The sequence below is a fragment of the Sus scrofa genome, chromosome 13 (genome assembly GCF_000003025.6).
Source record: "Sus scrofa isolate TJ Tabasco breed Duroc chromosome 13, Sscrofa11.1, whole genome shotgun sequence".
NCBI classification, from domain to species: Eukaryota; Metazoa; Chordata; class Mammalia; order Artiodactyla; family Suidae; genus Sus; species Sus scrofa.
The window spans coordinates 65116725-65188103 of record NC_010455.5 but is presented as its reverse complement, the minus strand read 5'-3'; the positions used below and the strand labels follow the sequence as shown (position 1 = coordinate 65188103).

The 71379-nt window shown below is 47.4% G+C and overlaps 2 protein-coding genes across 3 annotated transcripts; one reads left to right on the top strand and one right to left on the bottom strand.

Moving 5' to 3' along the window:
- OXTR (oxytocin receptor) lies at nucleotides 32561-54049 on the top strand. Of its 2 annotated transcripts, none has more exons than XM_005669742.3 (3): nucleotides 32561-33594; nucleotides 34473-35558; nucleotides 49340-54049. In XM_005669742.3, the coding sequence occupies exons 2-3, from the start codon at nucleotides 34631-34633 to the stop codon at nucleotides 49534-49536; spliced, it is 1125 nt and encodes a 374-aa protein (XP_005669799.2). In that variant the 5' UTR covers nucleotides 32561-33594; nucleotides 34473-34630; the 3' UTR covers nucleotides 49537-54049.
- On the bottom strand, nucleotides 57218-70236 carry CAV3 (caveolin 3). Its single transcript, NM_001037149.1, is given in 2 exon segments — nucleotides 57218-57559; nucleotides 70123-70236. Coding segments are annotated over 2 exon segments (456 nt in total).

The window sequence follows — 71379 nt, the reverse complement described above, 5'->3', positions numbered from 1 at the left end:
CCAAAAGGGAAGTATCAGAGGGAATGTGATTAAGACTTAGATACTTTTGGAGTTCCCTGGTCACTCAGTGGGTTAAGGATCTGGCATTGTCTCTGCTATGGCTTGGGTCACTTCTGTGGTGTGGGTTCTATCCCTGGCCCAGGAACTTTCAAAGAGAGAAAGGGAGGGAAGGAGAGAGAGAGAGAGAGATTTAGATGCTTTTTAAGTTCCTAGTACTCCTTTTGCAAACTAAAGCCCAGCCTGGGTGTGAGATGAGAGAAAGCCTGTGGAAACCTCCTGCCCATACTTCCTGATTTTATTACCTGTTTTTGCATCATAAATCACCCTATACTTAGAGACTTAGGATAATAGCTGATAGATTTGGGGATCTTTCAGAGCAGAAAGCCCCCTGTCTGGCTTCTCAGGTATGACCCAGAAGTTTACACTTGTAGAGAAACTGCATCATCCAGCAGGTGCCTAAGGAATGGGGTGATGGAGTGGCTTCAGCTGATGGAGCAGAGGCCATTTCACAGAATCCCCCACACCCAATCAGGATGTGTAGAAAGCAGACAAGACTTCCAGGGCTCCAAGAGGACCATGGCAGGGCAAGTGGGCAGGTGACCCAAGGAACATGGGCTTTGGAAAAGGACGTGGTCATATCTCAGGACAGTGGAGTCCAGTTTCCAAGACTCAGGAGATGAACATCTCTTATAGCAACAGAGAAGGGCCCAGGACTTTATCCCCTCCCTCTAGGGCTGGAACTTGGGAACTTGATACAGCCCTCAGGGAGAAGGTGGAAGGAAGATCCCAAATTAACTGAGCATTTATCTGGAAGGACAGAGTTTGAGATCAGAAATGATTTGGATTCTCTTGAGTTGGAAAGTTTCGGCTTTCCGTAGAAATAGTAGATTGAAACATTTCAGTTTTTGAGAAATGAATTTCATGTTTACACTGCATGAGTTGCTTGGACTTGTTGTGACTAAAAAATTCATAGGTGCAGAAGTGATGATGAGGTAGTTCACACTTGTGTATTGGCAGTGGTCAACTACTGCTGCTAATTCCAAACAGCACTTTAACAATACATCTAAAAACAAAAAGACAGGTAGGAACCAAAAAAGAAAATGGAGGCAAAGGAAACATTCACACTCTTAACTGGAACTTACCATGTGTATAAGATCCTGCATGATCTATCACTGCCCAGCTCTCTGCTTCTTTCTTCTGCTGCCCTCCCCACCCCCTTCTGTGCTTTCTGCTTCACTTGCACTGGGCTTCACACGAGGACCCTACTCCCTGATGTGGTTATCTGTTGTAGCGTTACAGATCACCCCACACTTAGGGGGGTGACAGCAGCACCCATTTGCTGTCTCACAGTTCCTGTGTTGAGTGGGTCCAGCTGGGGTGGTTCACCTGCCCCACGTGGTGTTGGCTCCAGTCACCTGGAGGCGCCACCAGCAGAAAAAAAGTTGATGTCCCATTTCAAAGGCAATCAGGCAGGAAGGACTCTCTCTTACTCCAAGGAGGTCAGTCTTTTAGTTTTATGCAGGCCTTCAACTGACTGGATGAGGCCCACATCAGGGAGGGCAATCTGTTTTACTAGCCTACTGAGTCAGATGTTAATCTTATCCCAAAACACTCTCACAGCAACACCTAGAAGCATGCTTGAGCAACAGTCTGGGAACTCTGTGACCCAGTCAAGTTGACATATAAAATTCACCATTATGGAGGGCCTCACTTCACCACATGATCGCTACTGAGGCCCAGGCTTGTCACAGCAAGGTAGTGGGGTCCCAAGGAGAGAGTTCCAAGCTTGCCAGAGCAGAACCTGCAGATCTCTTATTAAAGTCCTGCCTTGGAAGTCATGGCATCATCTCTGCTGTGCTTGTGGATCAAAACAAGTCTCAGGGTCAGTGTAGATTCTAGGGAAGAGAACTTCCCCCGCCCCAACAGGGGAAGCTGGTGGCAAAGCTTCTGTGGCTGCCTTTATTGCCCCACAAATCTGGGCCTTGTGCATGCTGAGCTCTGGGAAGATTTTCTTTCCCCTCCTCATCTGGTTAACTCCACCTTGTTCTTTGGGTCTCAGCTTAGGTCTCCTTCCTCCGTGGAAGCCTTTCTCGGGCCGCACTCCCATCCCTGCATACTTGGCTAGGGCCCCTCCTTCTGTGCTCTCTCACACTCCCTGCTTTTCTGAACGTTGCTTATCATGGCTGTAATGAATTATTTGGGTAACAATGAGCTGACTGGCTGGCTTCAGTCTTGTCATAAAGATGGTGGTGTTTGCTGGGGTGAGGCATGGCAAGAGCACTGGATTTAAAGGCAGGAAACTTAGATTTAGGTTCCAGCTCTCAGGCCTTCACTTCTGTAATTGAAATCAGATGAGCAGTAAAGACCCTTTCCTTATAGAGTTGCTGTGTAGGTTAAAAGAGAGATGAGAAGTAAAAGCCCATTGCAGATGTTGGAGAGATGTGTATGACAGGCTCTCCTTCCCTCTCTCTTACTGCTCCTCCTCCTCCTCAGCCTTCTAATTCCAGCACCTGGGGGTCACTTAGTCCCCGGATATGATCCTTGCAGTGGAGAGTTGGCAGGCAGCAGGAAGGGGGCCCTGCAGTGTGAGCAGTGTGACTGAAGCAGGGCTGGGCATATGGGTCCAGTTTGGGCTGCTCTGTGCTCATACAAGGGGGCAGAGCACAGGTGGGGTCCCACCACCACTACCATTCCACTCGGGAGCTCTGGGAGTGTCCCCTCTGGGATAGAGAGACAGCAAGATGAATGTGGGAGGCTGTGAGGAAAAAGAGGTTTGCTTCTAATTTGCTTACTCATATTTGACCTGTGGAATTCAAAATAAAGTGTGTCCATTAGCTGTGGAAGGCAGTCAGGTAAACGAGAGTGACATTACTGGAGGTTCTGGGATATGTGTGAACATAACGTCATACGACTTAAAACCAGCTCCTCCCTGCAAGTTAAATATGGCAGTTTATATGAGCTGCTCATTCTGGGTAGCAAGGAAGCCAGCAAAGTTGACTTCATTTACATCAAAAGGACTCCCACTGACTCAAGATTACCATCAGGATGGACAATATCAGCTGTAGATGAAGAGTTACCAAATACAGTGAAATATAGAAATACATAATGAAACTTAAACAGTAATTATAATTGAGCGCCATGACAGGAAACCAGGGGACCAACTCGCTGTTTTGAAAACTAGTGAATAAAGGGGAAGAATCAGGCTTTTTGTTCTGTTCTTTCCATAGGCCTGCTAGCTCTGGCTAAGCAAAGAGCAGGTGAGGGAAGTTTCTCTTGATAGAAGCCATTTGGCAGACCCTAATTGATGGATTTGCACCCTGAGTGGTACTAGCTGCTAATGTGGCGAAAAGAAGGACAGTTGGACATTAATGTGCTCCCTGCTAGGAGTCCACGCACTCCTCCTATGACTTTATCCTGAAAAAAAAAATAAAGAGAGAAAAAAATACTGAATCCCATCAAGCCTCCAAAACAGGAGTCAACAAACCTTTTCTGTAAATGGCCAGGGCCAGAGAGCAGTATTTGGGGTTTTGTGAATGATGTATATCATAATTGTATGACTTAGCAAAGAAGTGCACAAGCAGATAGTAGGTGAACAGATGGGTGTGGCTGTGTCCCAGTAAAACTTTATTTACAAAAACTGGTCACCAGTTGGATTTGGCCCTCAGGTTATAGTTTGCTGACCGTAGTACCACTAAGCCCAACTGCCAGTTTATAGGAAATTCGGTAGACAGAAAGACAGTGCAATCAGCAAAATCTAGGCTGTAGGGAAATTTTTAAGAAAAGCTGTTAATTCAATAAATTGAAATGGAAATGGGGGAGGGGACCTCATGGATTAAAAGAGACTAAAAGAGGACCTCTTGTGGCACAGATGGTTAAGGAGCCTGCGTGGGAGGCCCAGCTCAGGTTGCTGCTGTGGCATGGGTTCAATCCTTGGCCTGGTGAACTTCCACATGCTGGGGAGGGGGTGCGGCAAAAAAAAAAAAAAAAAAAAAAAAAAAAAAAAAAATCAACAAATCCCAGTGGATAGATCTCTTTTGAATCATGCTTCACATACTGTTAAAATAATTGAAGACATTGATGAGACAACTGAAAATTGGAACCTTTTCTGTATATTTGGTGATATTAAGCAATTATGTTTGCTTTTCAGGTAGAAAATGGTATTATCGTTATACTTTTTCAAATGTAAGATAAGAATTCTTATTATTTTTTAAAAAAAGTAGTTCCCTTGGAGACTTTTTTTCTGTTGCTGCTGAATTTGCTCAAAAAATGTAGGAACCCACCTTCCAAGCCCTGGTAAGTGCCTCACAAGGAAAGCAGCTCATTAGATCTTGTTTTCTATTCAGCCACCTCCCCTGCACTTGGGTTTGAGCACTGACCTGTGCTCAGTGGCTTTTTGTCTTTTCAGAGACCAAACCCCGCCCAGTCACATGTGCATGATTTCTTCACGCATCCTCACAGCAGCTCCGTGACTTGGTTCTCATCTTCCCCTCATTGCCCCAAGTCTTACAGTTAATAAATAGCATGGCGAGAACTTGAATCCAGGATTCCAATAACAATTCATTGTCTCTTTTCCGGTATTTTCCACCATTCAGGGTGTTCCAAGGGAGGTGCTATTTTCCAAAATGTTTGGACAATGGCAGCTGCCTCAGAGTAAGTGTGTGGCCTCTCAAAGTATGAGGAAAAGGAGGCCTCTATGGAGAAGACCACTGTTTGAAAAAAAAAAATGGAAAGGCTTGACTGTCATGGTGATGCTCTTACCATAGCCTTTATGTTCCTATGGCTCACCTTCCCTCCCGCTCACGACCCCCATCCTCCTTGTCCTCTGTCTCTTCTTCTCATTTCTCTTTTTTCTTTTCTTTTCTTTTCTTTTCTTTTTTCTTCTTTCTTCTTCTTTCTTTCTTTCTTTCTTTCTTTCTTTCTTTCTTCCATCCTCCCTCCCTCCCTCCCTCCCTCCCTCTCTCTTCTTTCTTTCTTTCTTCATTTTAGGGTCGCACCTGTGGCATGTGTAAGTTCCCAGCCTAGGGTTTGAATCGGAGCTGCATCTGCAGCTTACGCCACAGCTCATGGCAATGCTGGATCTCCGACCCTCTGAGCAAGGCCAGGGATTGAACCTACATCCTCATGGTTACTAGTTGGGTTCATTACCACTGAACCACAATGGGAGCTCCTTTCTTCTCTTTTTTTCATTCTCATCAAGGTTCCTTTTCTCCCAGAAACCTTTCCAGATCCCTCTGCTTATAGGATTTCTCTCTCCATTAATCCCATTATCAATCAAGCAGTAAGTAATTAATTACTAATTGACCTATGACTACTGTTTTGTTAGTATTTCTTTAAGTTTTTTAAAATTATAGTTGATTTGCAATGTTCTGTCAATTCTGCTGTAAGCGAAGTGACCCAGTCATACACACACACACACACACACACACACACACACATATATGGACACACACATTCTTTTTCTCATATTATCTTTCCTCTTATTCTGTCCAAGTGATTGGATATAGTTCTCTGTGCTATATCCAATGAGCAAAGGTTATCCATTGCTTATCCATTCTAAATGGGATAGTTTGCATCTACCAGCCCCAAACTCCCAGTCCATCCTACCTCTTCCTCCTTTCCTGTTGGCAACCACAAGTCTGTTCTCTATGTCTGTGAATCTGTTTCTGTTTTGTAGATAGGTTCATCTGTGCCATATATTAGATTCCACATATAAATATCATATGGTATTTGTCTTTCTAACTTACCTCACTTAGTATAAGAATCTTCAGTTGCATTCATGTTGCTGCAGATGGCATTATTCCATTCTTTTTATGGCTGAGTAGTATTCCATTGTGTTTATGTACCACATCTATTTTTTTTTTTTTTTTGCTCTTTTTAGGGACTCACCAGTGGCATATGGGCTTTCCCAGGCTAGGAGTAGAATCAGAGCTGTAGCTGCCAGCCTACGCTACAGCCACAGCAACTCCAGATCCCATCTTGGATGGGCTTAAGGATCTGGTGTTGCTGCAAGCTGTAGCATAGGTCACAGATGCAGCTTGGGTCCGGTGTTGCTATGGCTGTGGTGCAGACCTCAGATGCAGCTCCCATTCCACCCCTGGCCTGGGAACTTCCATATGCCACAGATGCAGCCGCCCCACCCCCCAAAAAAGAAAAGAAAGAAAAACGCTAAAGCAGCTTCTCAGAATTCAATTACCGACTACTTCCCACACTTTCCTGAATGTAGCATCTGTCCACTGAGTGGCCATGGGCTTGCTGTGTCACAGGGAAGGGCCTGTGCCCACTGGGCATCTGAAGATATGCTCACTGCCACATTGGGCTGGTGTGGGAGACCCCCAGTACCATATCGCCTGGAATCACTGTAGCTAATGTCTCTGAGTCACCAGATCCTGGTGATTCAGAGTCATCTGCGTCCATTCAGTTTCCTCAAGCAGCTCTGCTGTCTGCCCCCTCTCCCCTGTACAGCAGTCACCCGTCTTCCCTTGAGGCAGAAGGAGTGGTATCCAGTAGATCTGGGCATTGTGCCTTTTTTTGCCTCCTGGGTCCGGCCTTTGGTTGTGATCACTCATCTCTGTCTCCCTGCCTCTAGCCTTAGAGTCCATGCACACTCATTAGAACTGGGGGATGGCTGGCCTTAAAACACAGACTCAGAAATGGAGCTCAGAAAAGAGAGGTTAGGGCTTGTCTCCACACCTTTCAGTCAGGCCTGTGCTCAGCAGTAACCCATCTATTCTCTTCCCGTTTCTTCCCAGAAGCCCTGGCAGGAAGGCGTTGGAGACTCAGGAAGAAGTGGCCAAGAGAGTGGGTGGCTTTCCCAGGGTCCCACTGCTAGGGGGTGACCCACCCCATGTTGCAGTGCAGAGCTGCTGCTTCCTGGTGGGTGTATTCACATGGGCCCCCTGGGGAAGAAGTTTTTATGCTGAGCCAGGGCCTTGTCTTGGGGCTTAGAGGACATGTGGAGAGACAGGCTGACAGGGCCAGGGGGAGGCTGCCCTTTGCGGGAGGGCACAGGCTTCAGGCAGCTCCCCACACTGGCACAGTGGGGATCTGGCTCCTCAGGGCGCCCTACCTAGAGTGGATTTCCTTGGAAGACTCTGGCGCCGGCTTCTCCTTTGGGGCAGCTGAATGCAAAGGGTCTGATGCCCATGCTAGGAAACCCCTTCTGTTCCCCTAGACCTGCCCTCAGTGCTGTTTTCTGTAGGACAAGCAGTTTTTGCACCTGTGGGTCTTGCCCACTTAAAATTATACAGTGAGATTAAGTTGGTAGCAGCATTCTGTGAGCATGTTGATCTGACTATTTCTGAGGCAGGTGGCATTGGTCACTATGGAAGGTGGAGGTGGAGGAGGGAGGTTGTTCCTAAGTCACCACTTCTGTGGGGGTGAGGTTTGGTAGGGGAGGTGAGGAGAGGCAGTGTTTGGAGAAAGGAGGTAAAAAGTGGCTGTTCAGCTTCAATCTGAATGAAGAGCTGCTTAAAGCTGACTCTTTCTTTTCTTTTCTTTTCTTCTTCTTTTTTTAAATGGCCACACCCGAGACATATAGAAGTTCCCAGGCTGGGGGTCGAATCGGAGCTGTAGCTGCCAGCCTACACCACAGCCACAGCAATGCAAGATCCAGGCTGCGTCTGCGACCTAGACAACAGCTCTCAGCAACGCTAGATCCTTAACCCACTGAGCAAGGCCAGGGATTGAACTGCATCCTTATGGATCTTAGTTGGGTTCATTACCGCTGAGCCTCGACAGGAACTCCCAAAACTGACAATTTCTTAACTTGTTCCTGGAGCTGTGCTGAGCACTTAGAATTGACATCTTCCTCCCTCCCTCCCTTCCTTTCATTTAACATGAACCTACAGCTGTCTGAACGGGTTTACCAGGTTCAGACAGCTCTGAGATGTGTACAGCAAAAAGCTGGTTATAGCCTCCCACCACCCCCAACACCATTCTGGCTCTCAGAGATAAGCAGGCACTGTTAATTTTATTTTTTTGTATAATCAAATGAATAAATATAATTTACAGATTTTTTTTTCCCAGAAAAGCCATACCATACCGTTCATGTCATTCTTTAGTCTGCTTTCCCCCCTTACTGCAGAGCCTGGACTGTTTACCCTAAGGAGTAACCAGACTCAGATGAGGATGTGCAGAGAGGAATTGTCTGAAGGTCCTGGGAAAGGGGAGGGAAAGTGTCCAGTAGGCAAGATTGGGAGCACTAAGACTGGTTTCTGCCTACTCAGGGAAGTTCTAGGCCATCCTGAATTCAGCAGCAGTCCTGCCTAGTAGGTACCAGTGGAGGGGTCACCTTGAGGTCCTTTTCTTGGGTTGTCAGCCTGATTCCTTTCTTCTCAGAAGTTGGTGCAGCCAGATAGCCAGGTGCTCCAAGCCTCTCAGGGTGAGCCATGAAGCTCGATACCAGGTGCTTTGAAACAGAGATGTTGAATCAACACCTGATTCAACACCTTTGAATCAGGTGTTGCTTAGTAACTGCATCCACAAAGGACCAGAGGGGTTATTCGCTGGTAAGTGGCATGTGAGTCAACATCATGGGAATGTCCAAGGAAGCCAATTTTCTCTCCAGCCACATTAATAGAACTATGGCATTTATGGAGAAGGAGTGGTCTGTCTCACCCCCTCTGGGCTGGGCAGACATCATCTGGAATAATGGACACACCTCTGTGCTTTATGAGGGGCAGGGCAGAATGGCCTGGTGAGAGAAGAGTTTATAAACTCTGTTCTGAGGGTGGATCGAGGCTGCTGAGGATGGATCCTCAAAATGAAGATCCAGGATCCTGAGTGAGGGAACTTTGCTTCTAGGGTCTATAAAGGCCTTGTAGTTAAGTCCATGGGCATTGGGGCCAGTTACATTGTGGTGCCACTGACAGCATGACCCCTGCCTCTCTGAGCCACAATTTCCTCAACTTTAACAGCAAAGTCTTGAAAATGTGATGTCTATGGCCAATACTTGTTTGAGCATTGCAGATCTAACTTTAGAGCTATTCTTTATTATCTCTTGGTGACTTCTACAGAGCACCATGAACATGGCCAAGCTGTGCTCTGGGTCAGGGCAGGGAAGTGCCCAGCTTGGGTCTTAGCAAATTGCAGGATTGGCTTTCTTGCTGATTACCTGTGGTCTTCAAGTCAGGGAGGAGCAACTAGAGAGAAAATAGAGGTTCTGTATCTCGTCCTAGAGGTTGGAGCAGAACATTGCTTTCATGAAAATATTTAGACCTAGATTTTCCTGAGCAGTAAGATTAAGTCTCAAACGGACTTTGTGAAGTTGTGCCCAACTTTTCTAGGCAATAACATGTGAGCGTTTATTAAATGATAGCAGCAATAATATGAAAAACTTACCTAGCACTGTGTCACTCTCTGCTCTGAATGCATATTATGTGTATTGACTCAATTCACTCTCAAAGGGAGTATTATTATTATTACTTTTATTCCCATTTTACTGAAAGAAAGGGAGATGGAGGTTAAAAACTTGAATGAGATTATCTGGCTAGATTGTCTTCTCTTCCTGCAGATTGAATCTAATGGAAAAAGTGAAACAAAGAAAATCCCTATGAAACAGTATCTAAATTAAATCAGTCTAGAAGCACTTCCCCAGCAGCTCCATCCAACCTCCTCTCTCTAAACCCAGCCAAACAGGAATGATCTCTGGAGGTGTGGTTAACTCTCTCAGAAATATCGCATTGCTTTCTGTAATGAGCAAAATGATTAAATCCTTTTCTATAAGTGGCTTCTTCAGTTCCAGGACTAAGTCAATGAGGCAAGTTCTTACTCTTTCACTCTGCTTTTAATGGTGTTAATGTAATTGGATCTGTTACTGTAAATTCCCTCCAATCCTTTTAGGAAGACAACAGAATGTAAGTAGTGAACAATTGGAGTATTATTTTATGAGCAAGCCTCTGCTCCTGGTGCTTTGATCATGACATGGAATCTATGAGGTTCTTTAAACATCCCCACATTAGAGGTAATAGTAATGGCTTTCATAGACCAAAACCCGCTAGGGCTAAACTTTATATACATTATCTCATTTAATTGTTAGAATAACACCACTTTACAGTTGAGGAAATGAGGGTTTGGAGGAGAGGACTGACTTGCTCAAGTTTGTTCCCGGACCAGTTGCTTTTGACCTCTCACTCCACTGTTAACCTAGTCCAAGGCATCTTCCTCTTGCTCTGACGGCTACGGTAGCTCTGAGCTGGTCACCTGCTTTTACTCTTGATCTTTGTGTAGATTATGCCATTGGTCCCAATTCTTTACCTTTCCCTGTATTCTTGCCCTTTGCATGGATTTCTAGTCCTCACTAAAGGGGTGGAACATGCTCTCTTGTCCCTTGACTTTGAGTTTGGGTCATGTGACTTACTTTGACCAGTGCAATAAGGCATATCCTTAAAAGATCCTTTCCACTGACTTATTGAACTTCTGCTGTCACCAAAAAAAAAAAGGACATGTCTCTGCAAGCCTGCTCATCCCAGGAGAAGAATCCAGCCAGGCTCAGCTTTGATCAGTGTACACCCAGCTGATTCACAGATGCATAGGCTAAATAAATGACTATTGTTGTAGTAGTTCTCAAAAAAAGGACTACAGGCCCCCTTCAGGGGGGTCTGTAAGGTCAAGATTATTTTTATAATGGTATGAAGACATTGAATGTTTTTTCACAATATTGACATACACACTGCTATTTAAAAAGCAGTGGTAGGGGGTCCCCGTCATGCTTTGGCAGAAGTGAATCTGACTAGCATCCATGAGGATGCAGGTTCAATCCCTGACTTCACTTAGTGGGTTAAGGATCCAGCATTGTCATGAGCTGTGATGTATATTGTAGATGCAGCTTGGATATGGCATTGCTGTGGCTGTGGTGCAGGCTGGCAGCTGCAGCTCTGATTCAACCCCTAGCCTGGGAACCTCCATATGCTGCAGGTGTAGCCCTTAAAAAAAAAAAAGCAGTGGTAGACTGGAAAAAAAATAATGTCCAACTATAAAATGTTTACAGAAGATACACTTATTTAAATTTTTTTTTCGTGCCACACACATGGCATATGGAAGTTCCTGGGCCAGGGATAGAATCCAAGCTGCAGCTGTGTGGCCTATGCCACAGCTGCAGCATCACCACATCCTTAACCCACTGTGTCCACAGCAAGAATTCCAGGAGATACACTTTAGATTCAAAAATAAATTGAAAGTAAAAGGGTATAGAAATATATCAAGCAGATAGCAACCATCACAAAGCTGGAGACAAATAGATTTTAAGACAAAAAAGTTACTAGAGGTAAACTAGGCTATCCTATAATGATAAAACTGTAACTCCATCAAGAATATATCTACATATAGATATAGATAAATAGACACATCCCTAATAACAGAGCCCCAAAATACATGAAGCAAAAACTGACAGAATTAAGGGAGAAATGGTCAATTCAAGAATAATAGTTGATAACTTCAGTGTCCTAGTTTCAATAATAGAAAACTAGGCAAAAGAGCTACAAGGAAATAGAAGGCTTGGACACTTGAAACTAGACCTTAATGTTTATCTTTCAGACAGTCTACCCAACAAAGCAGAGTGCATATTCCTCTCAGGTGCACATGTCAGCTGATTTTTACAAGAGTTTCAAGACCATTCAGTAGTGGAAGAATAGGTTTTCAACAAATAGTGCTGGGAAAACCAGATATCCACTTGCAAAAGAATGAATTTGAACTCCTGTCTTACACCATGTACAAGAATTAAGTCAAAATGCATCAAAGACCTAAATGTAAGAGATAACACTATAAAAGTCTTAGAAGAAAACATAGGTGTACATCTTTGTGACCTAGGATTTGACAGTAATTTTTTAGATATGATAGTGAAAGTACAAGTGAGAAAATAAAAACTAGATATATTGGACTTCATCAAAACTGAGCATTTTGTGCTTCAAAGAACACCATCAAGAAAGTGAAGATAACCCACAGAATGGGAGACAATCTTTATGAATCATCTATCTGCTAAGGGAGTTGTATCTAGAATATACAATAACTCTTACAATCCAATAATAAAAAGACAACCCAATTTAAAAAATGGGCAGAGAATGAATAGATGTATCTGCAGAGATGATATGCAAATGACCAGTAAGCACATGAAAAAATCCTCAGTAGCATTAGCAACTGGAAACCACAATGAGATACCACTTCACACTCAGTAAGATGGTTATAATTGAAAAAGAAAGGACAGCAAGTGTTCACAAGAATGGGGAGAAATTGGAACCATCATGCTCTTAGTAAGGATGTAAAAGTCCTCAAAATGTTCAACATAAATTCATATGCCCCGGCAATTTCACTCCTGGGTATGTATCCAAGAAAACTGAAAATACATGTCCATACATAAACCCGTGCCAGCATATCATAGTGATATTGTGGTTTAAGTTCCAGACTACTGCCAAAAAAAAAAAAAAATTGCAATAAAGCAAGTCACAATTTCTTTTGGTTTCCTAGTGCATATGTGATTTCTGTTTACAGTATATTATAGTCTATTAAGTGTTCAATAGCCTTATGACTAAAAAAATAATGTATAGTTGACTTTTGAACAGTGCAGGAGTTAGGGGCACCATAAACCCCTTAAAAATCTATGTATAAGAAACTCATGTTCGGAGTTCCCAACCTGGTGCAGTGGTTAACGAATCCAACTAGGAACCTTGAGGTTGCAGGTTTGATCCCTGGCCTTGCTCAGTGGGTTAAGATCCAGCGTTACCGTGAGCTGTGGTGTAGGTTGCATATGCGGCTTGGGTCCCGCATTGCTATGGCTGTGGCGTAGGCTGGCGGCTACAGCTCTGATTAGACCCCTAGCCTGGGAACCTCCATATGCCGCTGGAAGTGGCCCTAGAAAAGGCAAAAAGAAAAAAAAAAGAAAAGAAACTCATATTGTTTAAAGGTCCACTGTACATAATTTAATTGAAATTCCTTTATTGCTTTAAAAAAAAAAAAAGCTAACCATCATTTAAGCCTTTAGTGAGTCTTTTATTTTTTATTTTATTTTTTATTTATTTATTTTTTTTGCCGGTGGAGGATCTTGCCTTGATTTTTCTTTCTATCTTTCTTTTTTTCACCCCCCCCCACACACACTCCCCCACAGCATATGGAGTTCCCAGGCCAGGGATCAGATCTGAGCCACAGTTGTGGCAACATGGGATCCTTTAATCCAGTGCACCAGGTAGGAATTGAACCTGCCTCCTGATGCTGTAGAAACGGTGTGATCCCTGCCTTGATGTTGGTGGTTGCTGACTGAGCAGGGTGGTGGTTGCTGAAGGTTGGACTGGCTGTGGAAATTTCTTAAAATAAGATAGCAATGAAGTTTGCCACATTTAAGGACTCATCCTTTCTCTACAAATTTCTCTGTAGCATGCATTGCTGTTTCATAGCTTTTTACACATAGTAGAACGTCTTTCAAAATTAGGAGTCAGTCCTTTCAAACTCTACTGTGCCTTTATCAATGGCTGGTTGGTGGGGAACTCAGAACACATACCATTTATCAGTTAAGCTCTCAGTCTTATATGGGCATGGCTGGTGGTGCCCCAAACAATGAAAATAGTAACATCAGAGATCACTGACCAGGGAAGTTTCTGCTCTGGTGCAGTGGGATCACATTCAAAGGTGTCGCTACAACATCAGGGACACAGGTTCGATTACCTGCCCAGTACAGTGGGTTAAGGATCTAGCGTTGCTGCAAGCTGTGGCATACATAACAGCTCTGGCTTGGATTCGATCTCTGGTCTGTGAACTCCATATACCTCGGAGTGTCTGAAAAAGAAAAAAAAAAGATCACTGATCAGAGATCACCATAAAAATATAATATTAGAGTTTTGAGATATTGTGAAACTTACCACAATGTGACCCAGAGACACAAAGTGAGCAAATGAGGTTAGAAAATGCTGCCTATAAACTTACTCAGTGCCGGGTTGCCACAAACCCCTGATTTGTAAGAAATGCTGTATTGGGGAAGCACAGTAATGTGCTGTATAGTGAAATGAGGTGTGTCTGTACCTATGTTCATAGCAGTAGCATTCCTAAGCTCCAAAGTGGCAATGATGCAAATATCCATCAGCTGATGAATGGATAAGTAAAACGTGTTAGAGCTGCAAAGTGGATTAATATTTCACAGTTAAAAAGAATTATAATACCGATACATCCCACAACATGGATGAACCTTGAAAATGTTGCGTTAGATTAAAAAATGGTCAGACAGAAAAGAGTGCATAGTATGGTTCCATTTATGTGAAATGTTCCGTGTAGGCAAACCCATCAATACAGAAAGTAGATTAGTGATTGTCTAGATTTTTGGAGAGAAATGGGGAGTGTGCTCATATGTATGAGGCTTCATCATAAAGTGATGAAAATGTTCTACAGTGAATTGTGTTGATAGTTGAGGTATTAGTTTCACACACTTTGTGGCCTAAACATTGTAAGTGTATTATCTTACGGTTGCAGAGGTCAGAAGTTGTAATAAATCTCTCTGGGCTAAAATCAATGTTGGGCTATGCTTCTTCCTGAGGCTCTAGGGGAGAGAGACATGCTTCCCTGTCTTTTCTGGTTTCTAGGCCACCTGTGTTTTTTGGTTTGTGGCTCTTCCTCCATCTTCACAGACAGCAGTGTAGCACCTTCCTGTCTCTCTGATGCTGCCAGCCTCTACCCTCTCCCTTTTAGAAGGAACCTTGTGATTACCTTGGGCCCACCCAGGAATATCACCCCCTGCTCAAGGTCAGCTGAGTAGCCCCCAGCTCAAGGTCAGCTGAGTAGCAATTCTGATTTCCCCTTGGCTGGATAACAGGCCAGATTCACAGGTCCTCAGATAACAGGTCAGTGGCATCCATGGGGCACCAGTAGTCTGCCTAACACATGGATAAAACTGCTAATGCTTGAGCATGGAGAAAAGCATCCATGACACTCTGTGGTAGTGGTCATTGTGTATTCTTCATCACCACAAACTTGTGGTAGAAAAATGCCCAATTCACTTTAAAATGTTCTGGATGGAAATTCCCATCGTGGCATAATGTAAATGAATCCGACTAGTATCCATGAGGATATGGCTTCCATCCCTGGCCTTGCCCAGTAAGTTAAGGATCTGGCATTGCTGTGAGCTGTGGTGTAGATTGCAGACATGGCTCGGATCTGATGTTGCTATGGCTGTGGCACAGGCCAGCAGCTGCAGCACCGATTGAACCCCTAGCCTGTGAACCTCCATATGCCACAGGTGTGGCCTGAAAAAATACTAATTTTATTAAATCTCAGCCTTTGAGCACACCTCTTTTTCATAGTCTGGGGGATGAAATAGGAAAGTAGGCATAAAACATTTCTGCACAATGATATATGCTGATTGTCACAGGTGAAGGCATTTGTACAGTTGTTTGACTTGTGAGCTGAACTAGCTGCTTTTCTCATGGACTCAATTTTTACTGGAAAGAAGTAGTCACAGACAAATGAAGGGTATTCATATTTATGTATTTGCCAGACGCTTTCTTAAAAATGAATGAAATGGGTTTGTCATTTTAAAGGAAACAACTGACAGTATCTGCTGTCATGATTAAATTAGAGCTTTCAAGGGGAAATTAAAATTTTGAAAAACTTGTATACACCTCTCTGATCTTGACCTTATGTATTGGCTTCCAAGTAATTAAAGACTTTTGTGATTAGATCATTGATACATTAATGGATGTGATTTTTACAGTATCATTTAATGAAATTTATCAAAATTTGGAAGATCTGCTTAACTTAGTGAACTAATGTTTTTCAGATGACCAGTGCAGTATGTTACAAAATCATGCGTGGATAAAACACTCGCTTATCCATTTTGAGTTTATTTTTGTGTATGGTGTTAGGGAATGTTCTAATTTCATTCTTTTCCATGTGGCTGTCCAGTTTTCCCAGCACCACTTATTGAACAATCTGTCCTTGCTTCATTGTATATTCTTGCCTCCTTTGTCATAGATTAGTTGGCTGTAGGTGCATGGGTTTAATTCTGGGCTTTCTATCCTGTTCCACTAATCTATATTTCTGTCTTTGTGCCAGTTCCATATAGTTTTGATGATTGTTGCTTTGTAGTGTAGTTTGAAGTACGGGAGCCTGATTCCTCCAGCTCCATTTTTCTTTTTCAGGATGTCTTTGGCTCTTCTGGGTCTTTTGTGCTTCCAAACAAACTTTAAGATATTTTGTTTGGGTTCTGTGAATGATGTCCTTGGTAATTTGATAGGGATTTCATTGAATCTGTCGATTGCCTTAGGTAGTATAGTCATTTTGATAATATTAACTCTTTCAATCCATGAGCATGGTATATCTTTCCATCTATTTGTGTCATCTTTGATTTCTTTCATCAGTGTCTTATAGTTTTCAGAGTACAGGTCTTTTGTCTCATTAGGTAGGTTTACTCCTGGGTATTTTCTTCTTTTGGATGCGATGGTAAATGGGATTGCTTCCCTAATTTCTCTTTCTGGTCTTTCATTGCTAGTGTATAGAAATGCCATCAATTTCTGTGTATTAATTTTGTATCCTGCGACTTTGCCAAATTTGTGGATGAGCTCTAACAGTTTTCTGGTAGAGTCTTTAGGATTCTCTAGGTATAGTGTCATGTCATCTGGAAATAGTGATAGTTTTACTTCTTCCTTTCCAATTTGGATTCCTTTTATCTCTTTTACTTCTCTGATTGCCATGGCTAGGACTTCCAAAACTATGTTGAAGAGTAGTGGCAAGAATGGACAAGATCAGACACTATAAAACTCTTAGAGGAAAACATAGGCCAAACACTCTCTAACATAAACATCAGCAACATCTTCTCAGATCCACCTCTTAGAGTATTGACAATAAAAACAAAAATAAACAAATGGGACCTAATCAAACTGAAAAGTTTCCTCACAGCAAAGGAAACCCTAAACAAAATGAAAAGACAACCCATAGAATGGGAGAAAATCTTTGCACGTGAATCAACTGACAAGGGATTCATCTCCAAAATTTATAAACACCTTCTGCATCTCCATACCAAAAAAACAAACAACCCCATCAAAAAACGGGCAGAAGATCTAAACAGATACTTCTCCAAAGAAGACATATGGATGGCCAAAAAACACATGAAAAGTTCTTCAGCATCACTCATTATTAGAGAAATGCAAATCAAAACCACTATGAGGTAGCACCTTACACCAGCCAGAATGGCCATCATCCAAAAGTCTACAAACAGTAAGTGCTGGAGAGGGTGTGGAGAAAAAGGAACCCTAGTACACTGTTGGTGGGGTTGTAAGTTGGAGCAACCACTGTGGAAAACAGTATGGAGATTCCTCAGAAAACTAAACCTAGAACTACCATTTGATCTAGAAATCCCACTCCTGGGCATCTATCCAGGGAAAACCATGACTGGCAAAGATACATGTACTCCAATGTTTGCTGCAGCACTCTTCACAATAGCCAAGACATGGAAACAACCTAAATGTCCATTGAGAGAGGAGTGGATCAAGAAGATGTGGTACATATACACAATGGAATATTACTCAGCCATTAAAAGAAACGAAATACCAGCATTTTTAGCAACACGGATGGACCTAGAAGTTATCATGCTAAGTGAAGTCAGCCATACAATGAGACACCAACATCAAATGCTTTCACTGACATGTGGAATCTGAAAAAAGGACAGAATGAACTTCTTTGCAGAACAGATGCTAACTCACATTGAAAAACTTATGGTCTCTGGAGGAGACAGTTTGGGGGTGGGGGGATGTGCTTGGGTTGTGGGATGGAAATCCTGTGAAATTGGACTGTGATGATCATTATACAACTATAGATGTGATAAAATCATTTGAGTAATGAAAAAACACTCATTTATAATAGGCAAGATTGACTAATGGGTTTTGGTATATTAGGGTATTAGGAGGTCATTTATATGGTTTCAGTTCCACATTGCTACTAACTTTTTTGAAACTACCACATGAGTTTTTAGTGTAGGATCAAAGAGTAGTATCCAGAATTACTGAAAGACCCTATTAAAATACTCTTCCTTGGAGTTCCTGCTATGGGTGCATTGGGTTAATAATCTGACTGCATGTCTTGGGTTTCTGCGGAGGTGTGGGTTCAATTCTCAGTTGGGCACAGTGGGTGAAAGGATCCAGCATTGCTGCAGCTGCCGCTCTGATTCAGTCACTTGCTGGGAACTTCAGTGTGCTTAGGATGCATGCAACAAATAAAATTAAAAAATAAAATAAATACTCTTCTTTTTTCTAACTGCATATCTGAATAAGGTTAGATTTTCATCCTATCCTTCAACCAAAACATTGTATTGCAACTGAGTATAGAAGCAGATATCAGAATTCATTTGTCTTCTGAGTTCATTTGCCAGATCTTTATGAGATTTGCAAAAATGTAAACAACCATAGATTTACTGTATTTTTTTTTGTCTTGGAAAATATAGTGGTTTTTATAAAAAGTTTTATATGTAATTGGTTTATTATTATTTTAAAAGTAATTAATAAATAGTTTTAAAGAGTAGAGAGGTATTCTGAGACTAATATGTTTGAGACCAGTTGTATTATTGTGTGCCATTGAGATTTTGTGACTGTTTGCAGTAGCTAATCAATACACTCTCCTGTGGTCATTTGTCCACTTAGCATTGTGATCATTTAAAAGATATCCATTGGATCCTTTCATTACCCTGCTCAGACCTTCTGATGGCTTTCTATTTCTTCTGTCTATCTATCCATCCATTCATCCATCCATTCTTTCAGGGCTGAACCTGAGGCATATGGAAGTTTCCAGGCTAGGGATCAGATTGCAGCTGCAGCTGCCAGCCTACACCACAGCCACAGCCACACAGATCCAAGCTGCATTTGTAATCCATGCCACAGCTTGCGGCAATGCCAGATCCTTAACTCAGGCCAGGGATCCAACCCACATCCTTATGGATACTAGTTGGATTCTTAACCCACTGACCTACAACCAGAACTCCTCAATTGCATTTAGAATGATTCCAAACTCCTTCGCTAGTCTTTGAGGCCCTACCCCATCCGGCCCTGGTTGACCTCCATGGCCTCATGCCTTCCACTCTCCCTTTAGTTCACTGTACTGTGGCCACATTGTCCTTCATGCTACTCCAGATGCCTTTGCACATGCAGCCGCCTCTGCCTAGAATGCTCTTCTCCCAGATCTTCCCATAGGTCATCCTGTTCATTCAAGTCCTTGCCCACCATTACCTCCAGAGTCTGCTCTTCCCTGACACCTCATCTAAAAGAGCAACCCAAGTCTCCCTCCACCTCCTTACCTTGACTTTTTATCCTCAGAATACTTAGCACCTTCTGCTATTATATTGATGTTCTTTGTGTGTATTTGTTTTTGACCTGACTCTCCCACCAGAATGTAAGGTCCATATGGGCAGGGACTTTGTTTACCTTACCCAGAGCTGAATTTCAACAGCTTTAAACAGTGGCCAGAGCATCATGGGAACTGTGTTGTTTTGTTTACACATGGATATGTTCTGGGGGTTTATGTACTGGGGAATTCCAACGAGCCTATTCATTTCTCAAAACCAGGGTTGTGTTTTAATAAACACCTCAGTGTACGTACGGTTTTATGGAGTGAGAGCTTCTGATGGTGGCAACAACTTTGTCCAGGAAAGAGGGGTTTAGAGATCATGCTTTGGGCCCTACTTCCTTGAGAGCTGTGAGTTCATAAACTCAAGGTTCAGTATTGGGTATGAGAGAGGAACTGGGATGAGACTAGGCAGTAGGTTCAGCCTAGATGAAGGATGGGGCTGAGACATGAAAGGATTCTTGCTACTCCGGATTGGCGCAGGAGCCTCTAAGATGGGCAGTTTCCAGGAACCGTCTGGCATGCTAGTCCATTGCACAGGGAAACCCAGGTTAAAATCCAGGCTCTGTATCTTTCCAGCTGTGTAACCTCTCCAGCCTCAGGTTTGGCTCTCTCCAGCCTCTGATATCTTATCTGTAGAATGTGGGTAATAATATAATTTATTTCCCAGAATTTAATTGAGAGAGTGCATGCAAATTTTCAGCAAACAGCAAGCGCTCAGTAATGATTGCCGTGCTGCCACCGATGGTGATTATTCCTGGAGTCTCAGTTTTCTGATGAATGCAGATAATGATTCCTGCCAGCAGACCCATGGTTTGATTTTTAATCTCTAACAAACTAACAGACTGAATGTACTCTGGGAGCAGGGAGGTGGGGGCTACAAGTAGGATAGCTATGGGGGCGTTGTTCTAATTGGTCTCCTTTATAAAGGGTATTTTGGGTTTATTTTCCCCTAAAGAAAAGGGATTTTAATGGGATATATTTCTCATGGTGAAAATGTCTAGAAAAAGTATATTAGCTTGGCAAGGGGGCAGTTCCTTCTTCCTACACACACTCATTTTGTTTTATTTTTGTTTTTATTGTTTCAATTTGATCTTTTTAATTTAATTTTTATTTTATATTTGAGTATAGTTGATTTACAATGTTGTATTAATTTTAGGTATACAGCAAAATGATTCAGTTATATATCTACATGTATCCATTATTTTCAGGTTCTTTTCCCATAGACGTTAGTACAGAATATTGAGTAGTTCCCTGTACTACACATTAGGTCCTTTTTGATACCTGTTTTATGTATAGTAGTATATCTATGTTAATTCCCAAATCCTAATTTATCCCTCCTCCCACCTTTCCCCTTTGGAAACTATAAGTTTGTTTTCCAAGTCTGTGAGTCTGTTTCTGTTTTGTAAATAAGTTCATTTGTATCATTTTTTAAGATTCCCCATATAAATGATATCATGTGATATTTGCCTTTCTCTGACTTATTTCACTTACTATGGTAGTCTCTAGGTCCATCCATGTTGCTGCAAATGGCATTTGTTCTTTTTTTATGGCTGAGTAGTAGTCCATCATATATATGTACCTCTTCTTTCTTCTTCTTTCTCCTTCTTCTTTCTCCTTCTTCTTCTCCTTTGCCTTCTCCCTTTCTATTTTTTTTTTTTTTTAGGGCTGCATCTGTGGCATATGGAAGTTCCCAGGCTAGGGGTTGAGTTGGAGCTGTGGCTGCTGGCCTATAGCAACGTGGTATCTGAGCTGCATCTGTGACCTATACCACAGCTTAGAGCAACTCTGGATTCTTAACCCACTGAGCAAGGCCAGGGATTGAACCTATGTCCTCATGGATACTAGTCAGGTTTGTTACCATGGAGCCACGATGGGAATTCCTGTACCACATCTTCTTTATTTCCTCTGTCAGTGGACATTTAGGTTGCTTTCATGTCTTGGCTATTTTAAATAGTGCTGCAGTGAACATTGGGGTGCATGTATCTTTTTGAATTATGGCTCTCTCTGGATATATGCCCAGCAGTTAGTGGGACTGCTGGATCATATGGTAGTTCTATTTTTAGTTTTTTAAGGAAGCTTCACCTCCAAACTGTTCTCCATAGTGGTTGTAGCAGTTTATATTCCCGTCAACGGTGTAGGAGGGTTCTCTTTTCTCCACACTCTTTCTGACTTGTGTTGTTTGTAGATTTTTTTTATGATGGTCGTTCTGACTGGTATGAGGTGATACCTCATTGTAGTTTTGATTCGAATTTCTTTAAAAATTAGCAATGTTGAATATCTTTTCATGTGCTTTTGGCCATCTATATGTCCTCTTTGGAAAAATATTTATTTAGATCTTTTGCCCATTTTTTGATTATTTGCTGTAGAGTTTTTTTGTTTATTTACTGTAGAATTGCATGAGCTGTTTGTGTATTTTGGAGATTAATCCCACATCAGTCACTTTGCAAATATTTTCTCCCATTCTGTGGGTTGCCTTTCATTTTGTTTGTGGTTTTCTTTGCTATGCAAAAGGTTTTAAGTTTAATTAGGTCCCATTGGTTTATTTTTGTTTTTATTTTCATTACTCTAGGAGGTGGATCAAAAAAGATACTGCTATGATTTATGTCAAAGAGTGTTCTGGCTATGTTTTCCTGTAGGAATTTTATAGTATCTGGCCTTATATTTAGGTCATTAATCCATTTTGAGTTTATTTTTTTTTGTAATTTTGTGTCCTACTTTCATTATTTTGCATGTAGCTGTCCAGTTTTCCTAGCACCACTTATTTATTTATTTTTTTCTTTTTAGGGCTGCGCCTGTGGTATATGGAAGTTCCCAGGCTAGGGGTCGAATTGAAGCTGTAGCTGCCAGTCTACACAATAGCCACAGCACCACGGGATCCAAGTGGCATCTGAGAGACCTATACTGCAGCTCACAGCAATGCAGAATCCTTAACCTACTGAGTGAAGCCAGGAATTGAACCTGCTTCCTCATGGATACTAGTCAGGTTTGTTACCACCAAGCCACAATGGGAACTCCCCCAGTACCACTTACAGACTGTCTTTTTTCCATTGTATATTCTTGTTTCCTTTGTCATGGATTAATTGACCATAGGTGTGTGGATTTATTTCTGGGCTTTCTGTCCTAGTCCATTGATCTTTATTTCTCTTTTTATGCCAGTACCATACTATTTTGACTACTTACTGTAGCTTTGTGGTATAGTCTCAAGTCCGGGAGCCTGATTCCTCCAGCTCTGTTTTTCTTTCTCAGGATTGCTTTGGCTACTCGGGGTCTTTTGTGTTTCTATACAGATTTTTTTTTTTTTTAATTTTTATGGATGTACCTTGGCGTATGGTAGTTCCCAGGCCAGGGATGGAATCTGAGCCACAGCGGCAATGCCTGACCCTTAAACCCACTGTGCCTCTGAGTGCCATCAAATCTGAGCCTCTGCAGTGCCTTGAGCTGCTGCCGTTGGATTCTTAACCCACTGTACCACATTTAAAACTGTACACATTTAAAATTCTTTTGTTCTAGTTTTGTGAAAATTGCCATTGGTAATTTGATAGGGATTGCTTTGAATCTGTAGAGTACCTTGAGTAGTATAGTCATTTTGAGAGTACCATTCCAAAAACATGGTGTATCTTTCTATTTGTCGTCTTTCATCAGCATCTTACAGTTTTCAGAGTATAGGTCTTTTGCCTCCTTAGGTCAGTTTATTCCTAGCTGTTTTATTCTTTTTGATGCAATGGCAAATGGAATCATTTCCCTAATTTCTCTTTCTCATCTTCCACTGTCATTGTATATAAAAGTTATCTGGACTCTAAGTTAGACAAGCTCTGGGTTAAACAGACTCAGGGGATACAGGCTTTGCTTTGAGGTTCAGATACCCCTGACTGGAGCCCCATTTGGATGGCAGAGGTGTCTGTGTTCTCTTTAGACACCCTGGGAAACTGTTGGTGGGGGCCTCACAATGCCTAGCTCTCTCCAGGCCAGACAGGACCCCAGAACTTCATGGGTCAGCAACCTGTGCATTAGCTCGCCCCTCACGCTCAGAGGGCCCCACACTTCCTTTTTTTGTCACTTTCTTAAATTCTTAATAAAGTTTTTACAGGGTCTCCACATTGTTGATTTTCACTGTGCCTTGCAGGTTAGGTAGCTGAACCTGCTGTGGGGCTGGAACTGGGGATCTCAGGGGCCCTCTCCTCCCACTCCAGTTGCTCCAAAACCAACTCTTCTGGAGCAGGTGGGACAGGCCTAGGACCTGCAGGGCTCCATGCCTGGAGCCATCACTCTGGGAACAGGCCAGAGCTGCTGCCATAGGCGCCCTGGCCCTGCAAGGAAGCAGCAGAAATTGGGGCCAGTCCAGATACCATTCTTGACCTCACTTCTGTTCTCTGAGAAACGAGATTGTAAGACGTGATTTCTGAAGTCCTTTCTGGCTCAGTGTTTAAAGCCTTTATGGTTCTCTTGTGTCTTTGTTGCAGTTCTGTGTGGTGTCTGTGTGCTGTGCCAGGCCCTTGGGACTGCTGGATGTGTAGACTTGGGCTCATGGGCCTTATTGGGTTCCTTGCTTGTCCAAAGAAAAATAAATACTTCCGGGAGCAGTGATGTTTGTGGCTACTTTGCGCTGAAATTTCTGTGATAGGATCTTCACTGGTGGGACATGGGAAGTTTGTTTGGCCCCGGGCCCCTGGTAGCGCAGGTCCCCAGGGTGGGCCAGAAGCACACGGCCTGCCAGGGACTATTTTGCTGGCATGGAGGACATCTGACTCCTTGTTTCCAGAAGCTGCGTGTGTTTCCACTGGCCCTGCAGCCTGCAGAGGTTTCTGCTCATTTCTGAGCTGTTTGCTCAGTACTTCATGTCTTGTTTAGGATGTGTGATTTCTTTAGGACCAACACCCTTGGTGTTGGGCCATCGGGCAGTATTCTTGAGTGTGATGGATGAGTGGGCAGGGGCATGTGGGGAAAACTCTCCCTAAGGTGGTTTTCCTGTCCTAGGCCCCTCTTTCACTCATATCATGGGACAGTGAAATGAACTTTGAGTTTTGTGGCTTGCAGTGCAGAGGACAAATTCCAGCTTGGTCCTCTGGGCATGGTCATTGGTTCCTGACCTGTGGTCTCCAGACTCCTTGTAGGCAGCAGCCACATCCTAGCTGCTGTTTCTTGGATGCTCACCATGTACCAGGCACCATTTCAGCTCCCCTTTCATTGAAACTTTGTGAACAACTCAGTGACATGTTGGGATTGTGTATTTTCCCTGAAAGTCACAGCTGTACATTCAGTCACACATACCTCCAGCACCTCTCCATTCCCTGCAAAAGACAGTCTGTTTCTCCTGCTCCCAAACCTGGGTGTGACTCAGTGACTGTGTCATGGAGCAGAACATAGCAGAGGGATGCACCGTGATTCTGAGGCTAAGCTACAACGGACACATAGCTTTTTCCTGGATCTCTCTGTCTCTTTCCACCTCTGGCTCACTGTCCATCTCTACTCTTTCTTGAGATGCTTGTCTTTAGAACCCAGCCACCATGTGGTAAGGCATCCTGGGAACCCACGCATAGGACTTCTGACTTCAACTGGGGCCCCAGCCAGCATTGGATGCTTATGGGGAAGGGCCAGCCTTTATGCGCTGCAGGAGGAGAATTCCAGTCCCCAGCCTCTGCTTTGTGCCAGCTGACACTGAGTGAAGTGGAGGTAAGCTGTCCCTGCCGAGTCGTGTCCAAGTCATCGTTTCACGAGCAAAGGACACACTGGTCCATCATTCCAGAATGCCCAGTTTACAGAAAAAGGGCGACACACTGGGAGGGAGTCAGAGATCTAGTTTGATACCAATTAGTGGGGCAGTCTTAGACTAATCACTTCATGTCATGAGCCTCAGTTTCTCCGTCTGTAAAGTGGGTAAGATAGGGAATTTGATAGTTAAAGCAGGGAGGGTGCTTCCAGCAGGGAAAGGGGCTGAGCAAAGGCTTGGAGGTGGAGCAGGGGGTTAGGTGGGGGTGAGGAATGGGGTGAGGCAGTGGGGTGGGAGGATGGGTGGGGGGGAGACCTGTGCTGCCCGGGAGTAACACCTGGACCAGGGAGCGGGGCAGTGTGGGTAGAGGGGAGGCAGATGGGCTGGGCCAGGGGCTGGTAAGGGGCCTCAGCAAGGGATCAGGAAGAGCTTGCTGAGGACTGGGAGTTTGGTGTTTGTGCCCAGTTGGAGGGGCAGCTCCATTAGTGGGAAATTGAATCAGCACTCTGAACCTAGCATCCTGGTCTGAGCTGAGCCTCTGATTCATCAGGCGACACTGAACGGTATCACCTTCCTTGTTCTACACCTCAGATTCCTCCAGTGAATGAATAGAGATGTGTGTCCTCATGTCCTGAGGCTTAAGAATCCTTGGGGTCCTGCCTTTGGCTCCCAGGTGGTGCTCACGCTGGAAGAGCTCTTGCACGCAGACTGCCTGGAACCCAGGCTTCAGGGTCCTAGGCTCTCCCACCCTGATCTGGGGCATCTCTCTTGTGAGGACGTGTGGCAGGAGAGTGGCCCTGTAGGACACTGTTGATGAGGTGTCACTAGCACTTTACAGGTGGCAACTGTGGGGAGAGCTGGGGCACAGAAGCAGCCTGTTGTCTCTGTGGTCTTCCAAGGGGGGCTTCTGCCTCCACCTCCACCTCCCAAGTGGCTGTCCAGCCCCACTCAAGCCCAAACAGCCCTGGAGAAGCCTCCAGCTGGCAGGCTGGGAGGGTGGAGAGTGGAGGCCAGAAGTACTCACGTTGGTCTATGATGGGGCTTTTAGAAATGGATTCTGTCTTTTCACACTGCAAAAATAATCCCTATAAACAATGAAAATCAGAACATATGGAGTTCCCGTCATGGCGCAGCGGAAATGAATCAGACTAGGAACCATGAGATTGTGGGTTCGATCCCTGGCCTTGCTCAGGGGGTTAAGGATCTGGCATTGCTATGGCTGTGGCTGTGGCTGGCAGCTACAGCTCCAATTAGACCACTAGCCTGGGAACCTCCATATGCCATGGGTGTGGCTCTAAAAAAAAAGAACATAGAAGCCACCCAGAATCCTATCATCCAGAGGCAACTGCTGTTAGTTTGTCACATCCTCTAGGGACCCTTCTCCTCACCCCCTCCCATCTCCCCTTCTTCCTCGCTCCCCTTCCCCCCTCCTATTCCTTCCTCCTCTCTTCTTTTCTTTGTCTCTCTCCCTCTCTCTTTTTCTCTGTCTCAGTCTCTCTCTCTCTCTCTCTCTCTCTCTCTCTCTCTCTCTCTCACACACACACACACAGGACTACTCCACATCAGTTAGTAAAAGATCCACTCCCTTTCCTGCATTTTTTTCACTGGATGGTCATAGTAACCTTTTCCTTCCACTTATCCTTTGTCATGTTAATGGAAGCGCTTGATTTACATCTGTCTACTTCTCTCTTTGCAGTTTCTCATAGTTGTTTACTTAAGTTACCTCACTGGAAGGGTTCACCTCTATACCAAAGGTATCTATGTTTTTAAGGCTTTTGATACATCTTGTCCAGTTTCCTTCTAAGGAGGCCCTTGCAGAACACAGTCCTGTTAGTCATGTTTGAGAGCATCAGATCACTCGAGGCATCCTTAATTTTCATTTTCACCAGCCTGATAGTTGATGAGTGATGTCTCAGCTGTTGAAGCCCCATTCTCCTGTCTGAGCGCAGTTGCCTTTCCCATATGGTCCATTCTGGTTCCCTCTGCTAGTGTTTACTGAGTACCTACTATGTGCATGAGCCATCAGTGATATTGAGGACGCTTCATCAGACTGTGCTTGCTGCTCTGCTAGGTGTGTTTTGCTCCCTAGACTAGGAGAATGTTAGTAAGAAATGTGTGTGTGTGTGGGGGGGGGTGAATCTCAGCAATCGTCCAAGGCCCTCATTTTAAGGAGAGGAAACAGGTCAGGGAGGCATGGAGACTTGCCCCATGTCACCAGGCGGTGTGTTCCTGGTAGAATTGTGAGCTGGGATCCAGTCCTTCTGCTGGTGTTGATCTTCCTGCTCAGCTCACTGGTTGCTGGAGTTCAGCTTCGGCCCAACACTGCTTCTGGGTGCTGCGATCCAAGGTCACCCTGCCGGGCACACAGTAGATGCTTAGAAAATACTTAATGAATGTTTGTGCACAACAGAGCACAGAGTACACAGTCACAGTGTGCCCCACACCCCAGAGAGAAAGGCAGACTTCCCCTGAGGAGAAATGTCCCCCCCCACTCCTTTTTAAATGAAAAAGAGAAATGAGTAGGCAGTTGGAATTGGTGGAGGCGGAGAGACCAGGCTGCCCAGGGGCTTGGGACAGGGTTTGTGTTTGGAGCTGTCAGGTCACTGGAATTTCCCTTAGGTTATACTGGAACCTACTGGAGATGGACTGGTGGAAACAGGATGGGGTTGGGGGGGGTGGCAGATGGGAGAAGCACTTTGCTTTCTTTGTGTGAATCCAGACCACCCTCTCCATGATTCCTGGGGACGGACTCAAGTTATCTCTCTCATCCCCTGGAAGTTCGCTCCCCCATCCCGCTCACCAACCCCTTGTGATGTCACTGGTCCCCTTCCTTTAGGTAAAATTCCTGAGCTTACTGTCCCTCTGAGAGCATGAAGTCCCTCAGCAGAGCAACCAGGCTGGGGGTGTCTAGTGCCAGCAACCTTTCTAGATCTGTTCAGCCTGCTTCACTCCAGCCACACTAGTCTTTTTTTTTTTTTTTTTCTTTTTCTTTTTAGAGCTATACCTGTGGTATATGGAGGTTCCCAGGCTAGGGGTAGAATCAGAGCTGCAGCTATTGGCCTACACCACAGTCACAGCAACACTGGATCTGAATCGCATCTGCAACCTACATTGCAGCTCATTGCAATGCCAGATTTTTAATCCACTGAGCAAGGGATCAAACCTGCATCCTCATGGAGACTAGTCAGGTTCTAAAGCTGCTGAGCCACTGTGGGAACTCCCCACACTGGACTTTAACCAGCTCTGTGGCCTTGGCCAACCCCCTTCCCTCTCTGAACCTTAGTGTCCTCCTCTGTAGGATCGACATCATGAGAAGCCCTGTCATTCTGCTGGCCACCACTGATGACTACCACGTTTACGTGACTCTCCACTCCTCTCGGCTCTCCTTCTCCGAAGAGTCACACATCCCAAGTCCCATGATTTTCAATACACCTTTTCTTCTGCAGAAGCACAGCCTGCTTTTATATATACCAAGCTCTGTGACTCCCAGAGAATGCCTTTGCTCTCTGGCTGTGCCTTAACCGAGGCCAATGGTGTCGCAAACGGGAAATGTACATGTTGCTGCCAGTCCCCTCATAGGGGTTGTGCTGTCCTGTCCATTGGCAGTGGACCTCTTCATGGAATTGGAGGCATCGTGCTTTATCTCTGCCATCACTTGCTCTCTCTCAGGAAGAGTGGCACCTGGGTCTGAATAGCATGCTTTCTCACAAAGAGCCCTCTTTCAGCCAGATTTCCACAGAAATATATTTCTGGAGGGCAGAGGCCTGACTCTATCGGTTAATTTGCCAAGGGATGTTCTTGGGTGACACAGCCATCATTTTCTCAGAACATTTTTATTGACGAGTGTGTGATGGGAAAGGTAATGGTAGATATATAAAGAAAGGACTGTGGTCCACAAGACTTATTCTAGGCACTTACCACCCCAGTGGGGAGACTGGACACGTTCATATTACAGGTAACATCTGCAGTCATGCACCAGAGGTAGAGACATGGGGAATTCTCAGTGGGCAGAGGAGTCAGGGAGGGCTCCCTGAAGAGTCGAGTCCCTTCCCACCAGTGAAAGTTCAGAGGAGTTAGTTCCCTTGCTTGACACAGCCTGCCCCCACCCCTCACACACACACACACACACATACAGTGGATTTGTCTTATTGAATTGAAAAGACACATGAGTTTGCTCTGGAAAGATTAATAAGTTGGAGGTTGACTGGATGAGAAAATATTTTCATAGGATGGTCCTGGAACCATTGTCAACATGAGAAAATAGGTTCAGAGGTATAGGACTTAACTGTTTGCACAGCACTCCTCATGTGAATTAAACCTTGGAGTTCTCTTGTGGCGTGGGGGTTAAGGATCTGGCATTGTCACTGCAGTGGCTTAGGCTCCTGCACCATATGGAAATTACTCTCCAGCATGTGGAAGTTCCTGGGCTAGGGGTCAAATTGGAGCTTCAGCTGCTCACCTACACCATAGCAAGGGCAACACCAGATCCGAGCTGCATCTGCAACCTGCACCACACTTTGAGCTACGCTGGATCCTTAACCCACTGAGCAAGGTCAGGAGTCAAACCCATATCTCACAGAGACAAACATCGGGTCCTTAACCCGCTGAACCACAATGGGAACTTCTGTGGCTCAGGTTTGAACTTGAGCCCAGAAACTTCCACATGTTTCCAGTGTGGCAAGTAAATAAGTCTTACTTACTCACAGCCCCGTGAAGTCAGCACCCAGGGAAACTGAATCTCAGAGGCCCCATGATTTGGCCACATAGGTAGTAGGTGGTAACACTCTGATTCTAGCACTTACTGCTTCTAGTTCACAGTGCTTTCCATTTTTTAAAGTTTTATAATGATTTTAATTTTTTCCATTATAGCTGGTATTCTGTCAGTTTTCTACTGCACAGCAAGGTGACCCAGTCCACACATACATATATACATTCTTTTTCTCACATTATCATGCTCTATCATAAGTGACTAGATGTAGTTCCCAGTGCTATACAGCAGGATCCCATTGCTTATTCATTCTGAAGGCAATAGTTTGCATCTATTAACCCAAATTCCAAGTCCATCCCACTCCCTCCTCCTCTCCCTTGGCATACATTTTCCTCTCTCTCCACCCTCTGTGGAACATAGGAATGAAGCAGCCGAAATGATGTGAGCCGGAAGAAGAAGTGTGTGAGAGTTCTAAGCTGGCTTCCTGGCCTGGCCTCATGAACACCCAGTCCACCCCATATGCCCTGCATCAGGACAGCAGCAGTAAATGTAAGGGGGCTAGGGGGCAAGTTTGCCGGCAACAAGTATTGCTAAGATGTGTTCCCAGTCTTCATGTCTGAGAGTATCTATGACACCCTCCCGAGCCAGAGGCCCCAGCAAAGACTGAGAGGTCACTGGGTGGGTGAGGGTATTGGGGGAAGGAGTGGACTAAATGTGTTCGTGGCTCATTTCCACCCTGACTAAAGAGCAGGACCACCTAGATCCATGTCAAAATAAATGTACCAGAGCTGGAAAATTCCCAAGATGCTGCAACTAAAGATCCGGTTCCTGGAGGTAGGCGTGGGTACTGCACAGGTCATTCTCTGGGCAGGATGCCTTCCTTAGGGGGCATGGTCCACTCAAGAGAGGGAAACTGCCCATGAGCATACTTATTTCTTTTCTTTTCTCCTTCCCTCCCTTTTTTCCTCCCTCTGTCCTTCACTCCTGCCTTCCTTCCCTCTGTTCTTCTGTGTTCAGCTAATACCTGTAAAGTTGCCTCTGCTGTGTCCTAGGCCTTCTGAAGTACACATATATGCAATACTGGTCATACCTTCAATAGGCATGTTGGCCCAGGAAGACTGGAAATTTGTGAAACAGTGATTGCTGAGACTCCCTTTGTGATTATAAATTTTGTGTGTCAACCTGGCTGGACCACAGGGCCCAGATATGTGGTCACACATTATTCTGGCTGTTTCTGTGAGGGTATTTTGGGATGAGATTAACATTTAAATCAGTGGACTTGGAGTAAAGCAGATTGCCCTCCCTAGTGTGGGTGGGCCTCATCCTATCAGCTGAAGGCCCGAATAGAACAAAAGACTGGTCTCCAGTGAGCAAGAAGAAATTCTGCAGTAGACAGACTTGAACTGCAGCATTGCCTTTTCTCTAGGTCTCCAGTCTGCCTGTCCACCCTGCAGATTTTGGACTCGCCAGCCTTCGTAATCATGTTAGCCAATTCCTTAAAATAAATCTAGAAGGACCAAAGGGTCATGCTTGGTCTCAGCCACCGTGCCAGGACTGGGCTGGCCTCTCCATGTGGGTGGGAAGAGCTCAGCCCTGGAGAAGTAGCCCAGGAAACCTGCTCCCTGAAGGCAGCTCTTTTCCAGGAGAAAGAGGGGGTAAATTTACCTGAATTTACCTATCGGGGTGCTTAGGGAAAACCCACCCTCATCCCAGCGTGGAACTGAGAAGATGTGTTTCACTCTGTGGAATTAAGCTCTCAGATGGCCCAGATCATCAAATTTTAGAAAACCAGAGGGATGACATCTTAGAGGTGAGGAATCTTGACCAGCCCCCTCATTTTACAAATGGGGAAGCTGAGGTGTAGCAAGAAGGCCAGGGTCACTTAATCTGACTTAAAGTGAGTAGTCTTTCACTTTAACCTGTAATTTGTGTGATAGATGCTATTAGTTGATATTGTTAAAACAACAGGACCAAAATAGAGTCACTTATGCTGAGCCCCAAGTCACCAAGCTGAGATTTAACTTAAGGATTATTTTAGCTATCCCAGAAATTGAATTTTAAGCCAGTCAATCAGGAATCATGGGATGGGATCCAGGTGGATAATCTGCTTGGTCAACCCCTGCTGTCCACTATAGGGAAAGGAACCATGCCATAACCAGTCTGCTTTTTGCATTAGTGTAGCTCCCACATTTCTACTCCCTTCTGTCTATAAAAGTCTTTGATTTTGCACAGCTCCTCAGAGCTCCTTTATGTCTGCTAGAGTGGATGCTGCCTGATTCATGAATCCCTGAATAAAGCCAATAAGGGGAGTTCCTGTCGTGGCTTAGGGGAAACAAACCTGACTGGCATCCATGAGGATGCAGGTTCAATCCCTGGCCTTGCTCAGTGTGTAAAGGATTCCATTGAGCTGTGGTGTAGGTTGCAGATGCAGCTTGGATCTTGTGTTGCTGTGGCATAGGCCGGTGAGCTTCAATTCGACCCCTAGCCTGGGAAACTCCCTATGCCATGGATATGGCCTTAAAAAGACAAAAAAAAAAAAAAAAAAATAAGGCCAATAAGGTCTTTAAAATTTATTGTTTATTATTATTGAATTTTGTTTTTAAACAATATTGTGACATAACTGTCCAAGGCAAGAAGAAAACCTGTTCCTCTCCCACCTTCTCAATCCTGCTGGAATTCCCAGGCCCATCCTGGAATGCTCACTCACCTAGAACCCTGGGCCCAGGGTGGCAGCAACAGTTGGCTCCTGAGATGTTGTGGCACAGGGCTGTAATTGTGGAGTCAGGAAACCCTGTCCTTGGGTAACTCAATTCTAGCTACATAATTAAAAGAGGGATAAGTGATGTGTCAGGAGGAGATACGCATTTAGTAATTTTCAAGGAGCCATGTTCAGTTTAGAATCCTCACTTATTCTTTCTCCCTTGATTCCTGGCCACTGTAAATTACTTCAAAAGATGATTTTAGAATAGAAAAGGAGCTAGAGTCAGAGAGGCTGTTTTAACATTTCATTTTCCTTTGACGTCATTTAGGATTTTGATTTTGAAGCATGGCAAAGAGGCAGAAATGACTTTGGGCCATAGACAGTGGAATCACTTTAAAATGAAGATATATTTATTATTATTATTATTATTATCATTTTGCTTGAGATCTAAAACTACCTAATGAATGAAGACCTCTCCCAGCGCTGACTGGAATTAGAAATGCTTTCTAATTCCACATGAATGAGTAACAAAAGCATTCCAAAGCAAGGACTTACTTGAATTCACCGCTGATTCCATGGCATCAAATTCCCAAAAGGGGGCGGGGGGAAGCCTTGAAATAACTTAATGATTGGGAAATATCAGTTAAATGCTTTTGTACCTTCATCATTGTCAACTCAACAGGAAAACACTGCTATCCAAGCCTCCCATTTGCGTGAGAGTTGGGAGCTTCTAAACCAAGAAAGGAAGAAACCAAGCAGATTATTTACGAGCTCCTTCCCTCTTGCTGCTTATGCCACTGTGAAATAAGCTGTTTGTCCCAGTGACTTAACACCGCTCTTCCAGCTTTCCGCGCCTCCTAGCGGACCTATTAAGTGGTGCACCCCGGGTCACCCGCTGCAGAAAAGCGGGCCACCAGTAGGCAGCGCCGCATCCTGACGCTGCCCGCGCGCACAGCCTGGCCGGTGTTCCTCGCTCGCATCAGACCCTGTCCTGGCTGCAGGAGAGGGGACTCCAGCCAGGTTCCAGAGTCCGAGTCCTCAGCATCGTGTCAGACTGGGTGCCGGCTGCAGCCACCTCAACCTGGGCTAGGAGCACACGCGTCTTTGGAGCCCGACGCGGCGGCACAACTTCCTCAGGGGCCAACTTTAGGCCAGCCTGCCGGCTTGGTGCAGGTAACTGGGTCCTGCGTACGGGTGGATGGGGTGGCTGGGGCTGGTGGAGCCACTGGGACCCCGAGTGGAAGTGGTAGGGGGCCTGGTGATTCTAGTTCCTGAAGACTCTGCTGGTGTTCTCAGAGATTGTAAAGTGACTGCTCAGGTTCTAGATGCAGAGCCCTTGGCTGTCGGGGGTGCGGGGGGGGGGGGGGCAGACACGCGTCGGATTCCCAGCCCTCGAGGCTGCTGGATTGGGGAAGATCCCCCTCGAGAGGTGTCTAGGCCTGAGAGGAACTGGGCACAGCGGTGGGGCGTCCTGGGAAGTATTGAATCAGGAATTCCTCCAGGATGGACTGCTAGATTTGGGGTTGCAAAGAGCAGCTGTTGTGGAAATTCAGGGGTGGATGGCTAAACGTTTTAGAAACAGGAGATGGGGGAGGTGGTCCTGAGCTGGAGTTTCCCAGGAAAGTGGGTGTTTGGGGTGTCTCCCTTCTGAGAGTTACTGGAATAAGGTTTATTAGGATGGTTGGCTGGTTTGGGTCTCGCGGAAGGTGGCTGTGCTGTGGATTTTGGGGGTGGGTAGCTAGTTGGGGGATTCCTGCGGGAGGTGGCTGGCTTAGAAGTCCCAGTCCCAGAGGAAACCGATTAGGACCCTCCCTTTTCTTCCATGAAATACCTCAAGGAGCTGCCTGTGAGGTAGATTCCCGCTCATTTATAGTGTCTCAGAGGAGGTACCTCAAACGGGGATTCCAGGGTGGCAGCTGAGCTACCCCAGGGTCAGCTGTTGTGGCGATAGCCCCAGATGATTTGGGGTTCCTGGGAAGGGGACAGCTGAGCCACACCTCCGTTGGGAGAGAATTGCGTGGTCTTTTCACGGCCCTTGGGGTTTGTTTCAGAGTCCGACTCAGGAGACCTGCCCAAGAAGTCTCAGGGAGTGGAACCCAGGAGCCCCTACCCCGCCCCCAGACACGCCGGGACTGCGCGTCGGGCCCCGCCCCGCGCGCCACGCTTTAAAAGGCTGGAAGGCCAGGGGCGCACGGCGGCGGCCACGGTCATGGAGGGGGTGCTTGCAGCCAACTGGAGCGCCGAGGCGGTCAACTCGAGCGCGGCGCCGCCAGAGGCCGAGGGCAACCGCACCGCCGGGCCGCCGCAGCGCAACGAGGCCCTGGCGCGTGTGGAGGTGGCGGTGTTGTGCCTCATTCTCTTCCTAGCTCTGAGCGGCAATGCGTGCGTGCTGCTGGCGCTGCGCACCACGCGCCACAAGCATTCGCGCCTCTTCTTCTTCATGAAACACCTGAGCATAGCCGACCTGGTGGTGGCGGTGTTCCAGGTGCTGCCTCAGCTACTGTGGGATATCACCTTCCGCTTCTACGGACCCGACTTGCTGTGCCGCCTCGTCAAGTACCTCCAGGTGGTGGGCATGTTCGCTTCCACTTACCTGCTGCTGCTCATGTCGCTCGACCGCTGTCTGGCCATCTGCCAGCCGTTGCGCGCGCTGCGCCGCCGCGCGGATCGTCTGGCAGTGCTAGCCACATGGCTGGGCTGCCTGGTGGCCAGCGCGCCGCAGGTGCACATCTTCTCGCTGCGCGAGGTGGCCGACGGCGTCTTCGATTGCTGGGCCGTCTTCATCCAGCCCTGGGGGCCCAAGGCCTACATCACGTGGATCACACTTGCGGTCTACATCGTGCCGGTCATCGTGCTCGCCGCCTGCTACGGCCTTATCAGCTTCAAGATCTGGCAGAACTTGCGGCTCAAGACTGCGGCGGAAGCGGCGGAGGCGATCGCGGGAACCGAGGGCGCGGCGGCGGGCAGCCGGGGCCGAGCGGCTCTGGCCCGCGTCAGCAGCGTCAAGCTCATCTCCAAGGCCAAGATCCGCACCGTCAAGATGACCTTCATCATTGTGCTGGCCTTCATCGTATGCTGGACGCCATTCTTTTTCGTGCAGATGTGGAGCGTCTGGGACGCCGATGCGCCCAAGGAAGGTAGGGCGGACGGGAAACCGGGAGGAGGGAGCGGGGCGGAGCGGGCTAGTCCTGCTGCTTCTGAATGTCCAGCGTTCTCGGGGCCTCATGGGGGAGATCGGGTTTTGGAACTTTACAGACCTGGGCTTGAGTTATGGTTCTTTTATCCGCTGGCCAAGTGATTTTGATTATAACTTCTCTGAGCCTTGATTGCTGCTTTTGTAAGATGGCAATGATGGTAAAAGTGCCAGGTTTTCCCAGAAGTAGGGGAATGTATGTAAAAATGCGCATAAAATTCTTCGCACAGCCTTTGGGCAACATATGAGGTATTTGATTCACTATCATGGATCAAGAACCAAGTTTTCAGTGATTTGCTTTTTTCACCTGGTTAGAGATTGGGAGCGGTGACTTTACAACCCAGACCCAAGTTCAAGGTCCTTCCACGTTAAGTTCACTTTACTTTGAACTTCCACTTTTAAGTTTAAATCCGCGTGGACCTGCGAGGTCTGGTTTGGATCAGAGCCGAAGGAGGTGGGCCAATAAATTTCTCCAGTAAAGCGCTGGAAGGAACGGGGCTGGGCGCTTTGGGGGCGCGGAGACTAGTTCCTGAATCCCTTGCGCAGTGGAGGCGATGAGCCCCGGCAGGAGTGAAGAGGTGAGCACTGTGGGCGCAGCGGGCAAGCGAGGGGGTTTCTGCTGGCGTAGGGGGGGGCAGGGGAGGGAGCCGCCACACAAACTTTCCCATTTGACGGATAGGCTGGGTGATTACAGTAGGCGGGGAGCACTCCCTGCAGATTGGAGAACTGGGCGCGCAGGGCTGAGGGTGGCCAGGAGCCATTAACAGAGCTTGGCAGTTGTTGGGGAACACAAGAAGAGACCATAGAACGGAGGATCTGTGGGGGGAGGGGTCTTGGGGGGAGGAGCAGAGAGCGCCTGGGTTCCAGCTTGTGGACTGCGCGCTTGGAGGTTTAAGAGCTGCAGGTAGCTTCCGCCTTCGTGCAGTCAGGTCTAGTAGCTCATTTGCCAAGAGCAGGGGGGATAATCAGTGATGGTGAATGGTTTACACCTTTTTGTTAGCAGTAAGCACCTAACCCTGCACTGGTGTGCCCAATGGCTTAAACGCTTAGAAAGACAGAGAGGGTTGCTCTCTCCTTTTCTGCTCTTGAGATAGTGCAAATGCCCCATTTCTGGATACAATCACTGCTACTCTCAATATTCTCAAACACAACTATTCTGTGGAAGCTGAAATCTCCCTTCTTTCAGCTGGATAACTTTGCTTTGCTCTCTTCCCCAAACCAGAGACTCCTGGATTTACTCAGCCCTCCCAATTAGTCCATTGTTTGTGTTAGTGGCCAATTACTATTCAGTGTTTATTGGAGTTCCTACTGAGGTGCAATGGGATCCGAGGGGTCTCTGCAGGCTTAGGATGCAGATTTGATACCCCACTCAGCCCGTGGATTAAGGATCCCTCATTGCTATAGCTGCAGCTCTGATCTGATCCATGGCTGGGGAACTCCATATGCCACAGGGCAGCCAAAACAAAAATAAAAACACCACATTTATTGAGCACCTGTGGTATGCCCAGCCGGGTTGTTTGTGTGAGGCTTTCTGTGAAGACCCAGCAGAGCCAGCCTGGCTTCTTGGTGCAGCTTCTGGGCACACCTTGCTGGGGTCCAGAGAGGAGAAGGCACTGGCAGATCACGCAGCAGATGGGAGGCAGACTAGAACTGGGGTTTCCTGTGCCACCTCATCCCCCCAGTGCAGGCTTCTTAGGAAAGGCACATAACTAGGGAGTCGATTTGGGCAAAAGCCAGTACTGGGTGTTTCTAGATAAGGCATCAAGCCACACCTGTTTGCTGGGTGGGATCCGAAGAGAGATACTAGACCTAAGTCTTGAGGAGCTCAAATACCAGCCCTCGAGGAAGTGAGACTGATACCCTCTTAGGCCAGATTTGGGGGAGATCTGGGATCTAGGTGGCCCTCCAGCCCTTGCCAGCCGAAGGGTTCCCTTCTGTCCCTTGACCCTTCATGTCCTGTTGCTTTTAGAATGAGGATGTTTCAGGCTTTCCTTCGCTCATTCGGCAGATATTCTGGTTCCTTCCACTTTGCCGTTCCCTGGCCTCTCCCATTCACTTTCCTCTCTGGTGACCTTTCTCCACCTGACCTTGTGTGACTTGCATTCCCACACCTGCACTCTCTTCCTCACTTACCTCCCTAAAGAATGAGAGTATGTGGTCAACACGCATTATAATCACTCAGTGAGGTTTAGCTCTTTACTATGTTTTAAATGTGCATTGAAGAATTTATTTTTGTCTCTTAAAAACAAGACACAAGAAGAGAGGGAGCAAGAGGGAGCCCCCAGCTAAAGTGGGGCCAGTGTCCTTCTGGGTACATGTGGGGATTTTCCCAGGTGAGACATGTTGCAGAGCTGGGCTCCTGCTCAGGCTTCAGGGGTCTCAGATACTGTTTCCCTCTTCTCCTCTTTTGGTTCACAGGAAAGGGTGGTGGCACATGAAACCCTGGGGTCCTCCAGGTCCTCCTTGGCAGTCTGTCCTGGGTGCTCTTAGGAGAGCATAGGTACAGACAATGGGGGTCCTGACATAGCTGCTCCTGCCCAGCATGTTGCCAGAAGTGGGCGCCTGACTCACTGAGCACAGAGGGCTTGGGCACCTGCCACTGACCCAGTCAAGTGCTTCCTCAGCTTCAGGTCTGAAGGGTCCAGGGACATGAGCTGAGTTAGAAGTACACCTGGTATCCCCTGATATTAATTTGGATAATTGTAGGTAGGAAGCTGGGCCATCAGAAGTAATGATGGAGTCCCAGCTAGGGCTCAGTGGGTTAAGAACCCAGCATAGTGTCCGTGAGGATGCAGGTTCAATCCCTGGCCTCACACAGTGGGTTAAGCATCCAGCCTTGCCGTAAGCTGTGGTGTAGTTTACAGATGTGGCTCAGGTCCATGTTGCTGTGGCTGTGGTATAGGCTGGCAGCTGCAGCTCCGATTCAACCCCTGGCCTGGGAACTTCCATATGATGCAGGTGTGGCCCTAAAAAAGAAAAAAAAAGTGATGGCCTTTGTAATCACCTTAGAGATGTGAGTTTAGAGGCTACTGGCAGGTAGTGAGAAAGGAATAAGTCAGGCAGGGACTTTGAGCCACTAGAGATTTTGATGGGTGAAGTGGAACTGGTGCATAGCCTTCACCTTGCTCTCTAAGAGGAAGGGAATTTAAAAGAATGTAGATTCTCTAGATCAGGGCCCCTGACTCTATGAATGGGGAGCCCTTTGTGAACATGAGACATTCTTCCTGAAAGCCTAGGCACAGGCAGGCTCAGGGAGGCCAGAGTGGGCCATTGTTCTTGCCATTCCTGCCAACAGCTTCATCATGAGAGCCTCTGGGAGAACGAGCAGCTCCTTAACCATTGAGCCAGGGTCTGGGGCTAACAGAGCTGGTGGAGGAATCACATGGGCCTTGGCCACTGGCCTCGTGGCCCCCTCGAGACTCCAAGTCCTTCCTTCCTTAGCATTCCCTCCCCCTGCTGTTCCCTTGGAACCAAGTGCTCCTTTTCCATTGTTCTCCCTTAAGCACTTTCTTCCACTTGTACACCTTCACCTGCACTAAGGACTGCCTTTATGGATTTAGCACTCGCCTTGTTGCAAAAATAATTGGGGGGGGGTGACTCATAGTTTTGGGTACTACAAGAAGATAAAATAGATGTGAGGATACGGGGAAGAAGGGAAAAAAAGGATGGAAAAATAATAGAATAATAGCAGTAGCAATAAAGGCTCTGTGCATGCGTAGGAAGGGGTATGAGCTGCACGTGGGGCTTCCATTTTGTAAGAGCCAAAACAAAGAGGAAAACTCTCAATTTCAGTATTTCCACTGTTCAGAATTAAAAAATAGAGGAGAAAAAAGCAAGAGGAGGGTCGTGATGATTGATGAAGCCCCATGCTGGTGGGGCCCTGTTTTGGTGTGAGTGGTGACACTGCAGAAGGGTTGGGACCAGATGCCCCTGGCAGGTCTGGACAAGCCCTGATGTAACCTTCAGGATCGAGTTGCACAGCCAAAGATTGGCACCAACCTTTTCCCTTGAACTCTGTGGAATTTGCTGGTCCTAAAGACTCTGCCCCTGGGGTGGTGCTGAGGGGGGAGATGAAGATGAGATGCATGTATCCAATTGACCAATCAGGCCAAATGGGTCGGTACTTTAGAACCCCCGGGTCCCAGTGCAGGATAAAAGCGGGCATTGGAAGCACCCACTGGCCTGTGTTTGGAGCCCACCCTGCCACTTCTCCCTTGTGTCAGTATGTCAGTGAGCAGGTGGTTTCCCTCTCTGACCCTCAGCTTCCTCCTCTTTTATAATGAGGATAGCAAGTCTACTTGTGGGGCCGTTATGAGCATGATATGGTGTGACTCACGGTGCTTGGGGTCCACATGATCCGTGTCACTCTTCTTGTCCTCCACTCCCACCATTCTATTTGTTGCAAGTTTTGTTTGCATTCTTGAGATTGACTTTGAGAGTTGACTGTTCCAGCTGGAGGAATAGACGTTTTTGTTTTGGGAACCTGGGTGAAGTGGGATGGGGTGGACCGTAGGCCGCATGTCCAGGGAGGTTGGTATGTAGAGAAGCTGCTAAAACGAGAGAGGCGACTGTGAGCCTTGTCACAGCAGGGGCCCACCAGTTGTCCTGTTCACTGGTGTGTGCCCAGTGTCTAGCACAAGGCTCAATACCCATTGGAGTTCAGCCAGTGCTCCTTGAACAAATATGTGGGATGTGGAAAGAGGAAGGTGCACAGGACGGGACAGGGTGGGTAAAGAGTTGGGCTCGAGAAATAAGGACTTTCTAGGGCAGCCCTCCAGCAATAGGAGGGACTACTTGGTGAAGAAGTGAGCACCCCACCCCTGGGGGCAATCAAACATTTGTTGGGGTTGTCATACCAGGAAGAAGGTTGAAATGCACAAGAGACCTGGTTTTAAGTGTTTCTTCATCTGTAAAATGAGCTTCCAAGCCCCTCCCCATTTCTGTGGAACTCTGGCCCCTCCAGTGTGGCCTGCCCACCTTACTTTCCAAGGATACTGTGCCCAAGGTGTGGTGGGCCAGCTACCTCAGAGGGGCCTGCTACTTAGGGGACTCAGTGAAATGGAGAGCAGAGGCGGTGGGTGGAGTGGCAGGAGGAGATAGGACAGAGCTTGCTTTTCTCAAGCTTGGCCCTTCTGAGCATACCTCGAAGTAGATCTGCAGTTAATGACCACACTCTTCATCTGATTAAGCAATTGTGGGTTCTTTTAAGTTCTTGACCAATACTTTGTCTTCTCTTGGGTTTCTGCCCCAAGGTCACTTCACTTTTTTTCCCTCAAAGGTTTGATTAATAATAGCAAAAAAAAAAAATTATCTTGGGCTAGGCTTTGCTACCAACGTTTTCCCATTTTATGGATGTCTGAGTGGGTTAGGGAGGGAGTGGGAGGTGGAGCAGGGGGTGTAGGAGGGTCCCGCCTGCCAGAGCCCCTGCCCCCAGAAGACAAAGTTGGATAGTGAGGACTGTCCCCTTCAGAGGCCTGGTCTCAGGCATCTGAATCTGGGCCCAATCTCTCATCCTCACCCAAACACCGCAAGGTAAGGGGACATTATCCCCATTTTACAGATGAGGAAACTGAGGTTCAGAGAGGCACAGCCCACTCAACACTGCTCCTCCCTCAGTGTTGGGTCTCCAGGCTCTTGTTAAAAAACAAATTTTTGGCTCTGCTTCTGGTCCTCCGAAGCAGAGCCCTGCACCCTTTTTGTGGCCCCAATATCCCAGACTCCTGGGCTCTTTTCCCTGTGACACCCAGCACATCCCCCCACCCAGCTACACTCCAGCTAACAGCAGGACCCTCTCAGCACTGTGGATTCAAAGCCCACATCCCTCAGCTCCTCCCCCCATCCACTGATTCCTCCGTCCTAGCGGATCTTAGCTCAGTACCTCTCACATCAGTACCTTCCTTTGCTTTCCATCACTCCCTTCCTGGTTGAGAACAGGGTTTCTCAACTTCAACACTGTTGACATTTGGGGCAGATAATCTTTGTTTTGAGTGTGGTGTGGGTCAGGCAGCTATCCTGGGTGAGGTAGGATGCTTAGCAGCATCCCTGGCCCCCACCCGCTAGATATCACTAGCAGCTCCCTGCAATTGTGGCCACCAAAAATGTCCCCTATGAGGCAAAACCTCAAATGTTGGTTGAGAACCACTGGTTTGACCCACTGTGTAGGCCAGGCCTGAAATAATATCTTCAATGAGTACCCTCGGCCCTTCTTCCCTGAGCTCTGGCCAGACTGCATCATGCACCCCTGTCCAGGCCTGCTGACTTGACGCTTCCCACAGTGCCTTTTGCACCCATACTGATTCTGACCCCATCCCTGGAACACCAACCTGAGTCTCTTCTGCTGAGACCCATCCTTCCAAGCCCAAGTCCAAAGTGTGGGCCTCTTTGTGCACAACTCCAGGGTTTCCATTTAGGTCTTGAGGATAGTGTTCCTGAGAGCTGTGCAGTGCACAACCCGAACAGCTGGACGTGGCAGTTCCATCCAGTGCTCACGCTCATCCAGTTTCCCTCTTGCCCACAGCTGGGGGGGGGGGGCTCCTTCCTCCTCCCATTCATTCATTCTATAAGCAGTGGTTCAGTATCCCCTGAAGGTTCTGTCTCCACAGCCGCTGCCTTGATTTGTGAGTCCTCCCCTGAGGAGAAAGGGCCTCTTCCCAGTCACCCTCCTGTGGCCAGCAGCTGGCACATGCATAACCATGGGACAGTTGGGCCAAGTCAGGTACACCTACAAGCCCCTGGGTGGGACACCCCCAGATTCCATCAGGAGGTTCTGTCCTGAGACGTGGCCACATGGAGTGGCAGCAGTGACCCTGAGTGGTGGACTAAACCTGTCTGCCGGGGGTGAGGGGTTGCTGGGGTTAAGAATGGTGCTGAGGTTGTGAGGAGGGGTGCCTGCCTGTGTACAGGGCATGTAGTAAGTGCTCAGTAAATACTTTAAAAAGACAGTAACGGAGTTCCCACTGTGGCTCAGCAGAAACGAACCCGACTAATATCCATGAGGACATGGGTTTGATCCTTGACCTCACTCAGTGGGTTAAGGATCCAGTGTTGCTGTGAGCTTTGGTGTAGGTCACAGGCGGGGTTTGGATCCATTGTTGCTGTGGCAGTGGTGTAGGGCAGCAGCTGCAGCTCCCACTGAACCCCTAGCCTGGGAACTTCATGTGCTGCAGGTGCAGCCCTAAAGAATAAACAAAGAAAATGTCAGAAACATCAAGATGTGTTGGGTCACAGTTGAGGGGCTGAGAGTTGCTTTGAGCTTGGGAGTGCTTTGGTGGAGGGGCCACGGCTTTAGTTGAGGAGTAGTGGCCAGCTTGGTGTTGCTGCTACCAAGAGTGCTAAAGAGAAATGAAGGCCTTGCCTGGAGGAGCAGTGGGAGGCAAGGTGGGGAGGCTCTCACTCTGGGTTCAGGAACCCAAGGGGAACCTTTCCTGAGGTGTGGGTAGGAGTGAGGTCTTCGTGTCCCCACCAGAGTCCGAGGTTCCTGTGATCCTGATTCCTGGCCACTGAGGGGCAGCCTCTGCCAGCACTTCCCTCTGGTCTGCTGGGAGCTGGCCCCTCCCACCCTTTGCCAGATGCTTTGATACCACCGCCTCTGCCCTTCATGGCCCACGCCTCACACTGTGATGGTCCCTCTTACTCATTCTGTTTCTTTCTCTCCACCTGACTTTGATAGCTGAGTGTACACTTGATTATCCTAGAGGGATCTGCCTTTGAGTCATCTTGTTAAGGGCCCCTCCCCCATTGTCAAGCGGGGACATTGTCTTTGCCTTTCCCACATGCTAGTGGTGGTGGCTGATTTATGCCAACTTCCTGTCTGCTAATTTCATGCTTCAATTCAACTTAGTCCCTTATGGAACATTTCCTATTTTCCAGTCTCTGTTAATAGCTAAGGACAGAGCCACAAATGAGACACAGTCCCCAACCACAAATTATAAACAATATGAAGGGATGATGCTGTAGGAAAGGTATTCATTTATCAAGTACTCTGAGTGCCTAGGAGGCATTTGTTGATCCTCTCCTCCCAGGAGAAAATCAGGAGGATTTGAGAGCAAGCAACATTTGAAAAGGGTTTTGAAGAATGAGTAGGAGCTGTTTAGACAAAGAAGCAGATGCGCATTCCCTGAGGAGATCCTTGGGCAGTTACTTTGTTATCTTTACCCATATTGGAGGAAAACATCTGACTTCCATGTGTATGCAGAGCACATGGAGGATCTTGTTAAAATGCAGATTCTGATTCTTGGTTGACCCCATGAGTCTGCATTTTTATCAAGCTCCTAGGTCATGTCAGAACAGGCACTGAAGCTGACCCATTGACTGCAACTCGTGTAATGAGACTTGATTAACCCTGTTACCAAAATGTGTGGTTAGCCTTTACATGTGTGGCCTGAACTGGGGGCAGGGCCCTGTCATTCTCCAGAGATAGAGAAGGGCTGGTGGTTTGTGGGAAGTCCCAGATCTTCTATTTGTGGAACATGGTTATTTCTTTGGTCCTGTCCAGCCCTGGCCCCACATGTCCCCAGATTTGAGCGGTGATGTCACAGAAGACCATTTAAAACTCTGTAGCCCCCAAATTTAGCTTTGATTCCTGACCTTACATGTGGCGAGTTTATACATCTGTGATTTTTTAAAACAATTTCAGTGTGTAAAATGATCTTTTCAGAGAATGTGCCCTGTCATACATATTACTAGTCAGTCTTTGTGTCAACATACATTCAAAAATCATTAAAAAAAAAAAAAGCCTTCTGTACTGTAACTCCCACATTCCTATATAGCTCCTGTAGGAATAAGGGGTTTGGAGTCCTTAAGGGAGTCCTGATTCACAAGCTGTGCAGTGGGGGTGGGGGTGGAAGGAGGCCTTGAACTCAGTGATTGGTCTCTGGAGTGACAGAGAGCCTTTTAGGAAAGTTGATAAGCTTGATCTGATTCAGATGAGAGGTGTCAGCTTAGCCATATGTTTTTGAATTGTACGTGAAACGTGCTAGTTTCCCAGGAACAACACAGCCAGAGAGGCCATGGCCAGCTGCCCGTCAGCTGTTCCGGCTAATTTGGGCCCTTGGTGACGGTGATGGCTGCAGGCAGTGCCGGGAAATCCGAACAAGGGACTCCTTGGGGCTTGAGTAAAGCCTGGCTGGTAGGCAGGTGGGAGGCTGGGGGCACTGTCCTCGAATGACCCTCTGCTGCCCACCTCCATGAGTCACTCACTGGATGGAGATGCAGAGTTGTTTCTGTCTCCTTGCGGTAGAATGCCCAGCAGGGCACGTTTGCTGTTGGCCTGGCGTGGCCATTCCTGTCTGTTCCTCTGGCACAGAGGAGCCGCCACTTGAAGATCACCCCTCGTCCTTAGCCTTGGGCTGTCTGGCCCCTCCCACAAATGCCGCAGCTCCCCCTTGACTAGGGTGCCTGACTGTGCTTCTCTTTTTGTCACCCAAGTTTGTAAACTCCTTGAAGGTAGGTCCCCAGGGCCAACTGGGTGGCTGGCACTGAGCAGAGGCAGTGCATAAGGATGCATGAACATCTGACCTTCCCCCATCTCCCCCCACCGCGTCCTCCCTCTCCCCCTCCCCCTCTTTCTGGAAGCTCAGGCCAGGCCAGCATGAGGGCTGCTCCCAAGCCCAGTGCCTCCCGCTTGCTCTCCCTTCTGGACCACAGACAATGGTTTGCAGGCGGTCAGGGCTCAGTTCTGGGGGATAGCTGTTACTTACAGAGGGAACTGGAAGTGACAGAGTAGAACCAGCTCTCCCCGTGGAGACCCTGAAATCCCACTCTTGCCCAGAGTTGCAGCCCCCTTCTCTTGTGGGTTTCGTTTGTTTTCTAAGTACTGAAAAGCAAAGACATCACCCCATCCTGCTTCTGGTGGTGTGGGGAACCAAGCTGAACTTACCCTGTGGGTCTGCCCCTCCCCTTTGGAGCCCTTTCCCTCTGCTTTTTAGCATCTTCTCCTCCTGCATGCATTTAGAGCAAGGATTGGATAATCTTTTCTGTAGAAGGCCAAACAGTAAATATTTTAGGCTCCCAGGATATAAGATATTTGTAGCAACAACTCCATTTTGCCCTTGTAGTGCAGAAGCTGCCATTGACAATATGGGAATGAATGGACCTGGCTAGGTTCCAGTTACACATCATTAACAGAAAAAAGCAGCAGGCTGGGTTTGGCCCGTGGGCTGTAGTTTGCCGGCCCCTGGTCTAGATCAGGAGACTTTTGCCAGGAAGGGTGGTGATCTGCTGGGAGGCAATGTGTTTCCTCTAGAAATCAGTCCCCTGTTGGATTTTAAGACTGGGGAGTGGGCAGTACTTAACCTCCAAGGAGGCTTCCATCTCTTTTGGGAAAGGAAGATTGTTCTCTAACTCTGTCCTTCAAATCACACCACCAGGGCAGTTGCCTGGCTAGCCCATATCTTTGCTTTGGGGCTGAGAGGACTTGCTCACTGGAACCAACCTGACTTGCATGAATGTTGACTTAGTTTTAAAAGCCTTCAGACTTCATTACTTGTTCTTGGGAAAGTCTGAGCTTCATTTTCCCCATTATAAAATGGGCATAAAGCTCTTTGAAAACTGTTCTGTCCTGTGCAAGCTCGAGCCTTGATTCTGGCGGTTGACATTACTGCATTGTCATGTGCTCCCCTGGAAGCAGCATGATAAGATGCCAAGGATTATAGTTTCCATGGTTTGTTCTGTTCCTGTTCTCCACTTCTAAGAAGTCTTTCTAGCTACCAAGAAGGGTAATGTTGTAGCCTAAACAAAATACAATTAGTGTGGAAAGTGGATGAGGCCCAGTCACTCATTCTGCTGCTTTGAAACCATCAATGGCTCCCCATTGCCTTTAGATTCAAGTTCATGTTCAGCCTGGATTCAAGATCCTCCTTTTCAGCCTGGCTCTTTCTAGTTTCCTCTCCCATGAACCTCTTCCCTGCCCCGCTCCACAATTTTGGAGGCCCCTGAATGTTTTTGGACAGTCTCACTTATGTGACTTTATTTCTGCTGCATCCTTCTTTTGAAATGTCTTCTATAGCCTGATTTTTATTCCCAATAGTGTGAAATTCCACTGCTATGGACCCATGTCTTTGGTTAGTTAGGATATTACCAATTTTTTTTTTTTTTTAAGCAAGTTCAAGCTTGCCCTTAGCATTTGGTGGCTTGAGGGGAGCAGGTTCAATTTAGAGGGTCATCCTTCCCCCAGAGCCAGACTAGCGGGGTCATTCGTGCCTGTGGCCACCAGCTGGGGGCAGAGGTGCTGACCATGGTCCCAACTCCTCCCACCCAGAGAGGCCACTTGGAGGTAGAACAACTAATGGGGTTGGGTTACTTGGGAATTCATTAACTGTTACTCTTCTGTGTTACTCTTTCTGTAGATTGTTGTTGTTGCTTTTTAATGGGATAAATAAGTTAAAAGATCCAAATGTCAAGAGTGAGGCAAGTAGCATAAACGAACAGCTGCAATTATGCCACATAACTCTGTACAGCTGGGTAAAACATGCTGCCTTTTCTGTCCAGGTGAGAACTGAGTCCCTGAAGACTTCCTTCTACCCATTTCCTGGCTCTGTGCACCTGCATTCTTCCCTAGTGCCTGACAATTTCTGTCTCGATGCCTTTTTACAATTTGACTTTTATGTGCTGATTTTGCCTCTCATTTCATGTTTAATTATGATTTTGAGAATGTTCTATTTTCAGTCTTTGTTATATTTCACCAGATTTTCTAAACTTAAATTCATCTTTTTCTTATTCATCCAAATCAATGTTTTCCCCATTCTCTTTTATGGAAAGTGAGAAATTCAAAAGTCCTGGCTTCCTCCTCCTCTTCACTTTTCCACGTTCCCTTTATTTACTCTTTTAGTCTAAGGATTAGATCCCCCTCCTTTGCTTTCTAAACATTTTCTTTTGCAAGACTTTTGGGCTTTGCATGTTGTGTTGTTGCTTGCTTTTGTTCCACAGGTGTGCCTGGTGATTAGAGCAGTGGTTCTCAAACTTGTCTGTGTGTCACAGGCCCCTGGAGGGCTCTTTGTAGCCAATTGCTTGATGAGCCTCACCCCCAGGAGTCTAATTCAGTAGATCTAGGGTGAGGCCTGAGAGTTGATATTTCTTTTTCTTTTTCTTTTTTTTCTTTGTAGGGCCGCACCCTCAACATGTGGAAGTTCCCAGGCTCAGGGTAGGATGGGAGCTACAGCTGTTAGCCTATATCATAGCCACAGCTATGTGGGATCTGAGCCGAGCCTGTGATCTACACCATAGCTCATGGCAATGCCAGATCCTTAACCCACTGAGCAAGGCCAGGGATCGAAGCCACATCTTCACTGGTACTAGTTGGATTCTTAATCCACTGAGCCACAACAGAACTCCAAGAGTTTACATTTCTAACAAGTTCCCATGTGGTCCTAGAACCCCACTTTGAGAACCACTGAATTCACCTTAGAGTCCTCTATCCCCTTTGGTGCTGGGAGGCTTGGCTGATGGATGTCACTGTGCTCTGTGTCTATGGTGCTATCTAGACCTTGCACATCCAGAAGCCCTGTGAGAAATCCTTTCCTGGATCCGACTCTTGAGTTCTGGAGTTACTTACTAAAAACTTTTTGCAGAACCGAACTGAAGATTAGGCGAGTTTCTAAGCCTTGCAGTTGCCATCACTCATAAAGACGTGGCTGTGAACAGCAATCTTGGGAATATTGTTTTCCCTGGGGGTTTCTAGGCTGGGGGTGCCTGTCCTCCTCTGCTGGTGGGAGGGTGCCTGCAGTTTGTCAGACTTAAGGCCTTTGAAAGAAACCCAGATTTTCCTGTCCCCTTACTTTGGAAGTACTTAGCCTTAGAAATTTTTCTTTTCCCTCAAAGCTTAAATTTGTGCCACACAATGTCTGGAAGTTGATTTCTGATCATTCATTTTACCTGAAACTCGGGAAATCCTCAGTGTAATAGCTGCTTCACAGTGCCTCATGTAGTTTTCTTGTCCCCCTTTCCTGTATAAGTCTTGTTTGTTATGCTGAAGCAGTGCTCTTAGGGAATATTCACAGAAGCGCTCTCAGGGTTGTCAGCTGTGAAGGCAGCACACACTTTCTTGTCACCGAGCCTGTGCTGTTCCCTCTGCTTGGAGCGCCCTTCTTGTCCTCTCTGCCTAGGGACCTCTTAGTCATCCTTCAGGTATCAGCTCAGATGCTGGTGTCCTTGGGGCCAGTGTGCCTACTTCACAGTGCTACTCACTTTGTTTTTGTGTCCCCAGCACTGAGCCTGGCACGTGGTTGTGATAGCAGCCACCTTGTGTTAGGCGCTTGCTGTACCAGGTGCTCTTTCACCCTTGCCGCATTCTCGTGAGGTCTGGGGACACTTGTTATCCCCATTTAAAGATTAGGAAACAGCAGTTTGTTGGGGAATTAAAGTAATTTGTTGCTGGTGGGGCTAGAATATAAGCTGGGTCTGGCAGCTTCTGACTCTGTGCTCTTGGACGCTCTGAGTGGGAGGCAGGCGATGCTTGTGGGGTGAGTGATGAATGAACAGGTGGCTGTGCTGAAGGAGGCACACAATGTGTAAGCTCTTGATGAGGGAGAGGACAGGGAACATTCCAGGGCTGGGCTGAGCTGGGGAAGGTGTGGGGGCAGGCTGAGTGCATGCCCGGAGCAAGCATATGGAAGGTGAACTTGGTCTCTTCAGTCTCCTGTCTTGTGACCCTGCCCCTGTTCTCAGGAGTAGATGCTTCATGCCCCAGCAGTGATGTCCTGTCCTTTCTCCTGTGCCCCTCCCCCACAGCCTCAGCTTTCATCATTGCAATGCTCCTGGCCAGCCTCAACAGCTGCTGCAACCCCTGGATCTACATGCTCTTCACAGGCCACCTCTTCCATGAACTTGTGCAGCGCTTCCTTTGCTGCTCTTCCAGCCACCTGAAGACCAGCCGGCCCGGGAGACGAGTGTCAGCAAAAAGAGCAACTCGTCCACCTTTGTCTTGAGCCAGCACAGCTCCAGCCAGAAGAGCTGCTCGTAGCCATCCACGGGGTGACCATCGAGGCTGAGACTGCCTCCCTGGCTTGGGTTGTGTGACAGGGACAGTCCGGCCCTTGGTGGTGGCTGCGTCCCTATGTGTATAAGGTACCTGTCAGTTTGTACCCCTCCACACCTTGGGGGAGCTGGAGCAGGCCAGGGGATTTGGACCTGGGGTGGGGAAGCCATCTCTGAGGGGGAAGATGAGAGGGTGACTCAGCCATTGGACAATCCCTGGACCTCCCCTGGGCTCCCACCTTACTCCTGCTACCCTGTCCCCACTGCTGCCCCTGGCTGCTGGGTGGGTGGTTTTTTTTCTCTGAAGCCTGTAATTTTAATCCAGTGTCCTTTTAGTCCTTTGTCCTGGGATCTTGTGAAAGGTGGTAAGTATAGGATTGGTGACCAAATGGGCTCCAAAGCCTAGTGTTCTGAGCTAGGGGTGAAGAACATGACCTCAGGTGGTGGTGCCGATGTCTTCATGGCCTCAGCACTCAGTGCTTTGGCCTTCGAGTGGTACAGTGCCAGCATCCTTGGGCGACAGCTTTTCAGAAGGTAGCCCTTGAGCAGGGGATTCTCCTATGAACCATCTGGCACAGGCAGCAGATTCAAACTTGGCTTAAGAATGTTTAGGAAGCCAGTACTTAAGAAGCAGTTGGGAAAGAAAAATAAAAAGCATTCAAATTGGAAAAGAAGTAAAACTCCTTGCAGATGACATGATTTCATGTATAGAAAATTCTAAGGAATGCATGCATGCACCCACATGTACACACAAGCCCATTAAAACTAATAGATGAATTCAGGGTTTCAGAGAACAAGGTCAGTACAAAAATCAATTGTATTTCTTGCCAGTGGCAATGAATGGTATGAAAATGAAATTGAGAAATAATTCCATTTATGATAGTATCAGAAAGAATAGGAATTCATTTAATGAATGAAGTGCAAGACTTATATACCCTGAAAACTGCAAGATATCATTGAAAGAAATTGAAGACTTAAATAAATGGAAAGACATCCTCTACTCATGGGTCAGAGACTTAAATTGTGTTAAATAACAACATTCTCCAAGTTGATCTACAGATTCAGTGTAATCCCTGTCAAAATCCTAGCTGTCCTCTTTGCACAAATTGATAAGCTGATCCTAAAATTCACATGGAAATGCAGAGAATCCAGAATAGCCAAATAAACCTTGAAAAAGAAGACAAAGTTAGTGGATTCATACTTCCTGCTTCAGAGCTACAGTAATTAAAAGAGTGTGGTTCCCTCTGTGGCACAGTGTGTTAATGATCTGGCTTGTCTCTGTGGAGGTGCCAGTTTGATCCCTGGCTGAAAAATGGAAAAAAGAGGGTGAAATAGACAAAAGGATAGACATATAGGCCAATGGAGTGGAATAGAGAGTACAGATATAAACCCTTTACATTTACGGCCAATAGGTTTTTCACAAGTATGACAAGAGTATTCAAAAGGGAAGATAAGTCTTTTTGGTGTGGGACAGCTGAATATCTGCCAAAGAATTCGGTTGGACCCTCTACCTCACACTGCATACAGTAATTAACTCAAAATGCATCAACCTAAAACTAACCTAAGCTAAAACTAGAAAAATCATAGAAGAAAACATAGGATAAATCTTTGTGACCTTGGGTTAGGCAAGGGTCTCTCAGATATGACACCCAAAACACAAGCCAGGGGAAGAGTAGATAAATTGGACCACATCAAAATGAGGCACAAAACTCTTGTGCTTCAAAGGGCACTATCAAGAAAGTGAAAAGACAGCTCACAAGAATGGGAGAAAATATTTTCACACCATGTGCTTGTATCTAGAATAAATCAAGAAAACTTAAAATTTAACAATGAAAATAACACAGTTTAAAAAAACGGTTATTCAACATATTTGAATAGACAAACCAATAGACAAAGAAGCTATATGCATGACCAATGAGCACATGAAAATACGCTCACTGTTACTACTCATGAGGGAAATGCAAATCAAAACCACAGGGAAATACCGCTGCACACCCACAAAGATGGCTCTAAGCAAAGAGATGGGCAATAACAGGTGCTGGCGAGGATGGCGAGAAATGGGAACTCCCTTCCATGGCTGGTGGGAATGTAAAGTGGTGCAGCCACTTTGAAACATAGTTTGGCAGTTCCTCAAAAAGTTAAACATAGAATTATCTCATGAGCCAGAAATGCTACTCCTAGGTATTTATTCAGGGGCAATGAAAGCAGACGTACGCACAAAAACTTGTACACAGATGTTTATGGCCCTGTAATTTGTGATAGCTCCAAATGGAAATAACCCAAATGTCTGTCCACGGATGGATAAATAAATGTGGCCTCGCTATCCACTGGCACATTATTTGGCTATAAAAAGAAATGAAGTACTGACACATGCTCCAACATGGGGTACCTTGGAAACATCATGTTATGTGAAAGAAGCCATTGTAAACAGCCACATACTCCGTAATTGCATTTGTATGAAATGCCCAGAATAGGCAATCCTCCCACGACAAATGATGGAATAGTGGTTGCTGGGGGCTGGAGGCTGGGGTGATTGGGGAGTGAGTGCTAAGATACCAGGCTTTTTTTGGGGGGGAGTGATGAAAATTTTCTGGAGTGAGTAATCTACATGATTTTGAGCATATGCTATAAACCACTGAATTAAATCCTTTAAAAAACCCCAGAAAACAAAAGAAGTGTTTCCAAAGTCAGAGGCAGCCAGCTTAAAGGATGAATTCCTTAGAATCTCTTCCCTCCCAGAGCTTTTCTTTCTTTGGGATTCACCCTTTCAGAAAAATCTGAGGTTTTCTTACTCAGTTTTTCTTCAAGAAATGACATTGCCCTAAGTACCCCTGTCCTGCTCCAGTCAAGGCAGACAGGATGCCTTGTAGCTGCAGATTATTGTGTTGGATTCAGAGGACCAATTTGCCAAGGGTCTCAGAGGTCTCATGGTAAACATGTTGTCAGATGTCCTCTCATCCTTGAAGTACAACGTGACTGTGTCCAAGAAATACCTTTAGCCATTAAATACAGGACGCTATGGATCAGAGATTTTTTTGGCTGGGGCCTGGCCAGCGCAGTGGCCCTCTGGGGCACTGTTCTTCTTTTTTATTTGTATGCATATTTTTGGACTCACTTTGATACAGCAAGAGCACTTTCTGTAGCACTTCCTACAGCCACAGACCTGCTTTTCCCATACATATTTCCTCGTCTCTCTCTCCACACTGCATTAAGCACACACAGGTGAACACACACACACATACACATGCACACATGCACACACAATGAGCTGGCAGGGTCTAAATGTTCAGGGAGAAGAGAGGTGTGCCCTGAGTTGCTGGCCTCCAAAGCCCCAGCATTTAGTACAAGGTCTTCAGTACTAATGGGAGAATGAAATACAGTGTCATCTTTGGATAGAGACATTGCAGTGTTGCTGTGACAGACACTTAGAGTGTCAACACCAGCCTGTCCTGGCTCTCTGAGAAGCTAACAGAATGCTAGTCTGGGGTCTCAGTGCCTACATCCAGGACACTGGGGCACGCTGGGTGCAGATGCAGCGATGGTGGGGCCTGTTGGCATTTAAGCCTCTCTGCTCACCAGCCAGAGATGCCCCAGTCTCTGCTGTTCCTGGGGAAGTTGCCATTCTAGCAGCTACTGGGGATCAAGGAGACACCGATTCAGTAGATTTTTCTGACCATGGGCACAAGCTTGCCCAGAACCCTGAAGCTGCAAGGTTCTTGGGCAACATAAGCAACCAGGACACTTTTCTCATTCTCTCCTGTGAGAGCTCTGGATGGGACCTTGCTGTCATTCTGGCATAGGAATCTGTTTTATGGCTAATCAGTGACGTTTGATGTCAGCAGCACAGCTGGCTATACACCCCTCCCCTCCCAGTCTCATCTGGGAGAACATTTTTGTAATCTCTTGCTCTTTCCAACCCAAGCCTGGAAGTAGGAGAGCAGGGCCCAGGATGCTGCCTCAGGCTCCATCATCTCTGTCCTCCAGACCTCTCAGCTGAGGTCCTCCAACCACCTTTGCTCCTGGTTTCAGGCCTGTTTACAAACCTAACACAAGCTTGGAGGTGCCAATAAATTGGAGTTTGCAAATTTACTTCTAGACTGTTTTGTTGTTCTGAAAGTCAGAAGTGAAGTGCAGAATGGGAAGATGCTAAGTCTTATTTCTTTAGGCCCTGAAAACAAATCTCACCATTTGGTCTCTCTCAGGGATGGGTCTTAGGTTGTGACTGCAGGAGGCTACCTTTTAAGAAGATCCTGGTTTCAAAATGCTTAACCTTTTGTATTCAATTGCAGTGAAACACTACTAAATGCAGACTATGACCTCAATTTTCTTCTACTTGATGACTTTCCATGGTACCTCCTATCTGTGCCAGTTGGTGAATGTTGTGCCTGATAATGAGATGCCTGCTTCTTTAGCTGCTGTTTAAAAGGTGCACTTAATATGTTAATAAATGTATTTTTTTTTTCCATATGTGGCTTTGCTCTCTTTCTCTTTCTTGAGAACAGGGACCATATCTGGTGTCTTGCAGACTTGAATTTCCTTGCCACCCTTCCCTTGAATTCCCATAATCTGTCTGATTATGACAGAGGGCATCTGGGATGTGGTGGGGGCTATGGGGAGGGGGCCTGGTCCCATTCTCTTGGGTCACAGGTACTCTCATTTATCAGAGTTCTGTCGGAAGATGCTCTGAGACCCACGAACAACCCTCTTATAGGATGTAGCCACACCCACCACATGCCACAGTCTAACTCTGGATGTAATGGGATTCTGGATTGTCTCTTTGAAGGGACCCTAAGGCATATTTCTTCAATTCATTGTGGGGGCCATGTGCAGAATCACAGGTGGGTTTGTGTTCATTCCTGGGCTCTACTGCTCAGTCATAATCTGGAGGTGGAGCCCCAAACCTGAGCCTTAAACAAGAGTCCCTGATGAGTAGGACATAGCGTATGAGAGAGCTGAAGTTCACCTCCATTGTCTGGCCCATTCTCATCACGCTGCATGGTGTTGTCCCATGTGCTACTTCTCGGCGGGGGGGGGGTCCCAAAGGAACAAGTCCTCGGATATACATGCATCTAGAGGTGTGTCCTTTGTCCAACCCTGTGAACTTCATGGGTGGTCGAGTACTTGCTGTAGTCTGGCTCTGGAGAAGGAGAGCAAGCTTGAAAAATTGGAGTGGGGTCAAGTCAGGTCACAGCAAATGCCAACGTGGTCAAAGGTCTCTGTTACCCAAGATTCCAAGTCTGAAATGGATGGTCTAGCAAATGTGAGAGATGCTTGAGGGGCAGGACCTTTGAGGGTTATAAGCGATGCTGGCTTTAAACTTTTCAGCAGGTGGAGCCTGGGCTCTGAATCCACTTGAGAACGTGAAGGGCCCCAGGTTGAGCAGAGAGCAGTAGGTTGGAACCACACCATGAATGTGGCTAGCTGTGCATCTTTTGTCAACTCTGTGACCTCTCTGGGTGGTAATTTTTTTTTCTTTTTAGGGCCCTACCTGCAGCATATGAAAGTTCCCAGGCTAGGGGTCAAATTGGAGTGGCAGCTGCTGGCCTATACCACAGCCATAGCAATGCTCGATCTGAGACACATCTATGGTCTACATCACAGCTTGTGGCATTGCCAAATCCTTAACCTACTGGACGAGGCCGGGGATGGAACCCCATATTCTCATGGATGCTGTGGCAGCTTCTTAACCTAGGATCTTAACTGTAATGGGAAATTCTGGGTGGTAGCTTCCTTGTTTGCAAAAAGGAAGGAGTAATGATAAAAGTGTTTAGGAGTAAAATATACCCAAATCTGTGGCTTATTTAAAAATGCATTAAGAAAGATGAGATTGGTGGGTGACAGATGGACATGCAACAAAGGAGGAGTAATAAAGTATGAATTCTAGATGGTGGGCTGGTAGGTGTTTGGGGCAAACCTTTTCAACACTCCTCTGTGTTTGAAAATTTCACTCTAAGGTGCTTGAAAAGACAGGTAAAAAGTGCTGAAATGGCCATGAGAGATCATTTCATGGATGATGAATTTGAGACCAGAGAGGTCAATCAGGGTGAGAGGCAGGAACAGATTAGAGGCTGCCTGCGCTTTGTCTGTGGTTTATGCGTGATTCCCTCCACCATGTTACCCCCAGGACCCTTGGGTTCATGGCCAGGTGTCAGTGAGGCTCTGAAAATCTGAAAAGTGTCTTGGAACCTGAATTTTATGAGACTTAAATGGGTGCTGTGTGAACAAAAAACGTCAAATAGGATTGGGGGGGGCAGTTCCCTTCATGGCTCAGCAATTAACAAACCCTACTAGGATCTATGAGGATACAGGTTTGATCCCTGGCCTCCATCAGTGGGTTAAGGATCCAGCGTTGCCATAAGCTGTGGTGTAGGTCACAGACGCGGCTTGGATCTGGCATTGCTGTGGCTGTGTTGTAGGCCAGCAGCTGTAGCTCTGACTCGACCACTAGCCTGGGAACCTCCATATGTCATGGGTGTAGCCCTAAAAAAGAAAAAAAAAAAAAAAAAAAAAAACAAACAAAAAAATAGGATCAGGGAATTTTGGCCTAAACAGTTTTCTTTACTGCAGGACTTGTCAGAGCCTTTAACATACTAAGGTCTATTGAAGCTCTCTGAGAGAAATATTTAGCATTTTCCCAACAAATTTAGGCACAAAAGCCACCCACTCCCCTTTTCCTGAGGACTAAGTTATGGATAATACACTTAGGAAAAACACCCCTAAAGAATGTAAGGTTTTTTTTTTTTTTTCTGGTGGGGGTAGGTGGTCAAGAGGACATGACCTTTCCATTGCTTTTTATTTCCATGGTGAGTCCACACATACATAGATTGGACCTTATGCCCTCATCACATCCCTTTTGGGGCTGAGGGTGTAATGTGCCAAGAGGCAATGCCAGGGTCTCAGTGTCTGAGCCAAAGGGAAGGTTTGAACGCAGGCCCTGCCCTGGTGGTGCCCAGAGAGTGTTATCTGCCCCTTCCAGCCCAGGAGCCATTTCCTTCTGTGGGTGACCACTGGCTGGCCCAGGGGCAACACAAGTCAGGGGGAAATAATCTCCCAAGGAACATGGCAGGAGCAGATACCAGCCAACAAGAATCCCAAGAAAAACCAAAGTGGTTCTTGCATTTGGCTGAGAGATGAGCCAGCCAGCCTGTTCCTCCTGCTGCTTGGGCAGCAGTATATAATTTTGGAGCTGGTCAGTATGCTCACCCTCCTTACGGATACACACACAATATGCAGCATTCCCCAGATGCAGCCAAAACCCTTTATTGGAGCCACCCTCCTAAGGCCAACAGTCCCTGGGTGGGTGCGTCCTGGATGGGAACTGAGTGCTGGTTTATGCTGTTACAGTACAAGTGAATGCAAATATTTGTGGTAGCTGCCTCTTAGCAAATCATCTTCCCTGGTGCCCAACGGGGGCCTTGTGGCGGGGCAGGGGACAGAGGGAAGGCCGCGGCACTCGTGGTCGGGCTGTCTTTCCTCTCTGGCTTCCCTATACTGTGAGCCCCCATCTGGGGGAAGCAGCAGTCTTGGGGGAAGGAGAGCGGGCTTGCCGGCAGCCCCTTGGAGCAGTACCGGGGAGGGCAGCTTGGCCTGGTTCCCCTGCCCTCGCCATCCCCCCCCTTCACCCACCCGGCCTTACACTTCTTTCCGCAGCATCACCTTGATGTTGCTGCAGACCTGACCCAGGGCGGCAAAGACTGGGTTGCAGAAGGTGCGGATGCAGAGTGAGTAGATATGGCTGATGCACTGGATCTCGATCAGGTAGCTCTTGATGCATGGCACCACCGCCCAGATGTGGCAGAAGGAGATGCAGGCGAACAGGAAGCCCCAGAGCAGGGCCAGCGGCACGCCCAGCAGCGTGGACAGCAGGCGGTAGCACCAATACTTGGACACGGTGAAGGTGGTGTAGCTCACCTTCCACACGCCGTCGAAGCTGTAGGTGCCCACTGGCTCCGCAATCACATCCTCGAAGTCCACCTGAGGGGGCAGTAGGGGGAGTCCTCACGTCAAGGCATCCACCTGCTTTCAAGCTTTTGTGTGCGAGCTCAGAACCCCCTGGAGGGCCTGGTAAACCAGATGGCTGGGCCCCACCCCTGGGGGATCCTAACCTGTAAAGTCCAGGCATGCAGAAGTTCCCCAGCCAGGGATCAAACCCATGCTGCAGCAGTGACAATGTCAGATCCATGCCAGATCCTTTTTTTTTTTTTTTTTTTTTTTTTGGCCACAGCATGCAGTGGCATGACGTAGGATCTCAATTCCTAGACCAGGGATTGACCCTGGGCCTCAGTGGTGAAAGTGCTGAGTCCTAACCACTAGACCACCAAGGAACTCCTTTCCTTCTTCCCTCCCCTCCCTCCCTTTCCTCCCTGTGGCATATGGAAGTTCCCAGGCTAGGGATTGAATCAGAGCTACAGCTGCTGGTCTATGCCACAGCCACAGCAACGTGGGATCTGAGCTGCATCTTTGACCCATGCCACAGCTTGTGGCAATGGTGGATCCTTAACCCACTGAGCAGGACCCAGGATCGAATCCGCATCATCATGGATAGATTCTTAACCTACCGAACCACAACAGGAACTCAAAATGCGAGACCCTCAATGGCTGGGGAATTCCAGGAGACTCTGCATTTCTGATGAGCTCCCAGGTGAAGCTGATGCTGCCCTAGAGCCCTGAGGCACAAGTCTTATCTCTTATGGGTGAATAAGAAGCCCTGAAGAGCTGAGTGACTTGCTGAGAACAACTGTAAGTTAGAGGCAGGCCAGGAACCTTGCCTCAAGTTCTATTATTTTATGGTCTTAGGGAATGGGACCATCAGTCATCCCCAAAAGATTTCCTTGTGCCTGTTGATATGATGGAGAACAGGCAAAGATTCCTGCCTTCCCAGGGCTTGTGGCAGGCAGTGACACCCCAGTGACAGTGCTCAGGTAAGGGAAGGACAGGGTCTGCGTGCACCCACAGAGTGACATTTAACTCCACCTGGGGGTAAGGCTTCCTGGAGGAGGAGACACCTAGTTATGGTGGTGGCTGAAGGGGTGTGTGTATGTGTGTGTGTAGGGGGTGGGGTCTGAGGCTGGAAAACAGTGTTTGGGGCACCAAGCGCCACCACATAGAGAGATAGACAGGGTGTGCTCTTGGGAGATGCAGGTGCTTCTGGAAGGCTGGGTGCTGGCCTAGAGTGGCCAGAGCGAGGCTGGAGAGGCCAAGCGGCACAGACTGTGTGATGAGGAACCTCTGAAGGTTTTTGCAGTGGAAATGGCTCATCTGCATCTGAGCTTTTTTAATTGAAGTGTAACATTATATTCAAGTGTATAACATAATGGTTTGATATCTGTATATTTTGGAAAATAATCACCACACGAAGTATAGTTATCATCCATCACTGCACATTTACATATTTGTGTCTGTGTGTGAGATGAGAACTTTGAAGATTTACTCTCTTAGCCACTTTCGCATATGTGATAACAGTATTAATAACTGTAATCACCATGCCATCGTTACATTCCAGTTATACCTAGAGGTTTGTACCTTTTGACCCCCTTCACCCATTTCACCACTGCCTCCCTGTTTTTGGCAACCACCAGCCTGTTCTCCCCATCTCTGATCTGAGTTTTGAGTGGCTCATCCTCATGGCCGCGGTTGGGGTGGTCAGTGGTGTGGGAGTGAGGCTGTATTTGGGGGGGGTGAGTTGGGAGCTGGATCCTGGTGTGATAGAGGGAGTTAGAGGGGGAGTGCATAGGTCTGAGAACTATTTTAGATCTGGCACGTGGTGATGTGAGGGCCCCGTGGTCCTGGCTGGCAGAGGTATCTGGCATCTGTGTGCAGCACCTGGGGAGGACACAGGTGTTGCCTCCCCGCCCTGGTCCCGCAGTGACCTCAACTTCCCTCTCCTGCTGCCCACCCACCCCTCCTTTGCAATGGGAAGGAACCGGGCTCTCAGAGAATCCTGCTCACACATCCCACTGAAATGGTGACTGAGGCCTCATTTGGGATGTGGGCAAAAATACAAAAACGATTGCTTAGAATTCCCACTGTGGCACAGCGGGTTAAGGATCCACTGTTGCTGCAACTTTGCGTAGATCGCAGCTGAGGCTCAGATTCATCCTTGGATCTGGAACTTCCATATGCCATTGGTCAAGGCACTTAACTAGCCTTCTGTGAGTCCCTGCTGTGTGTTCTCATATGTGATGTCATGTAGCCTTACTAAGCCTTGTCTATAAAATGGGGGCAGTGACCCTTTTACAGTGTTCCTGAGCCATTTAATAGAAATTGCTTGAATGAATGCACAAAGTGGACTAATTTGGGGGGCGAAGTTGTCTATGGGGGTTCATAGGGCAGAGCTCAAACTTCAACATCCAGGCAGACCCTTTTCCCACTTTTGGGGGAAGGGGAATTCTCTCCTCTATCTAAAATTATTATTAAAATTACTTTTCTTTATAAAATGACATGCAGAAAAATTACGGGAATAGAAAACTGACAAAAACATCTCCCATTTGTATTTCTATAGTCCTAAAATAATTGCTTTGGTGCTTTTCTGTCCAGTATAACTCTTTTGGGGAGGGAGTGGACATGCCCATGTTTTTTTGTTTGTTTTGGTCTTTTTAGGGCTGCACCCACAAAATATGGAGGTTCCAAGGCTAGGGGTTGAATCAGAGCTACAGCTGTCAGTCTACGCCACAGCCACAGCAACACGGGATCCGAGCCACATCTGTGACCCGCACCACAGCTCACAGCAACACCAGATGCTTAACCCACTGAACAAGGCCAGGGAGCGGACCCACGTCCTCATGGATACTGGTTGGTTTGTTAACTGAGCCATGATGGGAACTCTTGGACATGACCATGTTGAGTCCTGTTTTTCCCATGTGGCTGGATTCTCCTGTGCCAGGCCTCAGGTCCCTGGGTCCCCCTGGAAACAGCTGAGGATTCAGCCCTACCCTGGGTGTGGTATGTTGCTGGGGAGCAAAATTCACAGGGTGAGATTTCAGGCTGCAGGTGACATGGAAAAGCCGACCTGGGGAGTCACAGGGCCTTCCAGGATCCTCCCATAAACTCAGCCTCCAGTGCCCTCTGTAGAGGCTCAGCGGAGGTCACCTAACCTCTCATATGGCCACCCTGGGTGGGAGGGAAGGGCTGGAAGGGAGAATATGAAGATGGCTCATCTCCTCTGATGGCACTCCTTCCTAGACAGCTTCTAGGAGGTGGCAGCTGGCTGGGGATTTGGGGGACTGTGGGGTTTGGAGGCTCACTGAGATGCAGGAGTGATGCGCTGGGTGTTTGGAAGAGAAGGCCAGGGTTGGTTGGGGAGCACCCCTTGGCTTGGGAGACTGGATGGAAAGGGCTGGCATCGTCTAATCTGGTTTATATGGGCAGAAATCCAGAGTTACCATTTCTTGGGGGTGTGATCACTTCCAACAAGCTAGGGAGAATGGGCCCAGGGACAGTTCCACCCTTGAGCTGGGTACACACACCATGATGACGGAGGTTCAGTCTAACCCCCCAGGCCTGGATCCTGCTGATCGTGGTGTTTTGACCTCTGTGGCCTGCTCCTCCTCCATCACCACCATACTCCACCTGTGCCTGATGCCTCCCAGCACCAGGCTGGTCTCTGCAGCAGGTGTGGTCCCAGCAACTTTGGCAGCAGAGGGAGGCCTTTGGGCAGAGACGGGTTTCTTGCCTTTGTCCACAGGCTCTCCCTCCTTCCTTCTCTCTCTCAGGCAGCACCTGTGACCTCTCCTACCCTCCCTGTGACTGTGCCTTAGGGCAGGGCCTCGCTAGTCACAGATGAGCCTGCCTAACTCCTCACCACACAGGGGGGCAGGCGGGTGCATCCAGGCATCCTGACGCTGCTCTCAGCTCTTAACGTGGCCCCAGCCATGGCCAGACACCGAGGTAGATTCTGGCTGTCAGGGAGGGTGACTCTCCCCTCTCTAGTCTGGTTCTTGTCAGCTGGACAGACCTGCCCCCAGGCAGGGCCCTGGCCCTTCTTTGCAGCTACCCACTCTGCTCCAAGCAGAGAGCATTTCCCCACCCCTCTGCAGCCCAGCCTGCTTTGCTCATGTAATTCCTCCATTTGACACATTTGTTTATTTATGTCCAGCCTCTAAGAGGCGACAGAGCAGAAAGGAACCCTTGACAGAAGTCACCCTGCTGAGGTTTGAGTCCAGCTCTGTCTCTGTCTCTTCCTGGCTCTTGGATCTTCGGCAAGTGCCTTAGCTTTTTCATGCCTCATTTTCCTAGATTGGTCTTACTAAGTTTATCAGAGGATTGAGTAAGTTAAGACAGGTAACTATTAAGAGCATTGCCTGGGACAGAATACCTGGTCACTAACTGTTAGTGGCTGGTGGCTGTAACAGCTGCTTTCTTCAATAGGAGGCTAGGGTCCCAAAGGTGGGTTTATATACAGCCGTGCAGGTGCTGATCTGATGAGTGACTGCCAGACAACCTCTTCGAATTTCATTTCTTAATTTGTCAGCTGGGTTTGCTACTTTCTAACCACCTTATTATCAAGAATTATGAAGAATTTCTCTTTCATTCATCCATCTCTCACTATCCATCTGTCTATCCATCCATATGCATTTATCCATCCATATCCGTCTACCCATTTATCTATTTATTATCCTATCCATCTATCCATTCATCTATCCATCCATCCATATCCGTCTACCCATTCATACCTGTCCATCCATTTATCCAGACAAATGTTTATTCAGCACCCAATTTGTGCTAGGCACACCATCTCTTTGGCAATGCTTAATGCAATATCTGGCATATGGTAGGTGCCCAGTGACAGTAATCATTGGTTCAACTGCTGTGAAGTTCTTATGAAAATGTAGCTCAGAAAATCTGTTGACACCCAGACTGTAAGGACAACAATTCTTCAGCCTACCTAGTCCTAAGTATGTGTGCACTTGTCCTCAGCCTGTGCCTGTAAGAAGGATGGGGTCCTCCTTTCCCTCCTTTTCTGCTTAAGATAATAAGTCTACCCTCAAGGATCGCTTAGTGATGTCTTTTAATTATCTTTTTTTTGGGGGGGGGCAGAAGCCATTGGTGCTGACATTTTGAATTATTTCCAGTAGTTGCCTTGAGCACTGTGTACAGGGCACCTGCTCCATTGTCTGTGAATCTGAAAATGTGCTCTCAGCGGGCCGTGTTGTCCTGGCAGGAGGCAGCCGTTGCCCCTAGTGGGACTGAGTGTTGAGACAGCTCTGGTCACCACACTAGTTTGGGGAGATATTTATAAGACCCAGCTCAGGCGGCTTTAGGCAGACATGCCAGTGTATCAGAAGCACACAGTGATTTCATTTCTTAATTTGTTTCCGGAAGTGGAGGGGAGATGGCTTTTTCTGGGAGGGTAGGGCGGGTGGCGGCTGAGCTGTGGGCTACTTGGTGTGTGCCTGGAGAAGGGGCCGGGAGTGGGAGAGGGAGAAAGTGGCTGCTCATTCACTTGGTGTCCCCTTCTCTGGCATATTTATTTTTGGAGCAGCAGGGGAGCCAGCTGATTAATCGGAACCAGCCAGCATAACTCCTGCCTCCTCCAAAAGGGCGGGGAAGGTGCAGCCAGCAGGGCCAGGAGCTGCTGGAAGATGTGGGGAAGGCCAATGGCCACACTCTGTCAAAAATACCTCCCCCAGATTCCTGTGTGACTCAGTCCTTGGGTATCCCAGGCCCTGGACACTTCAGATAGGCTCTCTGTGGGTGGGGGAAATGGCTGACATCTGGGTCCTATCTCCACTTGGCTGCTGAATTACTGTGTGACTTGGGACAAGGTGCTTTCCCTCTCTGGCCTTCTGTTTTTTGTTTGTTTGCTTCAACTCTGCTGAGAAGATTGGCCAATGAGCCCTAGTAACACAGAGTTTTGGAGTCAGAAGATCCAAAGGACTGACTTGGTTTCCTTGGGTCTTAATTTTCTTTTCTTTCCTTTTTCCTTTTTTGGTGGCCATGCCCATGGCATGTGGAAATTCCCTGGCCAGGGATTGAACCCACACCACAGCAGTGACCTGACCCGCTGCAATGACACCACGAGATCCTTAACCCACAGTGCCAAATGAAACTGTCGTCTTAATTATTACCCATTCTTAGTTAATAGCCTTGTTCTTGGCTATTACCTTGCCACTTAAAGGGTGGTCCATAGTCAGTGCCCCCTTCTAGCAAGGTAAGTGCAGAAGCTGAGAGTAGGCATGTAGAAATAGTCAAAGTGATTTGAGCCAGTAATTTTATGTCTCTTGATTCTAATAATAATAGGAATTGGAGCTTATATTGTTGATGACCGGTTTTGACTTCATTTCTCTGGTAGTTAATTTTTATTGACTTTTGCAAACTGTTGATGTACAGCAGATTGGAATAATAATAATAAAAGTGGCCCTTCACCCAGAGAGCTTGAGAAGCACTGGCCTGTGAAGTAGGAAGCTAAAATGAGGTGATGGCTGCAGAACAGCTAAAAAATGGCAAAGCTTTGCTTCATGTATTATAATTGGTAATGACAATAGTGGAATTCTATACAATCTGGGATACCATGCCCACAGTTCAGCCTTGTCTGTGTCAGCTTCTGGCCTTGTGTCTCATAGCCAGTATTTCACCTGGCATGTCAGAGACAGGCAGGGGTGGAGCCCATGTTGGCCTGACATCAAAGCCTGAATTTCCTCTGTTGTCTCAAGGACCAGGGGCATCCACAGGACTAGGTACCCCCGCGGGGACAAGAATGCAGCATAGGCTGGTTTCCAGGGCAGGAGGAGGGGACCAGGGATTAGCAGGAGCTTGGAGTCCTGAGCTTCCTATGGGAGGACCTGGGGCACCTGCTGAGGGCTCAGGGGGACTTGGGTTCATGTAAAGATGCTGTGATGAGACTGAGATAACAGAGGATATCAGTAGGGAGAGAAGGGACCCTGCCCCCATCAGGTCTCAGTGAGCTCTGCTCTTGCCCATTCTCCCCGACCTCCTCCGCCTGCCCTGACCCCTCAGTCTCTACCTTCAGGAAGCTGGTGCAGTAGCCTGGAGAGCAGTAGAAATGGCCCAGAGTTGAATTCTGTGAACCAGCTTCCAGGCGATGGTTAGCTAGTCTCCAAAAATGACCCCCAATGAATCATGCTCTCAGCGCTTACGTCTGCCCATAGTCTCATCCCATATCACGTCTGGACTTGCCCTGTGCCTCACTTTCACCACTGGAATGCTGAAGAAGGGGTGCTGCAGCAGCTGCACAAGAGGCCGCCCGTGAGACCAGTGGAGCTGCCCAGCTGAGTCTAGTCATCCCCCAAACTGAGAGAGCCTCGGATGTGTGTTGCTTTGAGCCATCAAGTTTTAGGATGCTTTGTCACACAGCAGTAGATAACTGATGCTGTGTGTCTTTAGGGAAAACAAGTGATAACACTGGACTCCAGGTTTATCTTCTGTAGGACATGGGGCACTTGTTTGCTTTTGAAAGTACAAAGCATTGAGAACTATGTCTAGATACTCATGTTGCAGCAGAAGAAAGGGTGGGGGAAAAAACTGTAATTGCAATGTATACATGTAAGGATAACCTGACCCCCTTGCTGTACAGTGGGAAAATAAAAAAAAAAAAAAAAAGAAAGAAAGTACAAAGCATTCACAAGCCCTGATGTATAAAATTTTCTGGGGGCAGGGCCCATAAATCTAAGAAAGAGGACCACTTTTTAAAACACTGTAGACTAGTTGATACCCAGGAGTCCCCATGGCACTAAGTTATAAAATACTGTAGTGTGAGCTAGTCCAGTGTAGCCCTTCTTAGAGATACTTGCCAGGGGCAAGATGTTTCCAAAAGGAAGAAATTGCCAATGTGGAATGCCTGGGAGGTCATGACCTTTCCTAATTCAGCTTCAATCTGCCCCTTTTGCCTTCTCTCCCACAAATTCCCTTTCAGATGAACCTGGTCCCATTGTTCTCCTGCAGACAAAGTAGCAAAGAGGTTTCATTTGTGTGCCAGCTCCACCTAGCTGATGGCCCACAGCTTTCTGGAGAAGTGCTGTTATCCATTAGTAATGTCTGCCATGCACAAAGGCAGGGGAGTGGCAAAACCCATTATATTTTGCTCCCTCTTCTTGGAAAGCTGGATGCCCCTTTCTCCCATTTTACAATTTTCTCCTTATTGATGCACTGTGGATTCCACCTTCCCCATGAAGCTGGGTCCTGATTTTCTCAGATGAAAGTAATGTCTTCCTCCCTTAACCTCCATTGATCCTTCAGCTGGTGCTGATTTATGGCATTTAGCACCTCGGTCCTGTGCATTCCCAGTAATGTTGTCTCATCTTCTCTGTTGGGTTGGACTCTTCTCAAGAGGAAGCACCAGGTTAGTTTCATCTTTCCACATGGGGTATCCAGATGGACCCACAATGGGTGCAGAGTTTGGAGAACTGAGGGTGGAGGAAGCACTGGGTCCTCTCGGTGTTTATTAGACTCAGCTGATAGGCACAGGGTGTTGTTTGTGTGTTTTTCTGAAGGAGGAGGGCATGTAGCTGCAGATATGAATTGGAGGTGGGTAGGATGGGATCTGCTGGGCTGAAGTCAGGTCTGTCGCCTGGCCTTGTTTGAAGGGCGGGCTCTGGTGCCTGGGGAAGAGTGGCTGAGCCAGAAGCTGAAGGACCTGCGTGACAGCGGGCTCAGGTGACCCTGCTTTAGGGCCTGGCTGCCTCAGTGTGAGTTGAGGAGGGTGAGGGGTGTTTGATGACTTCGTAACGTGGGTCTGAAGGGAATGGTGTCCTCTCTGGACAGCTGAAGTGCCAAGGGGCATTGGCCTCCTTGCCCTCCTGCACAGCCTGGCACAGTGCTTATGCACAGTGGGTCTCACTTGCTCATCCCTGTCTCCTCTGAGACAGCACAGTGCCTGGCACATAGTAGATGCTCAGTAATGAGATGGATGTTCCACAAATGGCGGTGGTGGTGGGTTTTGAAGGGAATGGGGCAAGCCTCCTCTCTGCCCAGCCCCTGAGCTTGGAGACTACAATGGAGTCTCTTAGGTCCTGCAGGGCTTTCCCTCTGCCTTTGGTGCTCATCTTCCAGCCTGGGTCCAAGGGCAGCACCAGCCTTTGCTCACAGAAGTTTGGGGAAGTTTTGACTCTGGAAATCCAAAGGGGAGCATCTTGCCTCTGCCGAGGGTCAAGTCCAGGGACCTGCTGGATGTGTCTTCTACTCTTCACCCTTGGCTTTTCTATGTGAAACCTCAGCTGGTGGTGGTGAAGGGGACAGGGTCTCCCTCTTCTTCCCCCAGCCTCTGTCCACACCAGGAACTCAGGCCCAGAGAGGGAAAGGAATTTGCCCAGAGTCACACAGCAAGTTAATGTCAGGGCTGGGACCAGACTTGGGTATCTGCAGCCCATCTTATTCCAGCATCTTATGGTTTCATCCTAGCCAACGTGGTGCCTGTTAGCACAGGTGACTCCACCCCAGTAGATGCCTTTCCAGCCCTCACCTCAGCCTCCACTTCGTTTCTCTTTCTCTCCGTCTCTCTTCCTCACTCCCTTGTCCTCCCCCTTCCCTCCTCCTCATCCTTTCCCCAGTTGATGAAATGTGACCAGGTGATGTTCAGACAGGCCTCCCACGACCCCTCCCTTCTAGCCATGCTCTTCCCCCCTTTCTTCCTTTGCTTTATTCTTTCACAGCCTGTTACACCAACTTGGAAGTCTCCTTGATCCCATCTGTGGTATTTTTCTGGCTCTGCTTTGTAATCCCTTTCCTCTATTTCTAAATGCTATCATCTCTCACTCATTAAAAATGAAGGGAAAAAGTCACATAAGCTCCCCAACCAGGGATTGTCTAGTAGATACACCAAATAACCATCTCTTCTCAACAAGAACATCTGTGGACCTTTTGCTTAGCCGTGTGACATGCTTTTCTGGGGCTCAGGGCCTCCAGGAGAGAGCAGCCCCCAGCCGCATCCGTGTGGCCACCCTCATCCCTCCCTTGGATTATAGTCTGGGCCTGGAGCCTGGAGCTGGCTCAGTAGGACCTGAGAGCCTCTCTCAACTTGTCACCTGCTTCAGGAATCCTTCAGAAACCACATTCTTCCTTGGAATCCCCTTCTCCCCGCCAGCAACCTGCTAGGGACCACCCGAGGGGAACCTGGGTGTAAACGCTGCCCGTGGCTTAGTCCTCGTGTCCTGCAAACCCCTCCAGGCTCCTCATTAGCTCACAATTTACACACCCTTACTGTGTGCTGGGGACTCTGTTAGGCACTTTCAAACACCTTATCTCATGTAATCCTCACAGTCTATTTCTACTGCACAGCACTGCTCTGAAATCCATTTACTGGGTGGAGTAAAATTAAGTTCATTTTGCAGGGGGACTAAGGCACAGAAAACCTAGATGACTTGTCCTGTGTCATTGTTTTTAGGTAGTAGAGTCTGGATTTGAAACCAGATCGGTTTGTGTCAAGTCCAGGACTAAGTCCATCTAGATCACAAGGCGCAAACCACAGTGAATGTTATTTTACATCTTTGCACTGCTTTTTAGTTTGCAAAATTCATTTCCTCATTTTCCCTATTGCAGCACTTTTCAAGTTGCTTTGTGATTACCCTATGTCCACCACAAATGACATTTGTAAATACAGTAATAGCATAATATGAACTGTTACAGAGAAATGCCCTGAATGAAGTGGGGACACAGAGGAAGAAGGAGCTCCTGATTGCCTGGAGGAGTTGGGGAAGGCTTCCTGGAGGAGGTGATGTTTGAATTGGGTCTTGAAGGCTGAGTGGGGCATTCACCGTGTGGATGACAGGAGGCAGGTGTTCCTGGCAAAAACACAGGCATGTGTTCTAGTTGGTGTGTTGGCTCCCGGTGTGGGGGCTGGAGGTGGAAGAGGAAGCATGGGCCAGATTGTTTGGGGATTTGAAAGCCATGGAGAGAAGGTAGGCTTGTCCAGCATGGGAGGTATCCCACTGAAGGTGACCACGCAGGAGCTGGGCTTTAGAACAAGCCCCTAACTGTGCTATCTAATACAGTGGCCTTGAGCATCTAGCACTTGACCTGTGGTTTGTGCAACTGAAGGATTCTAAATCTTGTCTAATTTTAATTACAGTGTAACAATTGATAATTAATTCTGTGATGGGGAAACTTGTAAGAATGTTTGCAACAGTTTGGGCATGTGAATCACTTTTCATCTGTTCATGTTATGAAATCTAAATACAGAACAAGGATTTCTGATAAAAACTTTGGAGTCTGAGCCAAAATGCACCTCTGTTCTCAAATACACACTGGATGTTGGAGAAGGACTATGCAGTGGTTCATTGGTAATTGTTTTGCAGTGATTACATGTTGAAATGATGCTATGATGCCATTTTTTTTTTTTTTTTTAAGGGCAGCACCTACGGTGCATAGAAGTTTCCAGGCTTGGGATTGAATTGGAGCTGTAGCTGCCAGCCTACGCCAGAGCCAGAGCCACAGCAATTCCAGATCTGAGCAGCATCTGCAATCTACGCCACAGCTTATGGCAACACTGGGTCGTTAAACCACTGAGCAAGGCCAGGGATTGAACCCACATCCTCATGGACGGACACTGGTGGGATTCTTAACCTACTGAGCCACAATGGGGACTCTGGAATGATACTGTTTTGGAGAGAGCAACTTAAATGAAAAATATTGTGAACACTAATTTCACCTGTTTTTTCCTTTTTAAAGTTGTGGCTGCTAGAAAATTTTAAAATGACATAGGGTGATTGTATAATGGGTCACATTATATTTCTACTGGACAGAGCTGGTCTGTGATTCCGATGTATTCAGAGGATCCTGGAGGCCCCAGCACCTGCCCTTTTAAAGGCCCTTCCAGTGACTTTGATGCTGGTGGTTGGGCACCTGGCTCCCAGGAATTCTGCTGTAGTGAGAGCTCCATGGCTCCTGGGTAGAGGGTGGACCGAGGGTGTGGGCCTGGGGGCGGCCAGGCTGCCTGTGGCATTTGGGCGAGGAAAGAGGCCTGACTCAGGCATGGCTCTGGGGAGAGTCCCTGAAGGTGGGGTAACCCTCATCTGAGACTCCCTTTCAGGAGCCCTGGCACCCTTTGAGGGGCCTCTGCCCTGGCCTGGCTGCCGTACCTGGGGTCAGGTGGAAGCAGGCAGGAGCACTGGACACAGCCCCCCGGCCTGGGGCAGTGGATTCTGGCAAAGTCATGGGGGCTGGGGGCCTCCCATGAGGGGCCAGCAGCCCTGCTGGAAGCCACCCTCTGGAGATTAACCCCGCGCCCACTGCGGAGACCGCAGAATGCCCCTGGCACAGAAGGGAGTCCAGCTTGGCCACCTCATCTGTCCCCAGCCGAGGGCCAGAGCAAATGGGAAGAGCCTCAGGAGTTGTGAGGAGCTTCCTTTGTGACTTGCCTCTCCTGCCTGGATGGGTGGTCAGGTATATGCAGCTGATTCTTTGCTCTTGTTAACCCTAAAAGTTCTTTGGGGGTATCAGCTGGATTTGCAGGGGGCATTTGGAGAAGGGAGAAGAACAGGTCTCTTTTCAGGGAAGCCAATTGTGCTGGAGCAGAGCCCACCCCCAGCCAGCACCCAACCCAACACCTTCGGGGCGGGTGGTGCGGGCTAGGCCCGCGAGCCTACCTTCACTATGTCCTCGTTAATGTTCTTGGGGTCCCGGTTCACCAGGTCGATCTCCTTGAAGTGAATGTCCTTGACGATCTGGGCCTCTAGGTCTGTGCGCTCCTCGGCCATCATTGTGGAGCTGGGTGGCCAGTGGGAGGAGATGGGAGCCGTGTGGCCGGCGGGGCTGAAGAGACCTGGGGCAGGGACACCAGTTCAGTGTCCCCAGATTTGTGCCCCTGGCGGCTAAATAGGCCCCACCCAGCGTGCCGGCTGACAGCTGTCCCACATAACTTCAGCCCGCCTCTGGCTGAAGCCTCCGGTGGCAGGCCTCCAAGCTAAAATTAAGACTGCAGCCCTGCTGGAAGGCCCAGCACTCCTTAAAGGGGGCTGCCGTGGGTGCCAGGCCTCACACACAAGCTGAGGACCTGGCAGCTCCCGCCTGCTGCTCTGGGACTCTGGGATTTGTGTTTAGGGAATGTGGGAGTGAGGGGTCTGAGTCCCCAGCTCTGCCTCTTGCTGGCTGTGTGAGCTCGGGGACCCTCCCCCCCAGGGCCACCATATGCCCACATGTAAAATGGGACCATGTTAATAACCATCGGGACTCTGCCTACCCCCGAGGAGAGGAGGAGATGAGCTTGTGAGGGGAAGGCTTCAGAACAGAAGGGCAGTAGTCTGCATCTATTAACCTCAAGCTTCCAGTCCATCCCACTCCCTCCCACTCCCCTTTGGCAATCACAAGTCTGCTCCATGATTTTCTCTTCTGTGGAAAGTTTTGCTTGTGCCGCATATTAGATTCCAGATATAAGTGATATCATATGGTACGTCTTTCTCTTTCTGACTTACTTCACTTAGTATGAGAATCTCTAGTTCCATCTAGGTTGCTGCCTGCTGTGTAGCACTGGGAACTACATCTAGTCACTTATGATGGAGCATGATAATGTGAGAAAAAAGAATGTATACGTGTATGTGTGACTGGGTCACCATGCTGTACAGTAGAAAATTGACAACACTATAAACCAGCTATAATGGAAAAAATAAAAATCATTGTATATATAAAAAAGAACAGAAGGGATTCTCGTTGGAGCAGATGGTACCTGCTCTGCTGTTTGGTGGCCTGAAGCAGGGCTGAGGTTTCCCACTTTGAGGATTTCTCCCAGAGGGGGGCTGATGGACTCTGGTGTGAGGGTGGGGCTGGGGGCAAAAAGGTCAGGGTACCTCTGATGGGGTCGTCCGCCCTCCTCTGCCTTTGGATGTCACATGGAGGGGACATGGAGT

Bases quoted from the DNA above. Each gene is read 5' to 3' on its own strand.
- OXTR (XM_005669742.3), top strand. From the start codon at position 34,631: ATGGAGGGGGTGCTTGCAGCCAACTGGAGCGCCGAGGCGGTCAACTCG. The intron at 35,559-49,339 runs GTAGGGCGGACG...CCTCCCCCACAG, and splicing joins CGCCGATGCGCCCAAGGAAG to CCTCAGCTTTCATCATTGCA.